Source organism: Anser brachyrhynchus (genome assembly GCF_964034855.1).
Source record: "Anser brachyrhynchus genome assembly, chromosome: 4".
Lineage (NCBI taxonomy): Eukaryota > Metazoa > Chordata > Aves > Anseriformes > Anatidae > Anser > Anser brachyrhynchus.
In genome coordinates, this window is record NC_137698.1 from 58,798,727 (window position 1) to 58,870,815 (window position 72,089).

The 72,089-nt window shown below is 37.8% G+C and overlaps 1 protein-coding gene across 1 annotated transcript; it reads right to left on the reverse strand.

The window, feature by feature from the left end:
- Positions 1-38,358: 38,358 nt before the first annotated feature.
- On the reverse strand, positions 38,359-40,956 carry LOC308194033 (uncharacterized protein; the record flags this gene model as incomplete). The annotated part of the gene is made up of 2 exons (XM_080589373.1): positions 39,480-40,956; positions 38,359-39,407 (listed from the first exon to the last, which is right to left on the reverse strand). Exons 1-2 carry the CDS (start codon positions 40,261-40,263, stop codon positions 38,359-38,361), a joined length of 1,833 nt encoding a protein of 610 aa, XP_080445499.1. The 5' UTR covers positions 40,264-40,956.
- Positions 40,957-72,089: the final 31,133 nt, after the last annotated feature.

Sequence of the window (72,089 nt, forward strand, 5' to 3'; positions counted from 1 at the left end):
AGCACAAGAAAGACATGGATGTACTAAAAGGAATCCAGAGGAGGGCAACGAAGTTGATCAGAGGTCTGGAACACCTCTCCTATGAAGAAAAGGTGAGAGAGCTGGGCATGTTCAGCCTGGAGAAGAGAAGGCTCTAGGGAGACCTCACTGCGGCCTTTCAGTACGTAAAGGGTCTTACGAAAAAGATGGAGAAGGACTCTTTACTTGTGTAGATAATGATAGGACAAGGGAGAATGGTCTTAAATTAAAAGAGGGGAGATTTAGACTAGACATTAGGAGGAAATTCTTCAGTGAGAGGGTGGTGAGGCACTGGAACGGGTTGCCCAGAGAAGTTGTGGATGCCCCATCCCTGAAGGTGTTCAAGACTAGGTTGGATGAGGCCCTGGGCAGTCTGATCTAGTGTGTGGCATCCCTGTTCATGGCAAGGGGGTTGGAACCAGATGATTTTTAAGGTCCCTTCCAACCCAAACCATTCTACTATTCTATTATTCTATGACTCCTTGAGCAGAATATCTGTTTTGTGGATTTACCTTTCATAGGTATGACATAAGTATCCAACCAAAGTCTGGTATATGAATTCCTGTTCACAAGAAATGTTGAGGTTTCTATTTTCTTTAGCATATTTTGTTGACATACTGTGTTGTGGTATGGGCATTTTCAATGGGAAAAATAAAATACAGAACCACTGTGCTACTATTCAAACGTTTTTTCTTTGTTCTGTTCTGTTTTGTTTTGTTTTCTTTTGTTTTAATCTAGTGTAAATGTTTGGAGCATTTTTTTTTAATAGCTTCTACTTTGTAAGCCTTTGAAATAGCTCTGTGCAAAGGGAAAACATTTGTACAAAACCATGCTATTCTACGTACTGACAAATGTTATCTAATACTGAAAAAAATACTTTTATTTTCAGGAAAAGGTTCTTCTCTGAGAACGGTTCTTCTCTGAGAACTTCTCTCACGCACGGGAACAGGCCCCCCGCAGGGATGTAGTCATGGCACCAAGACTGTCGGAGTTTAAGAAGCATTTGGACTATGCTCTTAGTCATATGGTATGAATTTTTGGTGAGCCTGTGTGGTACCAGGAGTTGGACTCGATGATCCTTGTGGGTCCCTTCCAACTTGGGATATTCTATGATTCTATGAACTTCTCTTATCCACAACTCATACAGTTCTGATCTCCCTCACTCTCTTCACAATCTGGTGCAAAATCCTTCTGTTCTGATATCTGAAACAGCAAATCTTTACCTCTCCATTTAATTTCATTTTAAAACTTAGCTGAAATCTTATATTTTTTCACATTTACACCTCCAACTTTCTCTCCCCTGCTGATTTGTTAGATTTGTAGTTTTACAGCATGCAAAGCATAATTGCATACTTTATACTGAAAGTACTAGGAAAAAAAAAATAGAGGAGTCTTCCTTCTTTTGATAGTACTTTCTTTCACAAGGCACCCCACTTGCCTTATGCTTTTGGTTTCCTGCAAGTATATGGCACTAAAAACTCAATTATACTTCTTACACAAAATTAGCAATTATGCTTGAATTGGAGTAATGGAAAACTAAATTATTCTCATGAAAAAAGAAAAAAGCTCATCTGCATAGTTTTGTTCTTAATCACAGTTTTCCTAATTTATGTAGATCCAAATCTCAGGTATGTGAAAAAGCATTGCAACTAACATGAGGTGTTCTTCGTCTCAATTCTTTGCTTTTAACCGGAGATGAAAAGGGTAATATAATTTTATCCTTATATATTTCCATGTCCTTGACACCTGTGACAGCACTGCAGAGAATGGGAGATTGCTGCTATATGATATTTACAATACAAATCAGATGTAATAAAGTGATTTTGCTGTTATAGCTTCTGGATTTCTTTGTGCCTGCCTTCTTTAAGAAAAATGGTTTCCTTTGTTGTCTTATTTTGTCTCAGGAAGCCCCTCTTCAGACATGTTTTATTAGAGCAGCAAGCATCTCTCTACATTCTTTGGTTAAAATATATGCTGCTGGTGCATATAATTAACTGTGATACTGGGTTTCACAGGTTTTCTGATTTATTTTTTATTTTTTAATAAATCTTTTGCTAAAGAAGAAACCATCCATTTTCTTCTTGAAATGCATAGACATTTATGCGTGTGTTCCCAACCTCCATCTAAGTGATAGAGGGCTAAATATATATATATATATGTTTCTTTTATGGCAGCTTTTAATTGAGTAATGGTGTATGAAGCTCACGTGGCACAGTGGGAAGCATAGAAAAAAAAGAATCTGAAAGAGTGTAATGACAGCAGAACATCCATGCATTTCAAATCAGGAAAATGTAAGAAAAACCTAAGTCTTGTCAGTTACATTACATGAAGTAATGGGATTATGCAAAATATGTGGTTAATAATGCTTCACTGGAAATGCACCACAACACAGTGTTAAATGTGCCCTAAACTATGATATAATATTTAGAATAAGAAAAGTGATATTATTATTTAAAAAATGATTAAATAGTTAAATAGTATTCCACTTAACAGAGGAAAAGCCAACTATACAGAGTATGTGGTTTGTATTTCCAGAATGTAATCTGCATTAAATTTCTGAGTTTGTTTTATTTGTCCCACTGATAACAGCTAATTCATTTTTCTATGATAAATAACTAGAATTGTGGCTAAAAGCTCTGAAAAGCTATAACAATAGCCTCCAAGTAGGGTATGTTTGTGCATACAAGTGTGTACACATGAGAAAAGTTACAAGGACGTCTTTAGTACTTCACAGATATCCTGCTGTGAAGAGGCAAACAGATCTACATTTTTTTCCTGTCTTTCCTTAGAAGAAGAGAGGAATTGGATGTTTTTTTCCTGAGACTATATCACTGTAAGGTCCATCAAGAAAAGTATGTTCTTTGCTTCATCTTGGATTTCTTTTGTGCCACAGTTGTATTTTTCTACACTGTAAGTCTGATTCAACTCCCTGTTTTCCGTCAGAATCCCCATCTGCAAATTGTTCACAACTGTTAATTTACTCCCAGGCATAGTTTCAGGAAAGATAGAGGTGGAAATGAAGGCAGTTTCTGCTAGCACATAGTCTACAGAATTTACAGATATGGTCTTAGTCTGTTTCCTCTTTTATTCCTCTTTAAATTTTCTGCCTGAAAACTATGAACAATACTTCACAGGTATAATTTTATCATCCCATCTAGGTATCATTTTGATTATCTAGATGTGACAGTTCCAAATACTGTATGAGTAATAACAAATGAATGAAGAGAGCAATGACTTCCTATACAGACTATCCTATCAGGTCATTATTTTATTGCAGTAGCATCACTAGCTTCGCCAAAGAGCTATCACTGCAGCATTCTACCTTGCAAGGCTATTTCTAAAAAAAAAAAATTATTCATGCATAAATCATTCCAGCATCTTGTAGTATATGTACTTTCACTGAATATACATTTTATTAGTTCCTAGTTTCTTAGTATATTTGTTTTGTTTGAAGTTATTGAAATTGAAATTAGTCTAAAGGCTAATCACCATAAAAACAATGGCCCATCAAGAATAAGCAGAGCAATGTCAGGCCAAGGACCTGAAGTAACCTGATTACTGAGGGAGTTCACTGAATTGGCTATTCCTAGGACATGATTTTGAAATCATTCTCAAAAGAAAATGTTTTTTCTGTTGTCCTTGCAGTGAAACCCACTGAGCTGAGACTATCAAAGAAGTTCTTCCAGTAGGATCTTGCAATGGTTAAACTTAACAGAGATACGGCATTATGGAAAGCATGTGGGGAGATACCTGAGGACCATGTAAAACTTGACAAGGGATTTTTTAGGGAGGTTGCAGGAATGTAGGAAACCTTTTATGGGATGTACAGGGAAAAGACCAAAGCCAGAGAAAGGAGGGATAAAGCTGGATTAGGAAGAAATGGGTGTGGGAAAGCAGAAGAAAAGGGAATAAAGGGGCTGGTCAAGAATAAACAGGTGGCTCAACTGGCCAACTCCTGCTTCTAATCTCCACAGTCTGTTCTACCTTAATATTGAACTCAGTTCCTAGCTACTTTCCTTGGTGAAGTTTCTCCTTTTGTGCATGTCAGTAACCTTTAAATTGGATTAACCAGCAGTAGAAAAAGAGGTCTATGAGCCAGATACCAGAGAGATTATAGGTCTGAGGGCTGGATCCTGGAGTGAGAAAGGGTCTGAAAAGTTGCTACTGGAGGATCCAAAACTACTACTGAAGAAGTGGGATACCATAGGTCTGGACTAGCTACTGGAGATACCTGTTGGTGTCCATTACTGGACTTCAGTCCTGATCAGATATAGAAAAAGAACAGGTTTAGGCTATTCATGCCCTTCATGTCTGTGTGACTGTTGCATGTTTTCTGTCTGTATTGATCAATATGGCTGGTCTTGTGTGAGTAGATTGTATGTGCTCCTGTCTGGAATATCTGCTGGACCTGAGGACATGGAGCTGCACCAGCTTCATATCTACTTGGGCCAGTGGACTCAGAAATCCCTATGTTGTAAATCATTTTAATAGAAATTTAATATTTTCACAAACAAATGCTGGTGAAAAAATGAAACACTGAAACAGTTCTTGAGAAGTTAAGTGCTGGTTAGAGGAACAGTTTATAATGAAAAATGACGAGGCTAGAGCTGTGTAGTTTGCAAGATAAGATAGTTTAAGCCACTCCAGATGGGAAAAGGCTAAAAGCTGATGTGAAAGCAGAATTCTAGGAAAGTAAAAAGTGACATTAAAATATAGATAACATTGTGAAAGTCTCTGATTTGGCAGTCAGAGATATGAAGATAAGAAGAAAAACGTGATTTAACGAACTGGTGTACATTACAGAAAATGCATTTTAACTAAAACATATTGTCTATGTATGATCTGAGAATAAAGTTTCACTTCTCAGCATGCCCCTATCTCTTTAAGGTGTTATAGGCATCACAGCAGAAATTATTACGCAAAGACAGTTTGGAGACATCCTCAACCTAAGCACTGCATAATTTTTAAACTGTTCAGCTGTCAGCAAAAAGACAGGAAAAAAAAAAAAGGATACATCTGCAAATGTTCCTTTTTGTGAACAAATTTTAATGTTCCATAATTATATAAATACAAGAAAGTAAAATAAACTGAGGATGATGAGTAATTTAATCCAGCATAAACCATTCAACCCAGGGAAGAAAAGGTTCAGGTGGGGAGGGGGGAGTATTTTACCAATGTGTAGAAATACCTGATTTGTGAGAGTAAGGAAGATGTTGTAGTGACAGGACAAAAATTAATGGGAAAACACTTAAACACAGGAAATTTGATCTGCACAAAAGGAAATGCTTATTTACTGTGAAGGTGACTGAACACTAGAAGGTGTTGTGCAGAGAGGTTGTGGAGTCTCCATCTGTGGAAATATTCAAAACCTGACTGGACATGGTACTGGGCAATCTGCTCAGGGTGACTGCTTTATAGCAAGGGAGTTGAACCAGATGATCTCCATAGGTTCCTCAGTGATTCTGTGATTTTGTGGGATTGTGTTAACTGTGACACAGATTTGCAACTACATTTAAAAACAAGGACTGATTCTAATCCTCACTATCTATGCCAGTCCATCTGATAATCAGCAAAATCTTTAGATGAATTCTTTCTACCAGGTTGTCCCAAGAATGCAACAGAAGAAAAATCCTGTGAAAAGTCCACATTCTATCAGTTTCTCAAGTAAAGCTTGGGAGAACTGTGACTTTAGTTGGAATATTTATTATACACAAGGACTATTTGACTTCAGACATGAATTAATAAGATAATGAGGATGAAAAATACATGTTTCCAATTCCTTTCAGAAACTGGGCATTGCCATAAGAGCTGAATGCTTCTAATTATGCAGAGTAAGCAGTAACATTTACATATGGTCCACAATATACCATAGCAGATTCCCTAAATTTTTTGATTGTTTATTTTTATGCTTTGATTTCTGATTTATTATTTATTATCTTAGTTACCATCTCAAGAAGTAAAATCCAGTTGGTAGCTGATTTTAGAGAAATAAATATGACTGAATTCAGAACACTACACAAATAAACTGAACTGTAGCAAAGAATAAGTAGTATAAAACAGATATATAGAAAATATACTTCAAAATGCAAAAGAACATAATATATACAGAAAAAAAAAGTGCAAAATTTAAGATACTTAACCAACTACAAAAAAGCAGGACAAAATCTATGAAGTTTTTATACTTGTAATTTAATGAAGAAGCAAAATTAGGTTCTTTTTCCTCACAAGTCTATTCTAACATTTCTTGTCCTTGTAATATTTAATTCATGTGTTTGCGCTGAAAATTTCAGTGACTTCACCTTCAATTGTCTGTCCTCCTTCTACCCTGCAGATGAATGCAGCACTTGCAGTTATGAGCTTTCTCCTGAGATTAGTTATAAAAAGTCTCTCAAGATGAAAAAGATATCTGTTGTTTGGTAATTTTATCTGAAAAGTTGTGTAATTGCAAAAATAAAACTTTAAAAATATTTCGGGGTTAGGCAAATAAACAGAAAGTTTTGCATTGAAAAGACACCCACTGAAGTTGCAGTCTATTCTTACTTGAAAAGAATTAGCTATATTCCAGCTGAGTTCTCTGGAACTAGATTCAGGTCATAAAGTAACTATTGCTTTTACTATTTTATTTTATTTTTTTAATAAAAACAAAAATTACAACTGAAACCTAAGTTTCATTGTGACATTACTGTAAATGGAAAATACAGTGAAAAGAAAAAGAAAAAAAAAAAAAAGTTCTATTCTGAATAGACAAAAGAGAGAATACCTAAACAAACATTGGTAGGCTCATTTTATCAGTAGGAAATTGAGATAAAATTAGTTTAAGTGCATTATGTGGTCCTACAGGAAGTCTACTTTAGAATTGGAAGTTAAATTAAACCACATAACCAGTACTGGTCTTTGCCTTACACACACACACACACACACACACACACACACACACACAAAGTCTCTTTTGAAATCGTAAAAGATAAAGGCAGCATCAGATATACAGACAAAAAAAAAAAATCAGTGTCTGTATAAAAAACAGAACACTGAAGCACCTCAGAAAGAAAAAGAATATTTCAGGTTCTTTAGGATTCATAAGAAACTATAATTGCTTAGATAGTTTACTTGACTGTCTACCTCTGAAGTGTTTAATGATTGCTGAAAAAAAAACAACAGACAATTTAGATTGTACAACCACACAGATGAACAAGGCTCTCTGCAGTTCTTTTTGTCTTTTGTTTTTTGTTTGTTTGCTTTGTGTTTCACTAAGATTATATTTCCCAAAAATATATCAGTCCATATCTTTCAAGCATGTATATTTCATTTCAAGGCACTATGAAAAATAGAGCATTTCAATTTATCCTTATTTATAAATACAATAACATGGTACTCTGTTGCTGATTATCATGAATAAAATATGAGCTTCAGACATTAGAGATTTCTAAATCATTAGTCCTATTAGGGGGCTCTCTGGCAGTTCCACCATTCTTTGGCAATCTTTGGATATATCAGGGAAATAAAAGAGGGACTTCCTACCTGACACTTTTTTCCCCACTAGTTCTCTCTCATCTGAATCCCATAAATAAGGAAGTTTTCCTGAGCCCATAATACTCTCCCTTCATCTTCCATGTGCATTCCTACTCTGAATAGACTGGGAAGCACAGCTATTTTTGAAGCATCTTAGAGTACTGACTTACCTGAAAAAGATGACAGAGAGAGAGGGAGAAAGAGAGACTGGCACATGTTATCAGAACGAAGACACAGAGATACCAAAGCACAGAGTACATAAAGTGACAGGGATGGTTATAGTTAAAATTATTGAATGACAACAACTTGTAAAAGCAGACTTATGTCATACATAACCACTGAGAAATATTCTCTTTATTTCTTCCTTCCCACAAGTTTTCTCTTTCATCTTCAATTAGTTTATGTAACTATACATGTAATGTAGAAGTCTGAGTGGGTTAGGGTTTTTTAGAGAACACTGAACTCCGAAAACTTCTACTGCAGAGGGTTCTGTCCCGTAATTTGTGATGTTTATGATTCGACAGCTAGAAAAGGCAGTTTGGGCTCTTTCTTCCTAATGTCTTTATCTTCTTTTCTAATTCTGTGCTCATTGGTATTTGGTGTGGTTTAAACTGGCAGAGAGCTAAACACCACACAGCTGTTCACTTGCTCCTTCGCAGTCGGATGTGGGAGAGAACTGAAAAAGGTAGAAATGTGAGAACTTGAGAGAGAAAGAATAAAAAAAAAAGTGATGCACAACACAATTGCTTACTACCCACCGACTGATGCCCAGCCTGTCCCAGCAGCCCCCAAAGCTAACTCTACCCCCATTTTATTGCTCAGCATAACATTATATGGTGTGAAATATTTCCTTGGTCGGTTTGGGTTAGCTTTTTTGGTTGTGTTCCCTCACAGCTGCTTGTGCACCCCCAGCTTACTCATACCCAAGGGAGTTTCTCCAGTCTCCATCACATAGACGTGGCTGCTGTGATTGCCAGTCTCTCGATATGAGGCCAAGATGCTTTCTATCTTTGTAATTAGGCCAAGCACTAATTACAAAGATACAGTTACACACCCCTTGACCATGTCAGATGCATGGATCAGCACAGACAGCAATCCTTTATCGGCATTCACAGAAACAGCATTCACATGAACTACAGGACAGGGCCATCCTGTTTTGTTTGGCTACTCAGGACTGGAGCTTGCTCGTGGTTACACACATGCATGTACACACACAGACACGCACACACACGCCTCCAATAATTGTTCCTATAGAGCCTCCAGCCCTTGGTCTATCAAAATCCCTCAGATCCCAGTCTCTATAGTGCTGATCTTTAGTCTAAAACGCCTACTTCAGTTACAAGTACACAGACTTCTCATCTACATTCTGATTTGTCCAGCTGAAGTGCATTATAATTCATTCTCTCTCACACACACATGCACATGTACATGCACACACACACACACACAGAAAGACAGGGATAGAGTTTAATAAGCATGTAGGATAACTTGCAGTGATCAGGTGTAGGGCTCAATCAGGAAATTGTACAGACTAGCAGCCCGATTATGACCAAACAGTACCTTTTGTTCCCCTCCTCTCTCCATTTTCTAGTGCTTGCTCTTTTCTCATCCACCTTCCTCCTTCCTTTTCTTTGTCCTGATCTCCTCCTAGATGAACCATCCAACCCTAATTATTTTCTTCCTATTGGTCCCAATTTTGTTCCCTCTGTACACAAATTTGCTATTTCTGATAAGGTGACGTAGGTAATCTCAGACCTAGACAGTATTTCTGATAGGGTTACCTAGAAGCCGTGGGATTCCAAAAAGCTGTCCTCCAACTACATGTGATATTTGACCAACACTTCCTTAACTGTCTCTGAAATCAGCCTTTCTTCAGCCTAGTGGTACTATCCTTACACTGTAAGCTGTTTTGTGAGCTTCTTACCCTGTTGTTATGTTAAATAATTTCTCATGTTCTGTTTCAACAGCTAACCTTCAGGCCATGGACTTCATCTGTCTGCATAACATAAAACTAAAGTTTCCTTACACAATCTCTCTTCTCTCATATATGTATAATTCCAGACACAAACTGTCTTGTAACTTACACAGATATATGTATAATTCCAGACACAAACTGTCTTGTAATTTACACAGAATACTACCAGAATAATTGCTCTCTCTTTCAACTGTGTCTCTTTCAACTGTGTCAAGTGCTCTATTTCTAACATTTTAGAAGAAAAAATAAAGCTGTACTTCTTACATTTACAACCATTTTTTAAAGAAAAAACATACTTTTCCTGCTTTAAAAACAAAAAAAGTTTAGAAGAAAAATTGTCAATCAGCTATGTCTACCACTAAATCACTATCATCATAAATAATTAACAAAATTTTGTCATTGTAGTACCTCTAATAACAATGTCCTTTTCCCCTGCTATCTGTGAAAAACAGTTTATGAGAATCCAGCCAGATACCCCAGTTGTTTCATGCATGTATGTCATGCATTAGCATTTCAGTTTTGTGCATTATGCTGTAATTGTCTTATAGTGCTGAAAGAAATGTTGTTGGCATTTGAAAGTGGAAGATTTACTCATCCACATTTGGAGAGTATAATGCATGTTCTCTAGCTGTCACATTGTAAAGCTGAGAAGAAGCTATTAAAATATTACTTCAATGAGGTTAAGCTAAGAAACAGCTGATGTCAATGAAGACTGATGTTTTGACCATATTTTTGTTATTTTTAAGAAAGACATGCAAAATGAGGCTGTAGGCAAAAAAAATCTGAAGGCAAATGGGACCTGTATTGAACATATGTGCTTGCTTTTTTTTCTGTTACTAAAATGTATTTGTTAAACTGGTGACTGTGAGTGATTTAAGGTTGATTGTTAGGTCTAATAATAGCAAACCAGGCAACATCTGGTATGGTGGAAATAAAATGATTTTAAAATGATTTGGTAAAACACTTAAAGGAAAAAAAAAAAAAAAGGAAAGAAAAAAAAACCACAAACAACCCCAAAGACAAACAACCCAACTAAAAAAAAAAAAAAAGCATATGGAAGTAGGCATCTTCTGTTTTTCATCCTTCTAAAGGACATACTGACCCATCATTTTTAATGGATGACATAGCAATAAGGGATGAAGATTCTTCCTGAACTTTTATTACATTATTAATCCAGATTTTTTTTTTTTTTTTTTAACTGGGAAGCTTATCACAAGCACAGGTATTGCTCCTCTCCAAATATTCTCACTCTTTCCAGGATTTGTAGTAAGATGATGGTTATTTCTGCTTTACTCCATTTTCTTCTGCTTTCTTGAATGTTTAATGTTAAGGCTGTATTCAACAATGGTAAAGATACACCTGGAAGTATCAGAAAAAGAACAGAGCTTTGTCTGAAAGTCACAAATTTGTTTATGAACTGCAAAGGACTCTAACAGTATGTAAGAGTGAAGTGCTCAAATTCATTGATAATGATAAGGGTAACCTCACTGGGGTTTTTATTGTATTTCCTTTAACATTCACTTGCTCTAAGACCTGCTTAAAACCTCAAATCTTCTACTTTAATTATAGTCTATAAATAAAATATTCCTAATTCTTTTTTTTTCTATATAGAATTTATAATGGTATTGTGTCAAAATTCTATACATGGTCATGGAATGCCAATAAATCTAGCAAAAAAACAGAAGTGGAACAAATATGCCTATATGTTCTTAGCCTTGTTATATAAAATTCTCACTATGCACAACACCTTATAGAAACCTATCTTGGTCCATAAATGAAGCACATTTGGTAAAATACCACTTTAAAAGTTATTTTTACATGTCCTGGTATTTAAACCAGGACACAGGAAAATCTCATAATATAATAATTGAGTTTGTAAGATTTATGTCACAGTTTACAAACCAAAGATCAATATAGATGAGTATGAATAAGATTTAAATAAACAGGTTTATTTAGTCAAACAGAACCTGAAATTTTAGGAAATTCACCCATTCATAAACACTTTGCTTAATGCTCTGACAACATCCTAAAACAAAATACTTTACCAAAGGTAGCTTGAGTTCCTTTCCAAGCTATTCTGACTCCTCCATTTCATCATATTGAGATGACTTTTTTGTTTGGATGTGTGATTGGCTGAATGATTCTGTGTGTGTGCACGTGCGTACATTTATTTTAGCTGGGGATGTAAAGACTCTAGAGGTGAATTCAGAATCTAAGTCTGAAATAACGTAAAAATCCATTGTTCTTTTGATTAAATAAAACACTATGATTGTTAATATCTATGAAAAATCTTAAAGCTTGCTCAAAATAAGTTTTATATGTTGTACATATCACTTATTATACTTAACAAGCATAGCTAATTGGCATCACTGAAGTACATGAATAACAATATGTGGCTTAAAACTACAAAAGAAAATGAAATTATATTTATTTCTTATAAATAAATTATTAGCCAGTATGTATTATTTATATTACACAAATTTAAACAATGTATAATATATGAGGATAAATTTACTATATTTGGAGCAAAATTAACTGAGCTGTCTCTTAGGACGTTTATTAATTACAAACCCAGTATTATACTACTGTATAATTGATTTTTGAAGACTGTTTTGCATATGTTTTCCTCAATCACATCACTTAAGTTAGAAAATGTTACATATCATGTGCTAGGCTGATAACACCATGGCAAAGGTGTGCTATGAAGCATGAGACAAAGTACTTTAAAATCCTGGGAAACAATGTTAACTTTGTACAAAATATTAATTTCTTATTCCTCTGTGGAAAAAAATAATCTCAAAGTACTTAAATCTTCGTAAGACAAAGCATTTTCCCAGATGTATAGCTTCAAACTGCAATATGTTTATTCAATACAAATTTTATTAATACAATTTCAGGAAAAATATTCTACGTCTAAATGAAATCTTTATATTTGAAAAGATGTCTTGAACATATATTCATCTTTCAGTGCTCAAATTGTAATTACATGTTGATTAGATATCTACTTCCTTATATATTTACTGAAAATCTCTAACTTGAATCAGGGAAATAATGCTGCTGGTTTCTTCTCTATTTCCTTCCAAATAGTTTGTGACAGAAGCTGCAATGAAGTTTAGGCTACTAGGAGTGTGAATATCTTCTTAGAAAAGTAATGGTGAATGTTAGTAATATCTTTGAGAGAGATTCTGATATCTAAGTGGTTGCGTGAGTACTTCTGTGAAACTAAGGTAGTGTGTGAATAATTTCTTCAGCAGAATTTTCTTTACTCCATCCTTGAATATTTAAAAATGGGAAATAATTGATTATTAGTAGGAATTTTATTGAAAATGAGTTAGTAATTAAACTAATCTCATGCAAGACAAAATATTTTTCACTGGCAATGAAAAATGTTTGTTTTTTTTAAATCATTCATCTTTGGTTTAAATCTATATAAATACATACCAAATGCACATCTAAATCTATATAAATAAATGCTAAGAATGCACTTTAATATATTTTTATACATTCCAGCTTCAATATTCACTTGAATACTTACAGTTCAGTGAGAGGAAATTGATAGTTTCAGAATAGCTTTCAGTGTGAAAAGTCCTTTTTCTCTAAGAAAAGTAGTGGGTTTTTTTTGGTTTTTTTTTTTTTTTTCAATTTGTGTCCATTTAGGATCTGGGACAAAGCATGTCTCCTTTATCACACAGATCAGACCATCCGAAACAGGTAGTTCAGCCAGGAACTGATGAGATCCAGACATTATAATTCTCTGATGATAAGAAAAATGATACTTTTATTTTCATCAGATGTACTAGGTGAATTAAAGCCAGATGAGTAAACTTTTTTTGTGGCCTTTTGGAAGTCTGGACCTAGTGGACAATGAAGAAAAAGATTTCTAGATTACGACACTAGCTTTTGCATTTTACCTCCCTTTATTTCTTTCAATAAATTCCATCAAAAAGCACAATTTTAGTACCAGGAGCTGCTGCGATATTTAGATACCAGAATATGTGTCAGTTATGCAATGGAAGTATGGTCGTGGCTGCCAAAGAGTTAAAGTTAGTGCCTTATCTTTAAATTTAAACTACAAGGGATTTTTGATGTACAGTATTTTCAGCAGATGCAGATCTTTAGTGAGTGGACTTATGAAAACCTCTGTTTTCTACTGAGAAATGATTAAAGTCCTATGATTTCTGTCCTTCCCCTAGTTATCTCAAATGTCACAGTGATTGATAGCAAAACATTTTTTCTTCTGTACTATTTTAGACTTTGTTGCTTGTCTTGAAACAGATAATGTAGACATGGCAAAATGTGCAATGGCAGATAAACAATTTGTCTTGTTTCCTCTCCTTAGCTGCAACTAAAGTAGCCAAGATACACTTGTTCACCTACCTGAGATTTTTATTTGATAACATTCTGGTGGCTGACACCACTCAAGTGCAACATACAGTAGGAAAATTGCAGGAAAAGGCTGCCTTCCTCCTGGATGCTCAAGGTATTTTATTGCCTGGAGAGTATAGCAGTGAGTTTCTAACTCAGTTTTTTGTAAATTTCATGAACAAATAAATAAAAGAAAACATCACCAAACAACCAAATAACCATAAAAAAAATCCTAAAACCAGAAAAAGTTGTATTTTTTTATTTCTTCCAAATCTGCATGTTCAAGAATGTTGATGTATCTGAAACATTCTGCTGTAATAATAAACAAGTTTTTTATGTTTTATATTTTTTTTTCCTGATCTAAGGTAGCACTGTAGTACTACCTTGCTTTATAAAGGATATAGGTGCCTAGGTGCCAGCTGATAAACTTCTAAGTTTGCAATAGACAGACAATTAACAACGACTGACAGATATGATGAACATCCTTATTTTCTCAATAAGCCCAGTTCTTATCTCTTCATCTCAGAAACAGTAAGAACTAGAAAGGACCATGAGAAGGGTAACAGAGAAGATCAAAGCTTTGATTGGCTTCTGTACTGGGAATAATTAAATAGACGAGTCTTTTAGACTGAAAAAGACATGACTGTCAAGTGATACTTTTAAGTATAAAATCATGTGTTGTGTGAATAAAGAAGATGAATATGGAACAATTGTTCATTGTTTCTTCAAATTAAGGTGACTAAAATATACTAGCAGGTGTCATGTTGAAAACATGTAAAGAAAGACAAGCATAGTTTAACTGTTGAACTCTGTCACATGGCATAAAGACTGTAAGTTCAAAGAAAATTGACAAAATAGTGCAAAAAGACCATGAAACCCTATTAAACATAACAGCACAAAATTAGACACCTATATTTGAACTAGTCAGCTAGGACTGCTTAACAATCAGAAAGAAGAAACATATATTTTCAGGGCAAAAATGATATTCTAAAGTAGTGTCTGGACTCTGAGTGAAACATATGTCTTAGTGGTCCCAGCCAGCCTCACCTGAAACTGTCCCCCCTACATGCCCTACTGCTTTGCCCAAGAGTACCCAGTCCCTTCTGCTGATCCTGACTCACTTGGCCTTTCCTAAATTAATCTCAGACCTGATTTACCATCTTCTATTTGTTTGTTGATTACTGAACTGTTGATAGGACCAGCAGCTCTCACCATCCCTGCTATATTCACCCTGCTTGGAGGCTGTGGGACTGTGCCCAGCTGGGGAGAGCACTGCCCTGCATGTGCTGAGTTCATCCTTGACTCCTGGCTTGACTTTGTTTTTCAAAAGCCATGCTTTTGTTGGTCTCCAACAAATGGCTGAAATAGGTCAGAAGAATAACTCTCTCGAATGCCTATTTTTCTAGATTTACATGGTGATAACTGCATATTGGGAAAATACAAATTTTTGGTTTTACCTAGTCAATCAAATTTCTCTGGAAATACAGTGATGCTCCTTGCCAGAGACAGGCTATCACTCTAACAGACTCTTGGGCATTCTTCAGCTCTTAAGTAACCAGAAACTCCCTGACAGAATTCTTTGGGATGCCTTCTTCGTTGGTGTCTATTTATAGCATCATTTTGTTCTTGTTAATATGAGAACTGACATCAAAGAGAAAACTACTTCTAGGCAGACACAATTCATAGTCTGAGTATGCTGAACAAAATATGCTTTGCACACCTTTTGAATTCTGTAAAACATTTGAATTCTGTAATTTCAATGCCAAAAGTATAATTATATGTTGGTTTCAATTACATTTGCTGTTTTATACTATGAGAAAACAGTAGGGCTCCTATTTGTGTAAATAACACTGAAAGCTACCAGTCTGTTTACTTAATTTTCTCCTTTTCCTGAATTATCCACAAACCAAACTTTCTGTCTCAATCTATGATACAAGTTTAAATAGCAGGAAAAATTATCCTTGTAAAACAGACACAACTCTATGAAGCAAAATATTAAGTGATAAGACAGGCAACTTCCAGCTGAGTGGGAGAATATATGTAGATAGGGTGTCAGTCTGTACAGAAAAGAATAAAATCTAATGTCATAGATTGACGGCATAAAAGGCCTTGTATAACAGTGAAAAAAAGTTCCCTATGTAGAACTGAAAGATACTTACAGACTTTGTGTCAATCAGACCACTTTTCATAGCTGACAGTTCCTAAAGGAATTAGAGAAAAAAAAAAATAATAATTCTAGTATCACAGACAGAGGCTCTAAAAGCAAAATGTTTCCCTTTAGATTCTTCTACCTCGATAGGTTTCTGATGGGCTTGACTAATCCTTCTGAGTACATGAGTTTGATTTGGTCTCTTAATAACAAAGAAAAATCCTTTGATTGATATTGTATAACTTTTCTAGTAAAATTCATGTTAATGAACAAACACACCTATAGACTGACAATAAGGAATGTCCTGAAGAAAAGGTTAATTGTATGAACAAAAAAATTAGTTTTTAAAAAAAATAAAAAAATAAAAAAAAAATCTTTGCATAGTTTAGGGACATAAATACATTTTGGAAAAACTTATTCTAGATAGAGAAAAAATGAAATCTGAGCAGAAATCTATATTTATCTGGGTGGAAATATAGTTAAAATTTCCATATTTAATGACTGCTTTGTAGGATTTTATTTACAATTTGTTCAGTATGGAATTAATAATATATTGTGTTATGAATGGGACCATTAGGTTACTCAGCAGTTTAGGAAATATAATCCCAGGTATTGCTAAAACTATATTGCCTGGATTATCCAGGAATGTGGAAATATTTATATAGTACTAACTAGTTATCTCATTATTGCTAGTCCCAGTAGGTTTTAAAAAACTATTCAGGTACTCTTTCTTTCTAATAATCACAGGACTTGTTGATTCAATGTAGCTCTCCGCTGATTGGGAATGATCTTTTTAATAACAAATTTTACCCGATAGCCTAAAAAAGTGTATGGCTAACATATTTCTCAAATCTGTGGGTATTCACTGGTATAAAATAATTTGTTAGCTATTAGGATGAGTATTATGGAGATACAATTAATCATGTGGTCATCTTTCCTTCAAAACTCATGCCTTCTTGATTCCTATGGGATTTTTAGTGTATTACCATTTGACACAGCCTTCAGCATGACAACTCGGGGACAGAAATCCTTTTATTTTTGCCCTTTGAATGGCAACTTTAAATGAGGGAGTACTCAATATGTCCTGTATCTTTCTTCGCATTCCTTAGAGGGCTTTGCTTTGTTTGGAGAATTCCTTCAACTTCAGAACAGTTGAAGTTGTTTCAGTTGACCCCAAGCTTATATCAGATCAAAAGTGAAATTTGAAAGGACACAAAATTGTAATAAAAACAAGCAAACAAATTTAACTAATACAAATACACAAAAACAACCATGACATACAGAATATATCTGAATCTTTTTCTTTGAAAAAAGCATTTTGTGCTTTTAAGCATTTAGTTTACTAAACCTGTTTTCTAATGTTCTTAGGCCATTTTTCTTAGAGTGCTTTTTGATTTTTTTTGAATTTTTTTTAAACACTATTAACTTTCTTCTTTTGGCATAGTAAGATACCTATATGTACAATTTAGATAATGTCTCAACCCTTAAGTTTTCACGTAGTTGCTATGGAAACCCTTCATTTTTACTGTGTTAGTTCTTGCTCAGCCATTCCAGAAAGATAATGTGAAGGCCTTAAAGAAGTTTGCACTGAAAATTTCTGAATGTTGCTGGTTCAGACTACAGGTTATTGAAGCTGGAGTAAACAACTTGCTGAAATCAAGTAAGATCTATCTTCTTCCATTCTAAGATGATTCCTCCAATTCCTCCTCTACACAAAGTATCCTAAGCTATATTTCTTCATGTAAAATTATCTCAGAGATAATCATTTTTTCTTTCCAATCTGTCCTGAGTTGCTAGACTCTGTGGATCTTGATCATATACACATAAAAATATATATGTATACCATATATAATATATGTATATATTTAATAAAATATATTTAATAGCTTCTAATAAACCGAGATATGCAAGTATATTGTCATGAATTTCATAATATAATTCATGGACTTTTATACTTAATTGTACTCCACAATTAATATTAATATCAGACAGATACCAGGCCCATTGCCACAAAAATCAAAATATTACAACTCAAAATATTGGCCCCTTTTCACCTTTACACAGTCATTTTTGGAGATTCTGGAGACTGTCCAGCAAATTTCCAGCATACCTTTTGCTCCATATAACAGGTCAGAATTTGTCCATTTGTTTCAGTAGAGCCAAATTTTCATCCATGTTTCTTTGCTAATGCCATCTTCAAACAGACTTGACAACAGTTGCTAAAGACATGCAAAACCTTCAAGTTTCTGCCTCTATTTTCAGATGACAGGAACTACAAGACTAAATTGCTTAGTATTGAAGCCACAACTCCACAGCTTCCTGCAGAATTGTTTAAAAGGTCAAAGAGATTAGCTGACTTTGGATAAGGATTGATGAGGAAATTTCCATGCACAGGAAAGAAAGAATAGCAGAGAAAGAAAGAAGGTAGGAATAGCCACTGCAATACTGTAAATCATATCTAAAATGGTATTCCATCAGTGAGAAAGGAATAGGGAGGAGGTTGCTGCTGAGCTGGTTTCTTAATGATGTAATAGGTAAGTAATCAGTATCAACTTTACCTGCATTAGAAACACTGAATGCTTACTACTTTTGTTTAGAAATAATTATCCTCCTATCACTCCTGATTTGGCTTTCTGTCCCAGTAAAATAAATAAATAAATAAATAAGATCAGAAAGTCAACTTTATTATTTCTGTTTTGTGACTAACATATCATTTTGTCTGTAAGTAAAAAAATCAACAGGAAAAGAATCTTGGAGTTAGCGAAAAACAAAGCCTTGCAAATAATAGATGCTGTGAAAAAAAATAAGAAGAATTACAAAAAAAGCAATTTTGAAGATGCACAATCTACAGAAATTGTTTCTCAAAGAAGTGGCAGATTGTAAATGTATAATTCTAATCAGCCCAAAAGACAACCATTTATATGCAATATAAATTGTAAATAAAGTTGACTCCAGATTTTGATACATATATGTATTCTGTTCTCTGTAAGGTGAGAGATAATGTGCTCTGTTTACAATAAGGACCTAGACCAAGCTACGTTTTGGATAGGATTTCTAAAATCTTTGTAACCTTTACCTTTGTCTTAAGCACCTAAATGAAGACAGCATCCTGAAGTTGAGCTAAAGGAAAATGCAATTAATCCCGTGGAAGTATCCATTCCATATTTCTGACCAAGAAAAATCCATTAAAATGTCATTGAAAGCAAAATGTGAGATTTTGAAAATTCCTACTGAACTAAGGAAAAAACTATCTAATAAAGCTAATTTTACACCAGATTCTAAATCTTACTGTTTTGATTTGAGAGTTTTGCTATAAAATAAATGAAATTCATGATAGCGGTTAGGAACAACACTGAGCGTAGACTATCAAGTATTTTTGTGAAGATAAATTATTGTAGACCATAAGAAACAAGTTTTCATTAGTATTTACTTCATTTTACTTCATTCTGTGTTCTAATTTGATTGTAACTAATAGAATTTAACATAACTTTTGATTTAATGGAAATTTCCAATAAAATAACTTGGGATTTCCAATTACCTACAACTAGTTTTCCAGAAGTAGCCCATGTATTTGAAATAAATGATGATTCAGATATGCTTCATAAATAAATCTGGTAAAAACTAGTTATATTATACACATTGAATTTCCCCCAAAACAGCAAATGTATGTACTGAACTTCCTAAGTTAATGAACTTAAAATTACACGATCTAATATTGGAACATTTTGACCTAAAATTGAGATGGTAAAGCAATGAAACCTACACTTTTTCAGGGGAAAAATATATACACATTATTACATATTCTGGTGAAAATATATTTAACAAAACATCCCCCGTTTTATTAATAAAGCTGAATTGTCCTCAGTAGTGTTTCATAAACTTTTTTCATCCATATAATAGAATATTAACAGCAATAATAACAGATGTGTGGGATGGCAATGAAGTATGTCTCAAATAAGAAATCAATACCAAGACACGTTTGAAGAGAGGAACTCTTTAAATTCAAAAATCTCGTTAAGGAGGCTACATAATGAATGATTCCCTCGTCACTCAAGGTTATAGAGACTACTTGTGTTTGCACAGTACAAGTCTATTTAGCAGTGAAAATGATAACATATTGTGAACCCACAGTACTGAAGCATTGATTTATAAAGGCAATAAAACACACACACAAAAGCTATTGTTTGCTAATTATCATTTTTATGGTTACCAACAAATTCAGAACTCAGTGCAAGTGAACTTGATATTTCTTCCATTAGAAGAGTAAAGTTCAGCTGATGTCTCACAGGACTTCCTGACCTGAGGGAAGAAGTTATCTCAGTTAATTGAATTCTTTGGTGGAAATCCAACTAATTATTCTTCTATTTCCTCAGCAAAAGGAAAACAGCTCTTCTATGAGTGGATGAGAAATAGGGAGCAACGAAGGTGAGAGGACGTGACAAATTATACCAGCAGGATAATGTGGAACACTTTAGCTGGAGAGGAGAGGAGAGGAGAGGAGAGGAGAGGAGAGGAGAGGGAGAGGAGAGGAGAGGAGAGGGAGAGGAGAGGAGAGGAGAGGAGAGGAGAGGAGAGGAGAGGAGAGGAGAGGAGAGGAGAGGAGAGGAGAGAGAGGAGAGGAGAGGAGAGGAGAGGAGAGGAGAGGAGAGGAGAGGAGAGGAGAGGAGAGGAGAGGAGAGGAGAGGAGAGGAGAGGAGAGGAGAGGAGAGGAGAGGAGAGGAGAGGAGAGGAGAGGAGAGGAGAGGAGAGGAGAGGAGAGGAGAGGAGAGGAGAGGAGAGGAGAGGAGAGGAGAGGAGAGGAGAGGAGAGGAGAGGAGAGGAGAGGAGAGGAGAGGAGAGGAGAGGAGAGGAGAGGAGAGGAGAGGAGAGGAGAGGAGAGGAGAGGAGAGGAGAGGAGAGGAGAGGAGAGGAGAGGCGAGGAGAGGCGAGGAGAGGCGAGGAGAGGCGAGGAGAGGCGAGGAGAGGCGAGGAGAGGCGAGGAGAGGCGAGGAGAGGCGAGGAGAGGCGAGGAGAGGCGAGGAGAGGCGAGGAGAGGCGAGGAGAGGCGAGGAGAGGCGAGGAGAGGCGAGGAGAGGCGAGGAGAGGCGAGGAGAGGCGAGGAGAGGCGAGGAGAGGCGAGGAGAGGCGAGGAGAGGCGAGGAGAGGCGAGGAGAGGCGAGGAGAGGAGAGGAGAGGAGAGGAGAGGAGAGGAGAGGAGAGGAGAGGAGAGGAGAGGAGAGGAGAGGAGAGGAGAGGAGAGGAGAGGAGAGGAGAGGAGAGGAGAGGAGAGGAGAGGAGAGGAGAGGAGAGGAGAGGAGAGGAGAGGAGAGGAGAGGAGAGGAGAGGAGAGGAGAGGAGAGGAGAGGAGAGGAGAGGAGAGGAGAGGAGAGGAGAGGAGAGGAGAGGAGAGGAGAGGAGAGGAGAGGAGAGGAGAGGAGAGGAGAGGAGAGGAGAGGAGAGGAGAGGAGAGGAGAGGAGAGGAGAGGAGAGGAGAGGAGAGGAGAGGAGAGGAGAGGAGAGGAGAGGAGAGGAGAGGAGAGGAGAGGAGAGGAGAGGAGAGGAGAGGAGAGGAGAGGAGAGGAGAGGAGAGGAGAGGAGAGGAGAGGAGAGGAGAGGAGAGGAGAGGAGAGGAGAGGAGAGAGGAGAGGTTTCTGAATAATCTGTGTACTCCAAGTTTATTGAAAAATGCAGATTTGTTTTATGACTAAATACAGTTCTACAAATGATAATATATACAAAACTGTAACTTCTGTTCAGATGTATAATAGAATTGATAGTCTAGCATGCATGTTGCATACACTTATCAAATCAGACTCCTGCCTGATTGGAAGGCTCTTTGTGTTATCATTTGCTTATATATGAAATGTCATCAATAAAACTGTTTTAAATGAAGATTGATTGTCTTGAAATAAAGCACGCTGAAAGAAAGAAGATCCTGTGCAGAAGGACCTGACTATCAGTCCACTTAACAGAAGCTTAGCATGCTGAAGAACATCTTGTATTGTTTGGATTCAATCCATCATTAAACATAAATGAGAGGAAGACTGAGATACACAAATGTGCAAATGCCACATGGATAGATATATTAAAGAATGTGTAACCATCTGGACTCAATATGGAACCTAAAATGTGCCCATTTATCAAATTATAATTCACATGCAACACATCACATTGGTATTTCCGTGTTGATTAAAAAAGTAAATTGTTTGGAATTTATCAAACTGGGTTCAGAAGCCATCATATATACTCTTATTTATACACTCAGACTATTATGTTTCTCAGAGATTAGGTTGTGCTCCTCCACTAGAAATCTTCACTGACTACAGCTCTGGTCCTGCAGAGAATTGCGTATGTGCTTTATTGGCTCAAGGAAATAGTCTTATCAATTTTAAAAGGACCACTCAATTGTGCATTCATATGCATCAATTTTAGCAATAACAAAGACTGAAAACGCAGCATTTTAACAGTGAACTGTGTGTAAGGGGATAACTCTCAAGGAGCACTGAGATAACAAGAGGCCAATCCAAAAGTTGCCTGTCACCATCTTTCTATATTAGAAGACGTAAGGTAACGAGATAGATGTTGCCTAACTTATGAAATCAGGAGAATGGAACAAGCCACTTCCTTTACTTATTCCTCTTGTCTCTAACTCCTCATTCTGACTGACTTTACAGCTTTAAATTAATTTAACGTTTTAACTAAAAATTTGCCTTTGAAAAGTATGTTTGCCTTACCAAGTAAAAACCGGGTAATGGTTTGGCCTTGTCTATACACATGGTACAAACAACCTGGTACCATATATTCTAAAATGGAAATGCAAGAATCATACTTGCAACATGAGTTTTGTTGGACAGTATAAGATTATTGGACAAATGTCTAAAACTAAAATTTGGAAAGGAAATTACTTAAGCAAAATAAAATTTTGAGAAGAAGAGAATGAAAATATTTTGTTATTAATAAAGACTTAAAACCCAGAGTTCCAGCAATCTTCATTTTAAAACCATATATAGAACAATTTCTCTACCACAATTAGATATAGGAGTATAAATGTCAAAGTACAGACTAAATATAGTGGAATAAATAAAAATAATTTACTTTTTAAATGCTATTATGCAATCAGGCTCTCAATTCCCTTGTAGAAAAGTAAGTAAATAAATAAGGTGAAGGGTTATAAAAGAAATAAATCTAAAAAACTTGGATAGTTGCTTAAAGCAAAAGATTAAAAAATGGCAATATGTACAAATGTCCCAGAAATAAAAGGACTTATAATTACAGCAACAATTTCTTTATAAGTCATGGCTCATCAAAATGATAATGATCTGAGAATTAAATCCACTCCAGGAAATGTGCTAACTGAAGAGAGGAAGGAGGGGTGGGGGGGGTGGGGGTGGTGTTGGGGTGTGTGGATATGGACGGCTATTCCAAAGCAACCTTTGCTTCGTATGAAAAAAATGTATATTCCACTCGCTACAGGACTGCAGAGAATGACAGAAACATTAACTATATTTTCTTCTGTGGAGCTTTATAGTGGTGGAGGTTTTAATCACAACTTTGGACAAGGCTAGATTTTTTCTCTAGTAATGAAAATCTTCAGTGTCAATCAAGTATTGTACTTAAAAGTATCTCCTATTGACTGACAGCTTTTAAACCAATACTAAATTGCCCAAGGAACTACTGAGACATCAAACTTCATTGGGAAGCATCAAATCTCATCGTTAAGAATGCCATTTAGGAGCTCCAGGGGGTTACCTTGTTCTTATTGTTTAACAAGAAAGCACTGACATAGCACTGTTGCACAAAATAATTTTCCAAGTCCATTTAATCTTCTTTCCTCTTTAGCTTCTCAGCTTCACTGGTCACTTGTTCTTTAGACTGTTTTTCATATCTTTTATCACTTTAAGCAGTAGTGATAGCTATCATGACAGATGGAGTAGCTGGGCAAGTAATTTAGACTGATGAATTTTTTCTCTGTATAATCAAATAGCTGGCAATGACAATATAAAATGGACTACATTTTGCTCCCAATTACAACAGTATAAAACACATTTAATTCCCTGGACTTAAATTACCATTAATCTTCATTGGGTGATGCATCAATGTGTCAATGAATTCATGAGTAATATAGAATTTGACCCACTTTTTGACAAAGGGCTATTATATATTTTTAAATAGTGCTGTTGATCTTGACCTTATTTTGATGTTTGACATTTTCATTGGTTTGTCTATTTTACTTCCATCTGGCCATTTTAGTTAAAACTTGACTTCAGTAGCTGTCCCTAATTGATATACAGCTCATTTTGTCAAACAGTATGTTTTATTTTTTCCAGTGTGTGTTTAGAGAATACATACTGAGCTATGTTTCTTCAGCCTTAGTGTGATTGTTTTACATTCTACTGTTTAAAGCTAAAAGAAAGTATGTGGATTCTTTTTTCTCTTCCTTATCTTTAACAACCATGTTAACTGATACCATTTTTTCAAGTATTTATTAATTTTAAATATAAATATATATATCATATCCATCTGTTTTGTTTAGAATTATATTTAGTATGCATGCAGGTTTGTATGTGGGAAATTTTGGTGAAATTGATACCGTTAGAATTTAGTTTAATTTAAATAAATTGTCATTTCTTTCGCCTTCTAAAATCCAAATGTAAAAATAAGAAAAAAATATAAATAATAAATCAGGATACATACAAGATGATCTTATAAAACATTTTAATGAGATAATAATGCAACATAAATTGAATAGAATGGTACCAAATCAAAATTCTTCTTTTCAGCTATTATATATACATTATCTCCTGTTTGCTTTGGCAAAATATTTTTTTTTAGTTTTAAAACCTAGCAGAGCTAAAAAGATAGTGTAACTGACTAATTCAAAAACTTTTTGACTAGTTCAAAATCAATTTACAAGCAGGAGTGCTTGGATCAGGTCCTGCATAGTTTATGTAAACCACATTGTAACAGCTTAGAAACAGTTAATGACCTACTTTCCCCATTATAGAAGACAAAATCTGATTAGATTTTCAGTCCATTGACTGCCTCTCTGGGAATCCATTATATGTTTAATACAATTTACACTTAAAGCAGAATTCACTATGTATCACTGAAACATTGTAATAAATGCTCCTAAAAACAAAACAACAACAACAAAACATTTTGAGAAGATGAAAGCTCTGATAATTAAAGGTAGTCTATGTAACCTTGATGTTTTATTATTTTTTAATTCTTGCTTCAGATTCTTGTGAAAAAAAATATTTTCACAAAATCAGTTGTCTGATGCTGACAAATGATGCTTTTATTAAATATATATATATATTATAAAAGACAATTTATTTTCATAAGGATATTGACTTTTTCTGTTAATTATCATAATTCGCATTTTGGCATTCCATGGTGCAAACAGACTGAAGATCATAAAAGCTGATGTATGATATTCTGAGCTGAACTGTAAAGTTGGATTTATCAGTCTATGAACAGTACTGTTTTCATTTTATTGAGTCTACCACTAATAATTCATGTTTCCAGTGAAAACCAAGTTATTCATCCAGGTTCCCTATAGAGGCACAGAGAAACATATTGAGGTAGGAGTGGGACCCAGTTTATTGAGAAAGGAACTGATGGACTTGTTAGTGAGAAAACATTGAAGACAGAACATCTTGTGGCAGGGAGGATGTACCTCTGATCTTCTTTATACCCTCAAGACACACAGCTCTGTCCCAGATTTCAGTTAAGTAATATTCTTCTTTCAAAATTCAAGGAGGTCTCCTGTACTTTCAGTCCAAAAGAGGAGAAGCCATAACTAATTTGACTCAGTTCTTTTTTATGTCTGTGGTTATGCTGCTTGTCTAAAAAGAATGTCTAGATCTCTTTATCTCAGAGGACTTCTACCTGCCTCCTCCATTATAGTGTCCTGTCTATTAAGTTGCAGGTATTTTAGAAACATTTTAATATCCCTTTTTAGAAATAACTTCATTTTGCATGGAATACTAAAAGCTAACTGACCTCCAAAGAAAAAGAGAAAATAAATTGCATAGCTCTGAGAGGCACACCCATTAACAGGCAAAGAGATCAGTGGTTTTTTCCATCCCCACTGTTTCATAGATATATAGCATTTCATATTCAGTATTCACTAAACATTATTGTCTTCAGTAACTTGCAAGAAGAAACAAGCTTAGGGATTTGTAAGCTCAACCACAAGAATTTACAAATGTTCAAATAATATGCCACCTACAACAGCACCACAGAGAGAAGCTGTATCATTCAGATTCAGGGCTTACATTCCAACACGTTTGAAATCCTGTGCACACATTTTTGTTTAAAATGTTTTTCTTCCATTTTTATTATTTTTTTTTTTTACACAGTAAATATTTTGTGATACAAGTCTAATGACCAGTTAGCATATCAAAGAAAAATACTGTTGCAAAAGGTATTGATAGGTATCTTCCAATTGTAGAGGAAGAAGCCAGACATTAAAGAACACCCTCATCCTAGATGTTGTTTGTTTTTTTTTTCCTCGGGAATTAGAAAACTCACAGTAAAGAACTATGCAAAAAGCTTGCCACAGCTTTTTAAGAAAATATTTTAAATCTGATGACCAAACTGTTCTTAAATACAACGTTTTTTTCTCTTTAAATCACTTTTCAAATATTGACTTAATCTGGAAAAAAAAAAAGTATATCTGATTAATTTGGCAAGACTATCGGCTGACACAGACAGCAGTAGAACTGCTCTCAAATGTCCTGACATTCAAGGGATAATTAAGAAATATGTCTGGATGTATCCAGTCTGCTCAGTAACTATTTAAAATCTATTTCAGTTGTTTTACTATCACAAACGACACTTATTTTCTTATTTCCTAGGGCAAAGGGTATAATATATTCATCAAATGCTATTATCCACTGGGTAATTATGAGGGGTGTATTAAACTCCCTAAAGGACTTTGATAGCATCCTCCCTTGCTTGGTCAATTCCTTTCTACGCTCTTGCATGATCTCTTAAAATTTCAGGCATTGTTATATTCTCTTTGTTACCTTGTAGACCCGTTACCTGGTATTGCTATTGCTAGTAACAGGCCTGAACTGAACTTGCAAGGCTTCAGGACTAAGGCTTATCAGGCTTGTTTTATTCTTAACTTTTTTTGAACTACCATGGTCACTTGGTTTACATATAGCAGCTAATTTTCTAACTGTCTGGGTGGATATAGCTAACTTGTTTGTCTTTGTATTGTTCAACCAAGGTTTACAAGTCTACACAGAAAAACAGCAGAGACCTTGACAAGTGGAGACTACATAGGATGTAGCGTAGAGGAACACCATCTCATTATTCGCAATGAAGGATGCCAAAGGCTGACAACTCACCATAATACCCCTACTACCACATGAATGAAGCCACCAGCCTTAAGACACAGAAGTGTAGGGGAAGGATGAGCACACCACCACACAAAGAACTAAAAACTAGGACGTGCACATATAGCAATTGTAACTCTATTGTAAGTAATGAACCTTTCTCTGCATAAAAGTATTCTTTCTTTTTCTTTAATAATTAGATATGGAGTAATTATTAGACTGCTAAGTTTTCAGTTACACTATCAATTAAGTTCCTGTCTTTAAATACAATATTCTTTTTCTCTTTTCCCATAAACAAGACTGCGAGCATTACATCTTGACAAAGAGATTGGAGTAGCATCTCTCAAGAATACATATTTATGAAGATTATCCTTTGAACCTGGTTCCTTGAAACCATAACTTCACATATTTTATGTCTGGACTTAAGGAATCAAATTGATGATGGTCATTGCCACCCACCTGGAATGGGCTGGACTCCCTTAAACTGGAAAAGGTTTACGCGAAGAGGCTGCATTGGCTTAGATGTGAAGTGAATTTATCCCACAGAATATATTTAAATTAATTCTGCTGGAATTTGTTTAATGAACTATTCATAAAATGTTATGAGCAGCTTTCATCATTGCCTAGAATTTCTGCTGAAAAAAAAAAATTTACAGCAGTAGATTCAAAGCACTACCTGGACTTACCGAGTCTGTCAATATCTGTCAGAGTTATCGCCTACAGGAATACCCAAAAGGAAGATGAGCTAGATGGTGAATGTAAAAACCTGTCTGCCAGCAGAGGTGGAATTTTTATTATCATTCTCTCTTTCTTTTTGTTCTTTTACTTTCTACACATTTATCTGCCTGTGTTTTTGCATGAATTTTTGTAGCAACAGACAACAGATGATGTAAATGAGAATTCACTCTAATGAAACTGTGAAGAGATCACATTTTTGTGCTATCTATTTCTGTTTCCTACTAAAAGAAACAAGGTATTAATGTCAAAATAAATGCTATTCAATTTAATAGACTAAAAGTCAAAACATCTTCCAACATTTCAGCAGTTCAGAATACAGCCTGTTAGCAAAATATATTAAGATAAAATAATCAGAATAATTATCAAAATCTTCATAGTGTTCCCTGAGGCACTGGTATGCGTTAAGATTTATGTTGCTACAATTCCACCCACCTTACTTATCTACCTACTCTATGGCAATGACAGACAAATAAGTCTGATCAAGACTGAACTGAATTCATTATTTTAGGGAAAAAGTTTAAACCTATTCAGTTTAAAGTATAGTCTGTTGCTAATTGGACTTGCATATATATGCAATAAAACATAAATTATAAATACTGATCTCCCTCCCAAGCTCTATAGACAGATAAATAGAATTTGAATACATATGCTTGGAGAAATAAAATTATCACTCCTTTCTGCTCTATATTTACCGATTTACTGATCACTGTATTCTTTTGTACTTTCTAGATGCTGAGGTACAACAGAAGGCAGGATAATACTTATTATCAAGTTAGTGGATGTGACCATTAGTTAGATCATTATTTCATTTGAAAATAATTTTTCCAACAAATCTTTCTATACATTTTTAGAACAAACCTTTGTGCCCAAATATTACAATTCACATTTAAATGTGTGAAGATAAGTGTATTTTTAGCAGTAGACTAAGAGATCCCTAAATGCTACCCTGCTGTAATGTCCACTAAAGACTGAACAGAGCATTAAATTAAACATTGTGTTTGGATCGGTTTATGCTCATTTTGTCACCTTATTAAGAAAACTAATCCAAAAGAGCTTTTAACTCAAAGACTAAGAAACTGTACTATCTTTCTTGCTTTTAATGTTATTAAGAAAAAATCTTTGTCCAGATTTTGACTGGGATAGAGTTAATTTTCTTCACAGTTGCTGGATGTGCTGTGTTTTGGATTTAGGAGAAAAAAATAATGTTAATAACACACTGCTGTTTTAGCTGTTGCAGAGCAGTGCTTACACAGAGTCAAGGACTTTTCAGCTTCTTATACTTCCCTGCCTGTGAGAAGGCTGAGGGTGCACAAGCTGAGAGGGGACACAGTCAGAACAGCTGAGCCAAACTGGTCAAAGAGATATCCCATACCATATGACATCAGATGGAACAATAAAAACTGGGAGGGCTGGCTGGGGGAGAGTCAAAGGGGACCCTGCTCAGGCTCTGGCTGGGTATTGGTCAGTGGGTGGTAAGCATTTGCATTGAGTATCACTTGTTATATATATATGTGTGTGTGCGTGTAATTATTATCATAATTATTATATTATTATTTTATTTTCCTTTCTCTCCTGTTGAACTGTCCTTTATCTTAATGCACGAGTTTTACCATTTTTTTCAAATTCTCTCTTTTCCAATTCTCTCTCTCTCTCTTTTTTCTTTTTCCAATTCTCATTTTTCCATCACACTGGGCGGGGTAGAGCAGGGTGGTGGTGGTGGTGGTGAGTGAAGGGCTGTGTGTTTTTTAGGTGCCCACCACGTTAAACCACAACACAGTTATTCTCAAACCACGCATCAATCAAAAATCTCTTGTTCTTACAGCCATGAAACACATTATATTTGAAGAGGGTGTTAGCAACAAGTTTAAAAAACTTTGTTATATGGGTCTTTCAGTGCTACCCAAATTTTTTATTTTATTTTATTTTATTTTTTACATCTGGTTCCTAAATTATTAATGTAATAATGATATATAACTGAATAATCTTTATAGAAAAAAATATGCATATTGTGGGTTTATAAAAAAGATCTCACTTTAATCTGCGCGTTCCAAAATGTATTTCCAAAAGTATGATCCCTTATGGGACATAAAGGGCATGTATAGAATATTCCAAAAGAGATCTCTGATGTTCTCCACAGCTTTATCTTTTGCTATAAAAATGGAAACAAACCTAAAGGTTGCACATTTCTAGATGTTGTGATTGCAAAGGAAACCTTTGAAATTCAAGTGGCAAAGTGTTATCTAGAGAGACATTTGCCTGAGGAAGTAAAGGGACAGATGCCATAATTCTGAGTTTTCAAAAGTTCTGCTTATTTCATATGATGCAGAAACTGAGAAAGAGATTTTACAGTTTAACTATTTTACTCATTCTCAAAGTATGTAATAAAGGAGAAGCATCATATTATGAAGATTATTTTCCAGTGATTGGGAAGGGGTGGGGGGATGAGGGTAGGGTAGGCATGACTAAGTAGAGGAAGGATGTGTGAAAGTGTGTAAATTAAGATGAATAAACTTGTGACATTGCACGATGGGATTGCTGTGGGGGCCTTATTAGCTCCTCTAACTGTGAAGTAGAGATAATGATACTTCCTATACAAAAAAACTTTCAAATATGTAGATGGATTTCAAAAGGATGAGGTATGAGAGAGCAAGAAATAAAACTGACTAGATAGTTTTATACTCCAAAAACAAATTAATAAAAAAAAAAAGCTTTGAAAACACAGTTCCCTTCCCCCATTATTGTCTTTCAGTATGAGTCATTTTCTTTGGTCCTTTCATTTCACTCCAGCAAACTTCAGTGATTAGTAGTATATAGCACTACTAGTGCTACAGTGCTAGTGCTATGCTAGTGCTAGAATAGCAGTTTAGTTAGAAATGTACTGTATTAGGGGCTGTAAGAACAACGGAAGATGTTTGCCCCCAGATACTTCTATCTGGCTATGAACTGAAATGAGGTAGATTTGTTGGATGCATAATTTTACTAATAAAGATAATTTAAAAGGTAAAAATACAAATTATAAGCTAATTCAATTTCCATGTATGCATTTATGCATACTTACCATACTGTCTAAATTATGTTCTCATTCAAAATTGAGAGCTTTTAAAATATATCATATATAACCATCATATGCAACTAATTTATGTGAAAGATGGAATTATTACTGTTCTACTAGATATTGAAACAGGCTTACCTGTTGATTTTTCAACACGTGTCTACCGGTTCCCATTCCTACTAGTTCTCCTCTGAGAAACATCATAATTTCTCTCTATATGTATCCCGGAATCATATGATAATACTGCTGATACTAAAAACTTTATTTCATATTGAATGTCTTAAATATTAATTTTAATTTAGGTGAAGAATAGCCAGTATATGTTATTTAAGACTTTTACTAGGTGCACACATATTCCTAGTACAGTATTTTTCTGTAAAAAATAATGCTTACAGAAAAAAAAAAAAAGACTAAAGGAAAATAGTAAGTTGCAATTTTATTATTTTTCTTTTTAACTTCTATCACTTGTTATAAAGCTTCAGAAAAAGAAAAATATCTCTTGCCCTTCCCCCCAAAATAGAAAGATATTTTTCTTAATCATTCCTACAATCTTCATTTGTTTAGAGGTTGCTCCTATATATAGAAGATTTGGAAGCTTAAAATATGATACCCTACTCAAGCAGGAACTTAACCAAGTTGGACAGTACTGAAATGTCAAGGAAGAAGTGGAACAAATGCCATTTGACATAGAGATAGACACTAATATACTGCCAGCTGCATCTGTTTCTTCATTTGTGTTTCCTACTCTTGGGGATCCTTGTCTAATATTCTGGTAAGGATTCAAGAAACTTAGTTAAAAATCATCTCTCTGCCTGATGCGGTGAAGAATTTGACTATAGATTCTAAGTGCTCAATTTACCATGCAGAGGAGTAGTACCCTTCCCAAGATATTTTTGCAGTGTGTCTTTTCTTCAATAACTAATTCAAAAGTTATGCAATGAGAAAAACTGACTCATAATCTCACTCAGGACACCTATAGGAAATGTAGGTCCAAGTCTTTCTTCTAATACATTTTGTAACATCATTCTTCTGCTCCTCAAAGCCCTTAACACCTTTGTGACTAAAGCTATGCAGTCTTCAGGTGCTTTATCTATAGCATTCATGCTAATCTTATGTTAGGTCTTGGAACAATTTTACCTTTTCAGATTAGCTTTGAAGAGGGAAAGTATTTCATCTTTTGTTCAGCAGTGAAGGGAGTTGGTGGCATAGGTTTTCTAAACTTTATTGTACCAATGTGGCAATTATCTTGTATAGATTCATTCAAAAGTGTTTTGTGGCAAAGACTAGCTCTGTGACAGTTGTATTGGGACCCCTGATGCTTGGTGTATAAAGGCAAAGTCAGACTGCATAGCTTAGGACACAAAAGCTCCTCTTGCAGTTCTGGCCACTTGGCCACTATTCAGATGGGGTCAGGAATCGTATAGAGTTGTTGTGGTTTAACCCGGCTGGCAGCTAAACACCACACAGACGTTCGCTCACCCTCCCCCCTCCCTCTCTGGGATGGGGGAGAGAAACGGGAAAGTAAAGCCTGTGAGTTGAGATAAAGACAGTTTATTAAGACAGGAAAATAATAATAACAATAATAATAATAGTGATAATGATAATAGTATTAATAATAATAATGTGTATGAAACAAGTGATGCACAATGCAATTGCTCACCACCCGCTGACCGATGCCCAGCTTATCCCCGAGCAGCCACCCCCCCCCCGGCCAGCCACCCCTATATATTGTTTAGCATGACGTCAGATGGTATGGAATACCCCTTTGGCCAGTTTGGGTCAGCTGTCCTGGGTCTGTCCCCTCCCAGCTCCTGCTGCACCCCTAGCCTGCTCGCTGGCAGGACAGAGCGAGAAGCTGAAAAGTCCTTGGCCTGGTGTAAACACTGCTCTGCAACAATTAAAACATCAGCATGTTATCAGCGCTCTTCTCATCCTAATCCAAAACATAGCACCCTACCAGCTACTAGGAGGAAAATTAACTCTGTCCTACCTGGAACCAGGACAGATATCCACCTCTTACTCCATAGCATTTATGTCATGCTCAGGTTACACTCTTTCCAATACCTTGTAATTAATCACCATTTTCATCTATGATATATAGCAATCATGGTAGTGATGACATACAGTATTATATAATAATTAACATACTACAATTCAACTCATGGGCTATTGTTGTGGTTTAACCCGGCTGGCAGCTAAACACCACACAGCCGTTCGCTCACCCTCCCCCCTCCCTCTCTGGGATGGGGGAGAGAAACGGGAAAGTGAAGCCTGTGAGTTGAGATAAAGACAGTTTATTAAGACAGGAAAATAATAATAACAATAATAATAATAATAGTGATAATGGTAATAGTATTAACAATAATAATGTGTAAGAAAACAAGTGATGCACAATGCAATTGCTCACCACCCGCTGACCGATGCCCAGCCTATTCCCGAGCAGCCGGCCCCCCACCCCGGCCAGCCACCCCTATATATTGTTTAGCATGACGTCAGATGGTATGGAATACCCCTTTGGCCAGTTTGGGTCAGCTGTCCTGGGTCTGTCCCCTCCCAGCTCCTGCTGCACCCCCAGCCTGCTCGCTGGCAGGACAGAGCAAGAAGCCGAAAAGTCCTTGGCCTGGTGTAAACACTGCTCTGCAACAATTAAAACATCAGCATGTTATCAGCGCTCTTCTCAGCCTAATTCAAAACATAGCACCCTACCAGCTACTATGAGCTACTTAACTCTGTCCTAACTGGAACCAGGACAGATATCCACCCCTTATTCCATACCATTTATGTCATGCTCAGGTTACACTCTGTCCAATACATTCTAATTAATCACCATTTTCATCTATGATATATAGCAATCATGGTAGTGATGACATACATTATTATATAATAATTAACATACTACAATTCAACTCATGGGCTATTCTCACCCAGTATCAAATCCCCTTGAGGTACACACCGGACCTCCCCATTCTTTTGCATTACCCACCAAGTGCATCCAGGTCCCTGAGCAAAAGCAATTCCACGAATGGGTTTGCCTTTTCCTGAGGCAGGAGTAGCCCAGACTGTTTTACCCAGCATGTTTCTTACGTGCACTACAGGAACTTTATCCCCTTCTACAGTGCGTAACAGGTTTGATTGGGCAGGTCCAGCTCGGTTGGCAGATCCCCTGGTATTGACTAACCAGGTGGCCTTTGCCAAATGTGTATCCCAATTTTTGAATGTCCCAGCACCCATTGCTTTCAGTGTAGTCTTCAACAGTCCATTGTATCGTTCAACTTTTCCAGAGGCTGGTGCATGATAGGGGATGTGATACACCCACTCAATACCATGTTCTTTGGCCCAAGTGTCTATAAGGTTGTTTCGGAAATGAGTCCCGTTGTCTGACTCAATTCTCTCTGGGGTGCCATGTCGCCATAAGACTTGCTTTTCAAGGCCCAGGATAGTGTTCCGGGCGGTGGCATGGGGCACAGGATATGTTTCCAGCCATCCGGTGGTTGCTTCCACCATTGTAAGTACGTGGTGCTTGCCGTTGCGGGTTTGAGGGAGTGTGATGTAATCAATCTGCCAGGCCTCTCCATATTTATATTTCAGCCATCGTCCTCCATACCAAAGAGGTTTTGACCGTTTGGCTTGCTTGATTGCAGCACATGTTTCACAGTCATGAATAACCTGTGCTATAGTGTCCATGGTCAGGTCCACCCCTCGATCACGAGCCCATCTGTAGGTTGCATCTCTACCTTGATGGCCTGAGGTGTCATGGGCCCATCGGGCTATAAATAATTCACCTTTATGTTGCCAGTCCAGGTCCACCTGAGCCACTTCAATCTTAGCAGCCTGATCCACCTGCTGGTTGTTTTGGTGTTCTTCAGTAGCCCGATTCTTGGGCACATGAGCATCTACATGGCGTACCTTTACAACCAGGTTCTCTACCCGGGCAGCAATATCTTGCCACAATGCCGCAGCCCAGATGGGCTTGCCCCTGCGCTGCCAGTTGTTCTGCTTCCACTGCTGTAACCACCCCCACAGGGCATTTGCTACCATCCATGAATCAGTATAGAGATAGAGAACTGGCCACTTTTCTCGTTCAGAAATATCTAAAGCCAGCTGAATGGCTTTTACTTCTGCAAACTGACTCGATTCACCTTCTCCCTCAGCAGCTTCTGCAACTCGTCGTGTAGGACTCCATACAGCAGCTTTCCATCTCCGATGCTTTCCCACAATACGACAGGACCCGTCAGTGAACAAGGCATATTTCTTCTCATTTTCTGGTAGCTTGTTGTACAGGGGGGCTTCTTCAGCACGAACCACCTCCTCCTCTGGTGATATCCCAAAGTATTTGCCTTCTGGCCAGTCCATAATCACCTCCAAGATTCCTGGGCGACTGGGGTTTCCTATTCGAGCCCGCTGAGTAATCAGTGCAACCCACTTGCTCCATGTAGCATCAGTTGCATGATGCGTAGAGGGGACCCTTCCTTTGAACATCCAGCCTAGTACCGGCAGTCGGGGTGCCAGGAGGAGCTGCGCTTCAGTACCGACCACTTCCGAAGCAGATCGAACTCCTTCATATGCTGCCAATATCTCCTTTTCAGTTGGAGTATAGCGGGCTTCAGATCCTCTGTATCCCCGACTCCAAAACCCCAGGGGTCGACCTCGAGTTTCCCCAGGTTCTTTCTGCCAGAGGCTCCAGGTGGGACCATTCTCTCCGGCTGCGGTGTAGAGCACATTCTTTACATCTGGTCCTGTTCGGACTGGCCCGAGGGCTACTGCATGAACTATTTCCTGCTTAATTTGTTCAAAGGCTTGTCGTTGCTCAGGGCCCCATTCAAAAGCATTCTTCTTACGGGTTACTTGGTAGAGCGGGTTTACAATCAGACTGTAATTTGGAATATGCATTCTCCAAAACCCCACGACACCTAGGAAAGTTTGTGTTTCTTTTTTGCTAGTTGGTGGAGACATAGCTGTTATTTTGTTGATCACATCCATTGGGATTTGACGGCGTCCATCTTGCCATTTTATTCCTAAAAACTGGATCTCTCGTGCAGGTCCTTTAACTTTATTCTGTTTTATGGCAAAACCAGCCTTCAGAAGGATTTGGACTATTTTCTTCCCTTTCTCGAAAACTTCTTCTGCAGTGTCACCCCACACAATGATGTCATCGATGTACTGCAGGTGTTCAGGAGCTTCCCCCTGCTCCAGCGCAGACTGGATCAGTCCATGGCAAATGGTAGGGCTGTGTTTCCACCCCTGGGGCAGCCGATTCCAAGTATATTGGACTCCCCTCCAAGTGAAAGCAAACTGTGGCCTGCACTGTGCTGCTAGAGGGATGGAGAAAAATGCATTAGCGATATCAATTGTGGCATACCACTTGGCTGCCTTTGATTCCAGTTCATACTGGAGTTCTAGCATGTCCGGCACTGCAGCACTCAGTGGTGGCGTGACTTCGTTCAGGCCACGATAGTCCACTGTTAGTCTCCACTCACCATTAGACTTTCGCACTGGCCATATGGGACTATTAAAAGGTGAATGAGTCTTGCTGATCACTCCTTGGCTCTCCAGTTGACGAATTAGCTTATGGATGGGACTCAGGGAGTCTCGGTTGGTGCGATATTGCCGCCGGTGCACAGTTGTGGTAGCGATCGGCACTTGCTGTTCTTCAACCCTCAGCAACCCCACAACAGAAGGGTCCTCTGAGAGACCAGGCAAGGTAGACAACTGTTTAATGTCCTCTGTCTCCAAAGCAGCTATGCCAAAAGCCCAGCGGAACCCTTTTGGGTCCTTGAAATATCCTCTTCTAAGATAGTCTATGCCAAGGATGCACGGAGCATCTGGGCCAGTCACAATACGGTGCTTTTGCCACTCATTACCGGTTAGACTCACTTCAGCCTCCAATACAGTTAACTGCTGGGATCCCCCCGTCACACCATAAATACAGATGGGCTCTGGCCCTTTATAGCTTGATGGCATTAGAGTACATTGTGCACCGGTGTCTACCAAAGCCTTATACTTCTGTGCGTCTGACGTGCCAGGCCATCGAATCCACACAGTCCAATAAACTCGATTGTCCCTTTCCTCCCCCTGGCTGGAGGCAGGGCCCCTCTAGTCCTGGTCAGAATCTTCATTTCTGTGTTTAAAGGACTGCCTGCTGGAAGTTGGAGCAGCAAACCTTTCAGAGAACTCCTTTTTCCCAATTGTTTTCCTTTGCAATTCACGTACCCGTGCCTCTAGGGTCGCAGTAGATTTTCCATCCCATTTTCTCATGTCCTCTCCATGGTCACGTAGGTAAAACCAAAGGGTGGCGCGGTGTGTGTGCCCACCATATTGTCTTCCTTGCATAGATGAACGTTTACCCCTAATAGCTGAGACACTGGTTTGTACAGGTGGGGAGGAAAATAAACTCTCTTTAAGTTGGTGGATCTCTTCAGAAAGTTTCTCCAAGGTATTCTCTTTTAGCTGGTGGACACTGGTTCGTTCAGGTGAAGGGGAAGATAATCTTTCTTCAAGTTGGTGGATCTTTTCAGAAAGTTTCTCCAAAGCATTCTCTTTTAGCTGGTGGACACTGGTTCGTTCAGGTGAAGGGGAAGATAATCTTTCTTCAAGTTGGTGGATCTTTTCAGAAAGTTTCTCCAAAGCATTCTCTTTTAGCTGGTGGACACTGGTTCGTTCAGGTGAAGGGGAAGATAATCTTTCTTCAAGTTGGTGGATCTTTTCAGAAAGTTTCTCTAAAGCATTCTCTTTTAGCTGGTGGACACTGGTTCGTTCAGGTGGAGGGGAAGATAAATTCTCTTTAAGTTGGTGGACCTCTTCAGAGAGTTTCTCCACAGCTGAGACACAGGCCTTTAGGGAAGAGGAGAGATTTCCTTCGTACTGCCGGAGTATTTTAGTCACTTCATTCACTGTGGGATTCTCCTCCGTTTTCCAGGCTAGCATTGCCAATGAGCTGGCATATGATGATGGGGCACTCTGTACAAACTTCCGCCACATGGGTAGTGTACACCGGACTGCATCTGGATCTGCGGATGTTTGTGCGTCGTCTAGGTCCTTATAAATTACTTCCCATACGGCCAATTCCCTCAGGTACTGAATTCCCTTCTCCATGGTGGTCCATTTGCTTGGTAAACATACAAGTTCTTCCTTGAAGAGATACCTTTCCTTCACAGCTGACAGGAGACGCCTCCAGAGGCTGCGAGATTGTGCTCCATCTCCAATTGCTTTGTCAATGCATGCGTCCCTAGCAAGGGATCCCAGCCGCCTGGCTTCCTTGCCCTCCAATTCCACATAATTGGCTCCCGTGTCCCAGCACCGGAGCAGCCAGGTGACAAGCTGCTCGCCTATACAGCGACCAAAATCTTTTTCGCACATCTCGTAGCTCACGCTGGTATAGAGTCCGGGTAATTACTGTTGATTTTTCGACATCCTCATCCTCATCTTCAGTCTTCTGCACCTTTGATGGCCGGTGTAGAGTCCGGGTAGTTACTGTTGATTTTCCGACATCCTCATCCTCATCTTCAGTCTCCTGCACCTTTGATGGCTGGTATGGAGTCCGGGTAGTTACTGTTGATTTTTCGCCATCCTCATCCTCATCTTCAGTCTCCTGCACCTTTGATGGCCCAGCCTCGTCTTCACTACGCCCAGACTTAGCAGAAGACTGTCTGCGTTTTAAACGACCTGAGCCTCTATACCATTTTTTCACCTTGTCTACAGGGGCAACTTGCACTGCTACAGCTCGTTTCTCTGACCCAGCCACAGGGTCTGCCACAGGGGTTGGAATACCCTCTGCGGGGTCAACTTGCACTGCTACAGCTCGTTTCTCTGACCCAGACGCAGGGTCTGCCACAGGGGTTGGAATACCCTCTGCGGGGTCAACTTGCACTGCTACAGCTCGTTTCTCTGACCCAGCCACAGGAGTGGGAGCAGCTGCAGGAGCTGGGGCAGCTGCAGGAGCTGGAGCGGCTGCAGGGGCTGGAGCTGGAGCGGCTGCAGGGGCTGGAGCTGGAGCGGCTGCAGGAGCTGGAGCGGCTGCAGGAGCTGGAGCTGGAGTAGCTGCAGGAGCTGGAACTGGAGCGGCTGCAGGAGCTGGAGCGGCTGCAGGAGCTGGAGCTGGAGTAGCTGCAGGAGCTGGAACTGGAGCGGCTGCAGGAGCTGGAGCGGCTGCAGGAGCTGGAACTGGAACGGCTGCAGGAGCTGGAGCTGGAGTAGCTGCAGGAGCTGGAACTGGAGCGGCTGCAGGAGCTGGAGCGGCTGCAGGAGCTGGAACTGGAACGGCTGCAGGAGCTGGAGCTGGAGTAGCTGCAGGAGCTGGAGCTGGAGCGGCTGCAGGAGCTGGAGCTGGAGCGGCTGCAGGAGCTGGACCTGGAACGGCTACAGGAGCTGGAGCTAGGTTGCTAGTAGCATCAATTGCAGCTCGATAGGCACAAGCCAGACCCCAGCACGCTACAGTGATTTGTGTCACTTTGGAACTGCCAGAGTCATGACACCTTTTTTTCAAGCATTCTGCCAGCTTTTTAGGATTTTGCAGTTGTTCAGGGGTGAATGTCCAAAACACTGGAGGTGACCACTGCTCTAGAAACCTGCCCATATCCTCCCACACTCCCTGCCACTCGCAGCTATCCCGCCTCAAGACAGATCTCCGGATGAGATTCCTAAGTAGTTGTTTAACCCTCCACAAAATCTGAAGCGCATTCAGGAGACATAACAACAAGAGCAGGCTGGTCTGAGTATCCCAAGGATATTCAACATCTCGGAGAACCACCGTAACTAACTCGGGGGATAAGAGGGTGGTGGTGAAGGAGAAAGGGAGAGTGAACAGGTAGGGAAACATGTCTTCCCCTGTCCCCTTCACAGATTGGCTCCCTAACGAAAACAGGCAATAGGTGTAATTGCTAATAGTTTCCGAGATATGGGTTCCAAAGTATAGAGTCGATGTCAGTGCTGAGTACAAATACCAGGTTAAAGTCATGACCAGATATTTCATCATTTCATAAGCCATTGCTACACCACACAGTACCATAACAATCTTAAACCAGGGCCCGGAAAGGATAAACAGTGCAACAGGGAGCACATACAGAAAGTAACGCACCATAAAACTCAATTTGGAATACAGGTACAGCAGACTGGAGATTAAGGCAATCAACATCGTGACTAGCAACTATTAAGCAGGTCCAATACTTATACCAATTTTAGTTTAACACACTCTGGTCAGATTTGTCGATATCTCAACCCTTCGGGCCCCACGTTGGGCGCCAAAAAGACTGTTGTGGTTTAACCCGGCTGGCAGCTAAACACCACACAGCCGTTCGCTCACCCTCCCCCCTCCCTCTCTGGGATGGGGGAGAGAAACGGGAAAGTGAAGCCTGTGAGTTGAGATAAAGACAGTTTATTAAGACAGGAAAATAATAATAACAATAATAATAATAATAGTGATAATGGTAATAGTATTAACAATAATAATGTGTAAGAAAACAAGTGATGCACAATGCAATTGCTCACCACCCGCTGACCGATGCCCAGCCTATTCCCGAGCAGCCGGCCCCCCACCCCGGCCAGCCACCCCTATATATTGTTTAGCATGACGTCAGATGGTATGGAATACCCCTTTGGCCAGTTTGGGTCAGCTGTCCTGGGTCTGTCCCCTCCCAGCTCCTGCTGCACCCCCAGCCTGCTCGCTGGCAGGACAGAGCAAGAAGCCGAAAAGTCCTTGGCCTGGTGTAAACACTGCTCTGCAACAATTAAAACATCAGCATGTTATCAGCGCTCTTCTCATCCTAATTCAAAACATAGCACCCTACCAGCTACTATGAGCTACTTAACTCTGTCCTAACTGGAACCAGGACAGCTATTCTCACCCAGTATTAAATCCCCCTGAGGTACACACCGGACCTCCCCATTCTTTTGCATTACCCACCAAGTGCATCCAGGTCCCTGAGCAAAAGCAATCCCACGAATGGGTTTGCCTTTTCCTGAGGCAGGAGTAACCCAGACTGTTTTACCCAGCATGTTTCTTACGTGCACTACAGGAACTTTATCCCCTTCTACAGTGCGTAACAGGTTTGATTGGGCAGGTCCAGCTCGGTTGGCAGATCCCCTAGTATTGACTAACCAGGTGGCCTTTGCCAAATGTGATCCCAATTTTTGAATGTCCCAGCACCCATTGCTTTCAGTGTAGTCTTCAACAGTCCATTGTATCGTTCAACTTTTCCAGAGGCTGGTGCATGATAGGGGATGTGATACACCCATTCAATACCATGTTCTTTGACCCAAGTGTCTATAAGGTTGTTTTGGAAATGAGTCCCGTTGTCTGACTCAATTCTCTCTGGGGTGCCATGTCGCCATAGGACTTGCTTTTCAAGGCCCAGGATAGTGTTCCGGGTGGTGGCATGGGGCACAGGATATGTTTCCAGCCATCCGGTGGTTGCTTCCACCATTGTAAGTACGTGGCGCTTGCCGTTGCGGGTTTGAGGGAGTGTGATGTAATCAATCTGCCAGGCCTCTCCATATTTATATTTCAGCCATCGTCCTCCATACCAAAGAGGTTTTGACCGTTTGGCTTGCTTGATTGCGGCACATGTTTCACAATCATGAATAACCTGTGCTATAGTGTCCATGGTCAGGTCCACCCCTCGATCACGAGCCCATCTGTATGTTGCATCTCTACCTTGATGGCCTGAGGTGTCATGGGCCCATCGGGCTATAAATAATTCACCTTTATGTTGCCAGTCCAGGTCCACCTGAGCCACTTCAATCTTAGCAGCCTGATCCACCTGCTGGTTGTTTTGATGTTCTTCAGTAGCCCGATTCTTGGGCACATGAACATCTACATGGCGTACCTTTACAACCAGGTTCTCTACCAGGGCAGCAATATCTTGCCACAATGCCGCAGCCCAGATGGGCTTGCCCCTGCGTTGCCAGTTGTTCTGCTTCCATTGCTGTAACCACCCCCACAGGGCATTTGCTACCATCCATGAATCGTTATAGAGATAGAGAACTGGCCACTTTTCTCGTTCAGCAATATCTAAAGCCAGCTGAATGGCTTTTACTTCTGCAAACTGACTCGATTCACCTTCTCCCTCAGCAGCTTCTGCAACTCGTCATGTAGGACTCCATACAGCAGCTTTCCATCTCCGATGCTTTCCCACAATACGACAGGACCAGTCAGTGAACAAGGCATATTTCTTCTCATTTTCCGGTAGCTTGTTGTACAGTGGGGCTTCTTCAGCATGGACCACCTCCTCCTCTGATGATATCCCAAAGTATTTGCCTTCTGGCCAGTCCATAATCACCTCCAAGATTCCTGGGCGACTGGGGTTTCCTATTCGAGCCCGCTGAGTAATCACTGCAACCCACTTGCTCCATGTAGCATCAGTTGCATGATGTGTAGAGGGGACCCTTCCTTTGAACATCCAGCCTAGTACCGGCAGTCGGGGTGCCAGGAGGAGCTGCGCTTCAGTACCGACCACTTCCGAAGCAGATCGAACTCCTTCATATGCTGCCAATATCTCCTTTTCAGTTGGAGTATAGCGGGCCTCAGATCCTCTGTATCCCCGACTCCAAAACCCCAGGGGTCGACCTCGAGTTTCCCCAGGTTCTTTCTGCCAGAGGCTCCAGGTGGGACCATTCTCCCCGGCTGCGGTGTAGAGCACATTCTTTGCATCTGGTCCTGTTCGGACTGGCCCGAGGGCTACTGCATGAACTATTTCCTGCTTAATTTGTTCAAAGGCTTGTCGTTGCTCAGGGCCCCATTCAAAAGCATTCTTCTTACGGGTTACTTGGTAGAGCGGGTTTACAATCAGACTGTAATTTGGAATATGCATTCTCCAAAACCCCACGACACCTAGGAAAGTTTGTGTTTCTTTTTTGCTAGTTGGTGGAGACATAGCTGTTATTTTGTTGATCACATCATTGGGATTTGACGACGTCCATCTTGCCATTTTATTCCTAAAAACTGGATCTCTCGTGCAGGTCCTTTAACTTTATTTTGTTTTATGGCAAAACTGGCCTTCAGAAGGATTTGGACTATTTTCTTCCCTTTCTCGAAAACTTCCTCTGCAGTGTCACCCCACACAATGATGTCATCGATGTACTGCAGGTGTTCAGGAGCTTCCCCCTGCTCCAGTGCAGACTGGATCAGTCCATGGCAAATGGTGGGGCTATGTTTCCACCCCTGGGGCAGCTGATTCCAAGTATATTGGACTCCCCTCCAAGTGAAAGCAAACTGTGGCCTGCTCTCTGCTGCTAGAGGGATGGAGAAAAATGCATTAGCGATATCAATTGTGGCATACCACTTGGCTGCCTTTGATTCCAGTTCATACTGGAGTTCTAGCATGTCCGGCACTGCAGCACTCAGTGGTGGCGTGACTTCGTTCAGGCCACGATAGTCCACTGTTAGTCTCCACTCACCATTAGACTTTCGCACTGGCCATATGGGACTATTAAAAGGTGAATGAGTCTTGCTGATCAATCCTTGGCTCTCCAGTTGATGAATTAGCTTATGGATGGGAATCAGGGAGTCTTGGTTGGTGCGATATTGTCGCTGGTGCACAGCTGTGGTAGCGATTGGCACTTGCTGTTCTTTAACCCTCAGCAACCCCACAACAGAAGGGTCCTCTGAGAGACCGGGCAAGGTAGACAACTGTTTAATGTCCTCTGTCTCTAAGGCAGCTATGCCAAAAGCCCAGCGGAACCCTTTTGGGTCCTTGAAATATCCTCTTCTAAGATAGTCTATGCCAAGGATGCATGGAGCATCTGGGCCAGTCACAATACAGTGCTTTTGCCACTCATTACCGGTTAGACTCACTTCAGCCTCCAATATTGTTAACTGCTGGGATCCCCCTGTCACACCATAAATACAGATGGGCTCTGGCCCTTTATAGCTTGATGGCATTAGAGTACATTGTGTCTCATACGGTGTCTACTAAAGCCTTATACTTCTGTGCGTCTGACGTGCCAGGCCATCGAATCCACACAGTCCAATAAACTCGATTGTCCCTTTCCTCCCCCTGGCTGGAGGCAGGGCCCTCTAGTCCTGGTCAGAATCTTCGTTTCTGTGTTTAAAGGACTGCCTGCTGGAAGGTGGAGCAGCAAACTTTTCAGAGAACCCCTGAAGAGAACCCCAGTCTTTTGCAACTCATGTACCCGTGCCTCTAGGGTCGCAGTAGATTTTCCATCCCATTTTCTCATGTCCTCTCCATGGTCACGTAGGTAAAACCAAAGGGTGGTGCGGGGCATGTGCCCACCATATCGTCTTCCTTGCACAGATGAACGTTTACCCCTAATAGCTGAGACACTGGTTTGTACAGGTGGGGAGGAAAATAAACTCTCTTTAAGTTGGTGGACCTCTTCAAAAAGTTTCTCCAAAGTATTCTCTTTTAGCTGGTGGACACTGGTTCGTTCAGGTGGAGGGGAAAATAAATTCTCTTTAAGTTGGTGGAACTCTTCAGAGAGTTTCTCCACAGCCGAGACGCAGGCCTGTAGGGAAGAGGAGAGATTTCCTTCGTACTGCCGGAGTTGTTTAGCCACTTCATTCACTGTGGGTTCCTCATCCTCTTTCCAGGTTAGTATTGCCAATGAGTTGGCATATGATGATGGTGCACTCCGTACAAACTTCCGCCACATGGGTCGTGTACACTGGACTTCATCTGGATCTGTGGATGTTTGTGCGTCGTCTAGGTCCTTATAAATTACTTCCCGTATGGCCAATTCCCTCAGGTACTGAATTCCCTTCTCCATGGTGGTCCATTTGCCTGGTAGACATACAAGTTCTTCCTTGAAGGGATACCTTTCCTTCACAGCTGACAGGAGACGCCTCCAGAGGCTGTGAGATCGTGCTCCATCTCCAATTGCTTTGTCAATGCCTGCATCCCTAGCAAGGGATCCCAGCCGCCTGGCTTCCTTGCCCTCTAATTCCACACAATTGGCTCCAGTGTCCCAGCACCGGAGCAGCCAGGTGACAAGCTGCTCACCTATACAGCGACCAAAATCTTTTCGCACATCTCGTAGCTCACGCTGGTATAGGGTTCGGGTAGTTACTGTTGACTTTTCGACATCCTCATCCTCATCTTCATCCTCCTGCACATTTGATGGCCCAGCCTCGTCTTCTCTATACCCAGACCTAGCAGAAGACTGTCTGCATTCTAAACGACCTGAGTCTCTATACCATTTTTTCACCTTGTCTACAGGGGCAACTTGCACTGCTACAGCTCATTTCTCTGACCCAGCCACAGGGTCTGCCACAGGGGTTGGAATACCCTCTGCAGGGGCAACTTGCACTGCTACAGCTCGTATCTCTGACCCAGACACAGGAGTGGGAGCAGCTGCTGGGGCTGGAGTGGCTGCGGGAGCTGGAACTGGAACGGCTGCAGGAGCTGGAGCTGGAGCGGCTGCAGGAGCTGGAACTGGAGCGGCTGCAGGAGCTGGAGCTAGGTTGATAGTAGCATCAATTGCAGCTCGATAGGCACAAGCCAGACCCCAGCACGCTACAGTGATTTGTGTCACTTTGAAACTGCCAGAGTCATGACACCTTTTTTTCAAGCATTCTGCCAGCTTTTTAGGATTTTGCAGTTGTTCAGGGGTGAATGTCCAAAACACTGGAGGTGACCACTGCTCTAGAAACCTGCCCATATCCTCCCACACTCCCTGCCACTCGCAGCTATCCCGCCTCAAGACAGATCTCCGGATGAGATTCCTAAGTAGTTGTTTAACCCTCAACAAAACCTGAAGCGCATTCAGGAGACATAACAACAAGAACATGCTGGTCTGAGTATCCCAAGGATATTCAACATCTTGGAGAACCACTGTAACTAGCTCGGGGGATAAGAGGGTGGTGAAGGAGAAAGGGAGAGTGAACAGGTAGAGAAACATGTCTTCCCCTGTCCCCTTCACAGATTGGCTCCCTAACGAAAACAGGCAATAGGTGTAATTGCTAATAGTTTCTGATATGGTTTCCGAAGTATAGAGTCTACGACAGTGCTGAGTACAAATACCAGGTTAGAGTCATGACCAGAAATTTCATCATTTCATAAGCCATTGTTACACCGCACAGTACCATAACAATCTTAAACCAGGGCCCGGAAAGGATAAACAGTGCAACAGGGAGCACATACAGAAAGTAACGCACCATAAAACTCAATTTGGAATACAGGTACAGCAGACTGGAGATTAAGGCAATCAACATCGTGACTAGCAACTATTAAGCAGGTCCAATACTTATACCAATTTTAGTTTAACACACTCTGGTCAAATCTGTCGATATCTCAACCCTTCGAGCTCCACGTTGGGCGCCAAAAGGACTGTTGTGGTTTAACCTGGCTGGCAGCTAAACACCACACAGCTGTTCGCTCACCACCCCCGCCCCCAGCCAGCCACCCCTATATATTGTTTAGCATGACGTCAGATGGTGTGGAATACCCCTTCGGCCAGTTTGGGTCAGCTGTCCTGGGTCTGTCCCCTCCCAGCTCCTAGCCTGCTCGCTGGCAGGACAGAGCGAGAAGCCGAAAAGTCCTTGGCCTGGTGTAAACACTGCTCTGCAACAATTAAAACATCAGCATGTTATCAGCGCTCTTCTCATCCTAATCCAAAACATAGCACTCTACCAGCTACTAGGAGGAAAATTAACTATGTCCTACCTGGAACAAGGACAAGAGTAAACATGCCAGCCACATTTCTGGAGGCATAACATATTTCTACAGTATAAGTTCTTTACAGAAAAGTAGAGAGAACCTAAGGACACAAGAGTAGTTGGAATATGGAGGGAATTAGGTTTTTCCTGCATTTGATGGACAAAAAGGGAGAGCAAGGACATGGCATACTCTTATCAGACAGCATGAAATAAAGGCATACATTCAGTTCTGGAGAAAGCACTGACAGATAAAATATCATCATTACCTAATAAAGTGGGAATTTAGTTAACTTACCAGCTATCACTGCTATCTCATCTTTCTTTTTGTGGCCTTCACAACAATTATGTTGCCAATGCATAAGGAGATATGGAATCCAACCATATCAGCTTGACATCTTCTGACTCTGCTGTTCTGACAGAAGTAAAAAGCATTATGAGACTATTTTATAGTCAATGAAGTCAGCCGATTTTCTTCATGATACACTTAAGAGAGAGTTCTGATGAGTAAGATACCATTAAGACACATTTACTCTGAAAGAAATGACCCAATTTATGTTTCACTTTCCTTAATACTCTCAGAAAACAGTATGAAGACCCTTGAACAACCAGCTTGCACTATTTCTTAAAATTTGTACTGAAATGGTAATGTCAGAAGAAGAAAAATAATAACCCATATAAACATATTTTGCTGTCAAGATATATAGTGTCAAAAGCCTTATGCCAAGGTATTTCCTAACAGGACAAAAAACCTGTGATATTCATTCTTAAAATCTCTTAAACCATGCAACAGTATACCCAAGAAACATACCTTGCTGGACACAACATTTTTACATTATAGGCTACAGAGTGTTACAAGGCACTTTTCCCTATAAATTATTCTGACTAGTACAATGACTTTTAATTTCAGTTGTGCAAGAAAAAAGAAAAAAAAATTATCAGAGAAAATAAAGAATTAAAAAAAATAATGTATACATAGCTTAATGAAATATTACGCCAAAGCAACCATCAATGTGGCACCCAAGAGAACAAGCTGACTGATTACAAGAAGACCTTTCATCTTACAGTTGTGAGACTGTAGCTGGTAGCAGGCACTTCTTCAGAGGCACCTTTTCAAAGGGCAAACATCTAATAGTATAAATTTTCTGTTCACTTTCATGTGGTCATTAATACACAGATTCAAGTCATTTAACACTAAGTAAAAGAGAGTAGGTCATAAAATCTTTAGTAACAATATCATAACAATTCAGTAAGAACAAATTTTCAACACATTACAGTGACATAATGGCTGAGGAAGAAAAATTTAAAGTCAGAACAAGAACAAAGTTATAAAGCATCTGATATTTGCAGTAACTCTATTTCAAGCATGATGTTCTCAGTAGGACAGAGATGTTGTTCAACAGTGTTGGAAAAGAAGAACATAAATGTTGGATGCACTAAAAATCGAAGTACGACATTACAAGTTGCATTTCATCTGCACTGCATGGGCAGTGATGTAGAAAACGTGATTCACTGACTAACAATAAGAAGTGGCGGAGATGAAGATGTCCTTGAAAATGCCCTTAGTATTCTGGCTGACCTTTCTCTCTAGGAAATAATATGGTTTATGAAATATTTGTCTTCAGGCAAGTCAGACAAAAGGAGGTGAAATGCTGACTGGCTTTCCTGAGAGATCACACCAATTGGCATGCACAGGGGAATTTATTGAGCTGGATCCTTCAATCAAAATGTAAATCATGTGTCATTACTTATTATCCAGGTTCTGAGAAGCTCTCTGCAAGCCAGAACTCATGGCTGACAGATTTTTGAACACTAAATCAGTTGTGGTAGTGGTGGAGATACAGAGTCAACACATGAAAAACAATGTACAATTTATTAGCATACCAAAGGGAAACAAGGCTATATTGCCAGAAAGCCAAGCCTCAAGAAATAGTATGGATTTCGAAATTCTTACAGAAGCTGAAGCAAATACCCTACACTGAAGAAGATATTCCTCTTATATAGTTTTGCTAACACTACTACTACATCAACAACAACAGAAAAATACCTTATGGAGTTCATCCTGTCTCCAGTCAAAATCAGAGAGAAACATAGAAGAGAAAACATGGCCAATTTGAGGGAAAAAAAAATGTAACTTAATCAAGGAGAATGACAGTACAGATTCAAAAGAAACAAAACATATTGTGAATCTCTCTGAAATGCAATGACATAAAAGCAGAAAGTAAGGGATTAAACATACTGAAATACACTCAGGAAGTACTAATGTCATTTTGAATATGGTTTTGCAAGAGAAGAATACATGGAAGTTAACTATAAAAAGAAAAGAAAAAGCTGGACTAAGCTACATCAAAGCCGAGTTAAGTTTCAGGAAATTGGAGATTGAAAATAGACTGTTTGTAGAAAAATATATGGGATATACAGGAGCAAATGGAAAGATTTATAAAAGGCAAAGAACATAAAGGTTTGGCACATCAGAGTATATGAAAGGATGCACTGTCAAAAATATATCAGAAAATAAAACAGAAGATATACTTGTGCTAGAAATCTGAATATGCGCTGATAGTAAACACAAGCAGATTTCCAGGATTTCAGAGAAGAAAACAATGAGATTTTTAAGGGGGGGGTTGGGGGAGAGAATGACAATAAAGGAAGGTTCAAAAAGTAAAATTACTTTAACTTTCGGTGGTTCACTCGAATTATTAAAATCAAACTGCAACCTTATTTCAAAGAACAAAGAAGGCCAGGCAGCTGGGACAGGACATAGTTTCTACGAAGAATGCCTTGGTGCAGACTAACAAAGATGTCCACATAACCAGAACAGTGACTAGTATAAATTATTATATAAGAATTTCACAGATTTATGACACAGAACATGATATTATAATACTATTTGACACATGAAGCTTTCAGATGACCGGGAAAAACAAACAAACAAACAAACAAACCAGCATATAAGTCTTTCATCAACTTACTTTCATTTCAGGGCTCTGAGGACACTACCTGACCCTACAGGCCCTGGCACTCCTCTTGCAGGTCTCCTTCCACCCTGCCCAGGCCCCAGGTCCCCATTTCAGCCTCTCAGGGCCCCAGTGATGCTGAAGCCTGGCCCTGCCTCAGCCACGGGCGCTGCTGAGCCAGGCCCACCTGCAGGCCTCTGCCTGAACTCAGTCTTAACTTCTCCCCATGAAGGTGTCTGCACCACAAATCCAAGGTTTCTGGACCCCAGTTACCTGCCAGCCCCTTGTAAATGTTTTTAAACTATTTGAAGTATGTACAGCTGCTGCAGATAGTGCAAAAATGGTAAGGCATGGTTTCTTATTACATGAACACTTGATAATTCTTCCCCTGCTGACCGAAACCACAAATCACTGATTCAACAAGACTGATGATGCTGTCTTAAGCTGTCGTGCTCACGTGGGGTATGCTTCGTGATTTTATTGTATAAACTATTCATATTCTGCTGTGACTACAGATTTTTTTTTTTTATCTGAATGCCATTGACTAGAACCATGATTTCCCATTTTCACAACACTTTTCTAAGATAAGGTAATATAAATATTCTCATGGCATAGCTTAGATGTGAGATACATCAAAATGAAGGTGAAAAGCATACACTAATTTGGGGTCCATAACTTTAAATGCTCGGGAGTTCCTTTCCTAGACTAGTGCCATTAACTATATGTTTCAAGCACAAGTTTCCCATTGACTCCCATTAGAGGCTGGAAAGCTAGAAAGTTTTGATTGTCAGATCTCAAGGTCTCAGATTCAACAGTCAAAAATTTCACTATTACTGTATTATAAAACTGGGTAAAATTTTAAATGCCTAGCATCACACATATACATATATATATATATATAAAATAAAAATAAAGTAAAAATTGAAGGTAAGAAACCATCATATAAGAAACCAGCAGATCAAATCCAAGTCTTCAGATGGATTTCAGCTGCTGTAACTATGACTCAGTCTTTGCGTCTGCAAAAAATGAGATATTCTGGAAGAACAATCTCCATCCATAGGCAATACCATCTTATATTTCCGTAGCTTATAAGTTTCTGCACTGCAAATTCCCATGTCAAACAGATTCCTATGGTTTCATAAAAAGCAAATAAACAAACAGAAAAAAAAACTGCCTTTCTATAAACACATTTCCTGCCTAGGTGTATTGATGTATATCAAGCTGCATAATTTTATTCATGAAAGAAATGTATGTGAAAATACTGAGACATTATTTGCAAAGTTTAGAAATTTGGAAGAATATATAGGTCTGTCCTTTTAAAATCTGATGTCCCTTAGACGAATAAAAACATATTTGCTTCTGAAAGATTCTTGATCCTTTTTAGACACTGCTGCCCCACCCCCCCCCAAAAAAAAAAAAAAAAGTTTAGAAGTTTAGTGCACTTATTTCCCTTTAGAATAATCAAAAATATTACAAAATCCCCGTAGAGTTCCACTGATGGCCAGACAGACATACTAGAAAATGCTGGTATTATACTTGCCATGGGCAGATGGTGCACTATACACCTAAAGCCAATAATTTATTTCTTGTCTAGATAAAATACTATTGATCCAATCAAAATGCAACAGTTGGTTTGGTTAAAATAATACTAATGGTCCAAATCGATACATAAAAGTTTCATCAATAAAACCCTTAAAATGTTTATACAAAGTAATTTCATTTTTTCTGCCCCTTTTCTTTGGTGTTGGGCTCAGACTCCTGGGTCTTGATGTCAGCAGCATGTCTTCTTTAAGCAGAACTGGTGGGGCGTCCAGTCAGTCAGCAGTATGCCATATTCTACACAAGAACTCAAAGCTGTTGGCAGGTGCTCCTTTCTCTTCAGTCTTGGGTCTTTCCAGTTTTACATTTCCTTATCACAATTTGCTTCCTTCCTACTAAATCGAATTGAAGTTTGAAAGCTGTATAACTAGCCTCTCCCAACATCAGTTGATGTAAAAGACTGTTGTTTATTATGTAATTACTACTTAGGTTTATCAGATCTTTGGCATGCATTGTATTTACAGAGCTTCAGCAATAGTCAGTCAGACTAGAGTCAGTCAGACTAGGCAATTGTCACTTGACCATTAGCCAACTGTTAAAAACAGGCAAAACAGATAAAACCACCTCAGGCCCTGGAAGATCCACAAATGTCAGATCAAAAAGAAGACTATGTTTTTTTTAGTAGTAGAATCATATTAAAAAAGTCTCAAACTTCTGAAAAATGAAATAATGAAATACATAATTGATATTATTATTATTATTAGTGATTTTCATGATCAAATATTTTATAGGCTTGTCTCCTGATTTTTGTTTTCTATTGCAACATCCATCTGGTTTGTATCTGTCAGAACAAAGTATAGTGAAACATTTTTACACTAGTGCAAGAATTTCTTTAAATAAATAATGAAAGCATGACTGTACAGGACATTTAGAATAATTGTATTAATGAGACATAAAAATGTATGATGGCATATATAGTGCCATCTTGTGAGCTCTAACTTCTTTAGTGTCTGCTGAAGTATTTTATCTTTAAGAATGTCAGCTGTGGTTTTTAACTGTATCTTTAAAAATATAGAATGTTTTTTGAGATGCATTGTGACATGGTTGTCTATTCCCTGGAAAACAAACAAAACTTATCACACATTTATACAACATCAAATATATCCCTAAGCAGGACACTAGTGGATTTGCTCACTTTCTGAAATGTCTTTGCACAGTGACTTCAAACATCTTCATCAGGTTGTCTGAGAAGACACTGTCATACAGCCTGGTAAGTCTAAATAAAGGTCCAGGTATCCCTAAGTCACTCTTAGTCCACAGAGATACATTTGTGCAAAGACCAGGATTGCAGCTGGGTATTCCACACGACTTTGGTCCTCTTTGAAGTAAAGGGCAAAGAGCTTTTGAGACAGGATATTGCATTCATATATTAAAAAGTGACCATAGCATGATTTTATTTCACAACAAACTGAAAATAATTATGTTGAAAAACCTGAACAGAATCATCAGCAAAATCAGAGACAGAAACTTTTTCTCAAAATAGAGACAAACCAAGAACAAAGTCTTAAAAATATAGAATTAATGGAAGATGAATACAGAGAAATGCCCGAGTCAGGAACATGACTTTTTTAAAAACAAACAAACAAACAAACACTTTGATCTTTCTAAAATGCTCTGTGCTTCATCTTTGTTAGTTGTGGGGCTTGATGTTATGGCTGATCATTTAAGTTAGTACACATTTAAAAGTTTTGTGCTATTTGTGTAAATAACCAAAATGTCTTTTGCTTTAAGAGGTCATTTAGCTTGACTTAACTAAATAGCAATTCAATTAAATAAATTAAATTCAACTTAATTTAATGAAGTATTTTGGAAAAATTCATTTGTGGTTTGTCTATAGGTTTAGAGTATATATGTGAAAATACATCTTTTCTAATAATATGCTGTATGAAATTATGTTTCAGTATAGAGTCCTTAAAATCTAAATTTGCTGAATTGTATGAAATGAGTGTGATTTTTGGTTTGAAATAGATGTTCAGACCCATAGGAAGGATGATTGCCTGTGTGATGTGACAAACAAAAGGAATAAGTGCCTATACTGAACCTGATGCTGTTTTCATAGGTAACACTGTTTTGTACAGACAGTTGCAGTACATGGCTATCTGAGGTTTCTTCCAGTCTGAATTATCCTATGATCCTATAACATACAGAAAGAAGATGAGGCAGAGATTTCTGGTGTCAGTGGAATGCTGTAGAAGCAAAGGTTGAAATAAGATGTGCCTCAGCCATCAAAACATCTTGCTTCAGCTCTGAATCTGTTAACTGATTTAGCGAGGTAAGAGATATCGTGAACATATGAAAACTCTTATGCTCTGGCTTATGCTTGTGTGTAATTTCAGGATGCAGCAAATGTTAAGAAAAATATCCAAAACTGACAAGTGCCTGTCTGACTGCTTAGTACATTCTTTAGAGTGAACTGCATAGGGTTATTTTTTGTCTTTCCTATTTAAAGAGGCATATTCTGAACACTGAAAGTTAGTCTCCAGGCAACCATCCAGCTCTTTGGTGGCTGACTAGAAACCTCTTGAATCATCTCTGTACGTGTAGCAGTTAGCACACAACTTACTGTCTGATGCAAGATGAAGACTGAAATTACAGCAATGAAAGAGGCACAGACTTCCTGGCTTAAACTTTCCATTTTATCCTGTATTCACACTATCTGGTGGAACATGTGCAACTGAAATAACATGATGGAAGCAGTTTTACAGGGTTTTCTATTTACAAATCCATATGCAAATAGTTATCATGTTCTGAAAAGTCAAACTATTTAGAATCACATATACATGTATAAGTATAGCATCTACATAGGAGATAAATATATACGTATGTTTATACATATCATATGCACAACTACAGACAGATATAGTTCTGTAGTTAAATATAACAAGAGGAGAATATAACTTATGGCAGCAAATTCCACTGTATAACTTTGGCATTTATTTTTCACATGTTGAATCATAAAATCTTAAGATTGTGGAACTACTCCAGCAGACAAAAAAAATCATATTATCTATTTTCAAAACTAGCTATTATAAAACTTTCAAACCATGCCATATTTAATGCCCATAACTGCTACTTGTTTATTTCATGTTATCTGTTCTCATGTATAGTATGATAACGATTTTTTCACAAATGAATAAATACTAATTGAACAGTCCTTGTTTTAAGTCAAAATATGTCGACAAGATTGACTAGCTTTGATTTTGAATGTTTTCTCTTTCTAGGGGGACGGAGAGGCTGGTTGCTACCTATGTTTTGTCTTGATCTATTTAGTTTTATTACTTTCATCATATTATGTGCACAACATAGTTGAAAGATTTTTTTATTTGAAATTAGGGCAAGACATATGGTTAAAAACATCATATTCCCAGTATGTTTCTTATTTGCTGACTAAATTATGAAGTAACAGAAAATTATTGTTTCATTTCTAAAAATAGTTTCATTTCTAAAATAAAAAAAAAAAATTGAGTTTTCTCTTTCAGTTTGTCATTTTGGTGCAGATGAAATAATCTAAGAAAAGAGAAATAAAACTCCTTTTATACTCAGTATTCTACCACTAAGATATCTAAGAATTCTTTCAGATTGTTTTGGATAATGAATAGTACACATTATCATATAAATAAATCTCTGCAGAATTAGTTGTAAGAACAATAATCTGCTGTCCTACTTGAGCAAAACACAAAATCTGGGAGACATGATTTATTTGGTCTTTTTCTGTTTACCCTAAAATACAGAATAGGGACTTTAACTCTGCTTTCACATCAGAGTTTAGAACAAATACACGTTAAGATTATTAAACTGCAATTTAGCCTACTTCTTATGCACAAGATGACCATGGTTCATCTATAATATTCTGTTGATGCCCAACAGTAGAAAAGAGAATATTAGTTCTGATTCCCTACCATAATTATCCTTTTTCTTATCTGTCCTTAAAATATGCAGAAATGGCAGAGGGTTCAAGATAAGTTCCCTCAGAAACAATGAACATAATGGGAAATAAGAACAATCTTACTCAAATACACAGTGCAACTGCCTATGTCATGGAGAAAAACATGTAAGATCTTGGAGTGCTAATTAAATTTTTCCTAGTATCTATTGTGAAGGAAAAAATCTCTATATAGTCCACTGAGACAATATGTCAAGACTTTTGCTGCACAAAAAAAATGTTCCAAGTCCTATACCTACTTCTCTGATCTCTCAGGATTTGATGTTATGAGGAAGTAGTCCAACCCCCTCCCCCCCAAACCTATGACTACTTGTGTTCCCCTACATTGGAGTAACTAGTGTTAGACTGTAGTTTATGCTGTCAAAACTTGTGTGTGTGAGCAGATGCCAGATTTCCACACAGTTGATGCACAAAGGGAAAGTGTTAGAGCTCAAACTGTCAACACCTTTATTTGTGAGCAGATGCCAGGTCTCGGCAGAGTTACAACACAATGGAAAAATGCTTCAACTGTCAACACCCCACATGGGAGCAGATGCTGGCTTTTGGCAGAGTTAAAAGTAAGAGAGGAATATAGTATTAGCACCCAGCTTGCAAGCAATGTCTGGGCTTTGCTAGAGTTTATATCAAGGAATGATATAGCTTAAGATACCTCCACTGACCATTATCTCAGCTTCTGTGTTGAGAGTAGATGCCAGGAGTGAATAAGTATTTGGCACTCTGCTCCAAAAATTTAAATCAATGTAAATCGGGAGAACAAAAGCAAAACAAGCAAATAGCCAAATAGTTGTTTTCCCACTGTTGAATCTAATTCATGGTAGCAAGGAATTGTTAAACAATCAACATGTATCATTGTGGCTTGTAATGGCAAGAGAGAGAATACTAAAGTAAAAGGGCTAAAAGACAAAAACCTCTGCAATGAGGTATGAGGGACAATATTTTGTCTTTTAATTCTTGCTTCTCCAATTACCTGTATACCCTTCTGTCTGCAACCACATAGTCTGGGAATATCAATGCTGGTAAACCATAAAAGGACTTTTGGTACTTTGATTCAGCAAGAAACATTTTAGAAGAGTGTTTTTAGTAATATTTCCAATTGATAAACTAAGGAGAATTTTGATACACTGTTTGAGGCCTGTGTCTACAGCCCTACATCTATACAAAGTCTCTCAATAAATAAAACTTTTTAATATTATTATATTTTTATATGTATACTTAGTACTTACAGATTTAAATGGACTTCTCAAAAAAAAAAATATATATATATAATTGTTTTCCCATCTTGGAAGGTAAAAAGTACTGCTCAGTGACCCATACATGATGACATTTAACATTTCACATGCATGGTGAAAATGACTGACCTCTCTGTTTGTTGTCAAGATAGGTAAGAATCAGACCTAACTAAGCAATGAAGAATATATGTCTATTCTAGAGATAAATGCACAGGATTTACTTAGCAGAGCTGGATTCCTACATACAGTAGGTGCTGATAGGAATAAGGGTTGTGTTTGGGACAGAATATGGTGAATACCTGATGGTAATTAACACAATTAAGTGTAGCTAGTGTCTTAGAAAATTAGAGAATGAATAAACTCTTGTTCATTGTGTATGGGAAACATGGCATTACCCAAATGAAAAGTGGGTAAACCTGCATTTATTCTCAAGTACACCAGTTATGTCAATATGTTTTATGCCAGAGTCAAGACAGAGCATAAACAGGAAACTAACTGAATCCATACTGAATAATTTCTGCTTATTATTTGCTGACCTTAGGCAACAGAAGCCAATATAGTCTAACTCTTCATTCACTCATAACTTTCTGAAAATGTCACCTGTCAGTCTGAAATTGTCAAAAATTTATCTCAATTCAAGAGTAAACAATGAGTTATGTTTTTCATTTTACTGAAGAATAATGAAAAATGAAATCTACACCTTTCTTATGTTCCTTCTTTCTTTCTTTTCTTTCTCTCTCCTTTCTTTCTTTCTTTCTTTCTTTCTTTCTTTCTTTCTTTCTTTCTTTCTTTCTTTCTTTCTTTCTTTCTTTCTTTCTTTCTTTCTTTCTCTTCTTTCTCTTCTTTCTAGTGGTAGCTAATTAATATATTCAAGCCTTTCAGGATGAGAATCCCATAGGTAACAGATCAGGAAAAAAAATGTAAAAGAGATAGAAAAAATGTAAAAAAAGATAGAAAACTTCATAGAAAACTGTAAGTATTGTAATGATAGATAAAATTGATTAAAAAAATGGGAAAATACATTCTGCTTTATTTCCTAAATTGTATAATATTCAACCTAGAATAGAATACTCAAGGACCATACATAAAAACTTTCTTCTGATGTGCAATCCAAGATTTAGCAGACTCCTTAAAAATACATCAGCCATTTCTAAAACTTGTTCTTTAACTGGGATAGAGTATTCTATACACAATGGCTTACTAATAAAACACCTTGGACTGGAAAACAGAGCCATAAAACACAATCACAGTTTCAATTCAGAAAAGAGAGTAAAATGTATACAGTTAATGATAAGCATTTCTTATTCTTAATATAGAGTAACTTTTATACTCTTCTAGAGAGTTCAGAGCAATAGTTTCTTTAAGTATCATCTTTCTTTGTTGCTAAAAGTACTGTACTACCTTTTTTCAGATATTCCGTAGCGGACAGACTTGACTCTTCAGTGTTCAGTGGCTAGAGTGGATATTTTTTCCTTTCAGATGCACAAAACCAATTATAACGAAGATGTGCTTGGTTTAAAAGCATAGTTTACAGCAAATAGAACATAATTATATCTTGCTGTAATAGCTAACTGCTTGAAAAACAAAGACAATATAGCAAAAAAAAAAAAAAAAAGTGAAATCCTCCTCTAATAAGGTCCAAGGCCTCATTTAAAACAATAAAATTATCATAGAATCACAGAATCATAGAATATCCCGAGTTGTAAGGGACCCATAAGGATCATCAAGTCCAACTCCTGGCACTGCACAGGTCTACCCAAAATTTTAGATCGTGACTAAGTGCACAGTCCAAACGCTTCTTAAATTCAGACAGGCTTGGTGCAGTGACTACTTCACTGGGGAGCCTGTTCCAGTGTGCAACCACTCTCTCGGTGAAGAACCTCTTCCCGATGTCCAGCCTAAACTTCCTCTGCCTTAGCTTAACACCATTCCCGCGGGTCCTATCACTGGTGATTACGGAGAATAGATCACCTGCCTCTCCACTCGAGGAGTGGAGTTCCTCGTGAGGAAGTTGTAGACCGCAATGAGGTCCCACCTCAGCCTCCTCTTCTCCAGGCTGAACAGGCCCAATGACCTCAGCCGCTCCTCATACGTCTTCCCCTCTAGGCCCTTCACCATCTTTGTCGCCCTCCTCTGGACACTCTCCAACTGTTTAATGTCCTTTTTGTACTGTGGTGCCCAGAACTGCACACAGTACTCGAGGTGAGGCCACACCAGCACAGAGTAGAGCAGGACAATCACTTCCCTCGACCGACTAGCAATGCCGTGCTTGATGCATCCCAGGACACGGTTGGCCCTCCTGGCTGCCAGGGCACACTGATGCCTTTAGCTGAAGGCTATCAAAAAGATTATTTAATTCATCTCTACACTAGTGCAAGATTTCTTGGAAAACAAACAAACAAACAAACAAACAAACCTCTGTGTCTTACTCTGTACTGAGTTTTATCAGTGCAAATTTTAGTATAATTCTTCCGTAAGTGAGATAAATTGTTCCAAAATAACAGTCACATGTGCTTGTATTTTGGAGAGGATGGTGGAAGGAAGGGAAACCGTCCCTGTATTAAGTCATAATAATGACTTTAATAATCTATGACACAGGTCACAGGAATTCCGTTTCTGAAACAATACATTTTTAACTGACTATTAGTTTCCATATCTGTAGGGTTAAAACACACATGCTGAAACTGTTTAGAAAAGACACGAAAATAGTCTCCATCCTAACCCTGACTCCTCTTTACCTAGCTAGGGATATTCTGGGTATTATTGATTTTTAAAAGGGAAATGCACTCGTTCCAATTATATGTCACCATTGTTATACCATCAGAATGAGTGCTAAGAAATATCATTAAAAATATGGCAGCTATGCTTGCATTGTGATGATTGTAAAATGATTTATAAGCTCATGATTTGTTTTCCAGAAAGCTTTAAAATATTCAGAAACATTTTTTATTTAATGACTGGATGATATTTGAAAAACACACAAATGCAAATATGAACAAATTACTACCTACTCTAAGAATATATTAGCAGTGTTTTCCAGAGTAGAAGTTTCCATGCAGAATGCACTGAAAAAGCTAAGTGTTTTTAACAAGGGGAACTTGTTTGGGAACATCATTCTTGTTCAAAAAGTGGGAGTATAATTGTTGAGGCCAGTGAAAAATTTGTGTTTGTTTCCATATCATATCAAGATGTTGCAGATAACAGACTCTTCATATACAATTTTTCAGATTCTTGGAATTTTCTGTTTTAATGTTAACCTAAAGCTAATGGAAATTATCACATGAAGAGTTCTGTTGTAAAATAATATATATTTGAAATTTTATACAAATAAAAGTAGTATGTTTGACAAGTCATTATAGTCCAGATGCTTTTTCCTGATGTTAAGTATACAACTAAACCACTTGCATGACATTAAATATGTCCTTTTATCTCCCTGGAATGGTCTTCTTCAAAATAATGTACAGCTAATATTCAATAAAGTCCTGCCAGAATACCCCAAAACCAGATTTCACTTCAGTTATACAATCATACAAAGTGGTGTGGCTGGAGAATTTATATGATTCTTCTCTGCATAATATATCAGAAAAAAAATGGGACTATATAAAGCTCATGTATCAGCTTGCTGTCTTTTCACCTACTTGAAGAGACACACTAGGTGACAATACACACATGATAACATTTAATTTTGGTGGACCAGGTGCTCAGCTGTGAATAGAAGTGAATGGAAATATTTTATCTCCTGAAATATTTTATCTATCTTTTATTTTATCTCTTCAGCTGGTGTAAATAAATATTACTACCACCAAAGACTGCTTCTAATAAATAAATAAATACATCTAAATGGTTCCTAAATGGGCACCTAATCTAAATGGTTGGAGATACTCAAGACATTCAACAGATGTATTCAACTTGCTAAAAACTCCTTAGCAGGTGAATGTGGGAACCTTCCACTTTCTCATGGCACCAGGTATACTTCAGGTTAAGTAACATGCTTTTAGCTGTGCTATGGAGAGGCTATTCCCTGCTTCAACTTAGATATTTGCTGGATGTGGCTTTACAATGAAAAACAAAAAAATTAGAACATGTGTTAAGTATTCCAGACACTAAACCATCCAGATAGCAAAATATTCAGACACATAACAGTACTTCTCACTATACTGATTTTCCTTTGCATACAGTAAAGAACTTGTCCAAACACTCAGCATAATTTCATAATTAACCATAATATAAACGTTTGAACTTTCATTACCCCCTTCACAGCATTCTGTAAATTAATCTGTGTTGAATCACCTACATGAAATTTATAAATGTTTAACAGATTAAATGCAAAGATTATTAAGGTACAACATAGCCACGAGGTCAATATCTAATCTCATTAAAAGTTAATTTAAAGTTATGCAGAAATGCAAGGTTAGCATTAGAAATTGCTTTTGCTTTACAGCATGTGAAGCGAAGGGAAAAGAAAAAGGAATTGTAAAAATAAAATAAAATAAATAATTTAAAAAACATAACCATAACTACAAAGTTTCAGATCAAATGTTTGCCAAGCACAGTTTTACAGATAATTAACAGTCTGTGTTGGAGAAAAAAAAAAAAAAGTATTTCTGTGCTGTATGCAGATGATACTTCACGCTTGCTTTTTGAGGAATCTAATTAATCTTCACAGCATTCCTGTGAAATAAATCAGCGTTATTATCACCATATGATAGATAAAGAATGGCATGGATGACAGTCCAGGTGACATAGCTAACATCATTTAGGAATTTTGCAGCAGAACCAATACCTATACCCACATAGCTAACTAACTATGGCTTTTTTTGGAGACTATTGCTGTTGCATTCCTCATAATGATATTTTGATTTTTTTTTCAGTTCTATTTTAAATTTCTTTTGTCTTCTCTAATTCTATCGCTACTGCTTAATTATACAGGTAAATAGTTAAAAAAAAAAAGTAAAGATGCAAATGGGAAACAGATTAACACATTAACACAGAAAGTACAGTTTAAGGACAGCTATTTTCATGATTGTGACTATATGCAGATGAGCCTGCTGTTCACCTTCAGGCTTCGTTACTATGATTCATTTTTCTAGGATATGTTTTCTGGGGTAGTACTTTTAAAACCATATAGACCTGAGTCATGTTGATATTAATTGAATTTTTAAAACTAAGTTGGTGCAGACAATGATATAAAAAGTCCCACTGAAAGTGTTTCTGTATAACCAAATCAGGCAGGATATGAAAGTTTTTAAAGCTATTGGAGTTCACCTGTTAAGAAAAAAATAATAATAATACAGTGGGCCCTCTCATTTCCATTTGATCAGTTCTGTGGTTTGTAACAAAATCTCACTAAAGTGAGAAGCTTCATTTCAGTTACATCTTCAAGACTTGACTAGGCTCTTTGAGAAGTAACGAGACACTCAGTTTTCTCTTTCTTGGCCACACAGATGTATGAAAGACTCCATAAACCAGTCCTAATAGTTATTGGAATACCTGTATATACTGCTGCATGGGGCCGGTTTTGTCAGTTTTCTTCCACTGTGCATCAGATAGTCCCAGGCAGAAAAGAACACAGTTCTAATGATTTTACTTGCTCATTTGTGGTTTTCTATCCTGATTTTTTTTTTAATCATCTAAATAATGAGACTTAACTGTAAAGTGCTATGTTCTATGTTCAAATAAAATATTTTCACTAGATGGTTCCTTATTAACTAATGATTATATTTGAAAGGATCATTCTCCATTTTCCAGCAGTAAATTAAAAAAAAAAAAAAAAAGAATAAAATCTTCCTGTCCTAAATCATTTAATTAAAGTCTAAGACTATCATAAATTGTAAACTTTTGAGAATCTTATGATACTTTCATGATACCAAAAGCTGTGTTTGCATCCCATATCTGTCTCATGTAAAGTCAAACCTTTTACCATTGCTTGCCTAGCAGGGGTACTGAAGGTTGGGTCTTAGTCTCAATGGTGAATCCATCAGTACTTTTGTTTCAGAGCAGTGCTTAGACAGAGCTAAGGACTTTTCTACTTGTCATAATACCCTGCCAGTGAGGAGGCTGGGGATGCGCAAGGAGCTGGGAGGGCACACAGCGAGGACAAATGACCCAAACTAGCCAAAGGGATGTCCCACACCACAGAATGTCATGCTCAGCAACAGAAGCTGGGGTAAAGGAGGAGGAAGGGGAAGATGTTCAAAGTGATGGCATTTGTCTTCCCAAGAAACCGTTATGTGTGATGAGCCCTGCTTTGTTGGAAGTGACTGAACACCTGCCTGCTGATGGGAAGTGGTGAATGAATTCCTCGCTTTGCTTTGCTTGCATACATGCTTTTGCTTTAGTTAGTGAACTGTCTTTATCTCAACCCATGAGGTCTTGCACATTTACCTTTCCAATTCTCTCTCCCATCTCCCTGGGGAGAGTGAGCGAGCAGTTGCATGGTACTTAGTTTCCTGCTGGAGCTAAATCACAAAAGTCCTTTTTCTTCTCCAAGCACTGATAAAGCACTGATCTCAGTGGCAATTACTACTTGCATCTATATTCCTGCAACCGAATAAGGGATGGTTCAAGTGACTAACATTTATTGAATAAAATGGACTGTCTGCGGTTCATGCCTGGCAAATTAAGTACTTTCCTCTCACAAGGACAAAGGTGTTCCTGATTATAATGACATACAATACACTGAAAATAAACTTAAGGACCTAAGGAGGGTGGTTTTGTTATTGTTTTTGTTTGTTTGTTTTCTTGTTTGTTTTTCCAAAGTATCTAATTTAATTGCAGAAACCTTAAGCACGAAAGTATTTCAAAAGCTTTTAGAGAAATTTAGGGATACATCCCTGATTGAAACATCAAAGCCTGAGTGCAACTTATAGATCAAGAACATCTAAAATTATTGTTTGTCAGAAGGTAGTAGGAAAGACTCAGTGTAAAGCCTTGTTTTTGTACTTTTCCTTCTATGTCCGCTACTACCATCTCTCAGAAAAGGAATATTGGGTTAGATATAACTTTGATGTGACTCAGATGTTTGAACATGGCTTCTGTTTCAAATTCCTAAAGACACTCAAATACTCATCGGACGTTCACTCGTGATAGGCCTATAAAAGTAAAGAATGAGAGTAGGAAAAGTTTTTGAAGACCTTGTCTACATTGTAGACAAGATATGAATAACATAGTAATGAAATGACAGAACTGATTTGTGCTGTTATTGAAGAAGCAATAGACAAAAATGTGCATTCATGCATTTCCCTATTGGTTTGTGTAAGTGCAGCATGAAAAAAAAAAAAAAAAAGCATCATTTTAATTTGTAAGGTTCTGTATTGGGCATAAAAGGCAGATCTTGGTAACAGGGACTGCAGGGTGTGGGAGGAGCCATGAACTGCCCTGTGCCAGTAACAGCTGTTTCCAGATGACTCTGATGGGTGGAAACAGCTGATCACATCCCAAACCTTCAACCACCAAGAGGAGCACACACTGCCTCTGCTCAGGCATGCTAGAGTAAGGGTGGCCCCTGTTGGGGGCAGAAGACACAAGAAGAGACATAGCAGGACACTCAAGAAGGGACAGAAAAGAGGTATGTGAAGAGGCACATTTGGAGAAAAAGGAGAAATCACAGAATCGTGGAATCATAGAATTATTTGGTTTGTAAGGGACCTTAGGGATCATCTAATTCCAACCCCCCTGCCATGGGAAGGGACACCTTCCACTAGACCAGGTTGCTCAAAGCCCCACTCAACCTGGCCTTGAATACTTCCAGGAATGAGGCATCCACAACTTCTCTGGGCAATGTGGAAGCAGATAGTGCTAAGGACAAAGATGGAGATGGTCCCTTGGAAGGAGTCACTCCTGATGGAGGAGAGATGCTGTTGATGGACTGCAGCCCATGAAGGACTCATGCTGGGGTAGGAGAACAGTAAGAAGCAAGGATCAACGCAAAGCAATGACTGTGCACTGACCATTGCCTCACCAAAGTGGGGGAACTGAGGGTAATGTGGGCGGGTGCTGAAGAAGGGGTACTGAACTGAAGTTTAGCCTGGGGAGGAAAGGCATTTTGCTAAGTGTTTATTTGTGGTTGTTGTATTGTTTGTTTGTTTGTTTCCTCAATACTTGAATCAATAATTAAAAGTTTGTGTTATTTGGCAAAAAAAATAAACTAACTGAAGTTTCTCGAGTTGAGACTGTTTTGTTTGTACATACATTCATATGTGTACATTTTCTTTTCAATGTACCTTACATACAAGTAACATTAGCTAATACACATATAAAAACTAAAGTACACATAACATAAATATGTCTTCCCTGATAGTAAATTAGTTACATTAGGATTTTTCCCTAGTATGCACCTTTATAATGACTGAGAAACAAGTCTTTTTATCCTTAGAAAAGGTAAGATAATAATTATCCCACCTATAGAATTTACAGTCTCTCTTTCTATATATATTGTTCTAAAACAATGCTTTTAATTTTCACAATGATATTTACTGCTTTCTCATTAAATCATGTCTGAAGTGTTGACTGAATGCTAAATGTTGGAGTGTGGTGATAATTGTACTTCGATACTTGGAAGTATTTTTTATTGTGTTCAGAGGATTTGCATTCCAGAATGTGATTGCAATAAGTGAAGTAAAAGGTGAAAGGCTTACAGAAAACTGATGCTTTTTCTTGTTTACAAATATAGCTTCTGTTGATGAGAAAGCCTCATGAACTGTGCTTGAGAACAATGAAAAGTGTAATTTCTGTTATCACATTTACACAACTTCTTAATTTGTTTATATATGAAAATGATTCTAAGCCTGTATTCATCTTACCATTGTTTCCTTTACACTAAAAAGATATAGTATGCTTTAAATAAAGTGAGATTAGTCCTATACCATATTAAGCAGCTGCAACTTAAAAATCAATAACTGAACCAATGTTCTAGGTTTCCTTTTTAGTTGATCATGATAAATAAGTATTTCTCAGGCATTATTTAACTAATTGTAAGACAGACTTCTAAAACAAGTCAGATGACTAATTGTAGTAGACTGTTTTTCTTTGTGTCTGTAGAGGAAATCTGTACAAGTAGCGTAAAGACAATACATGGATCATAGCTTGTTTTACAAATTTGCTCAGTAGTAATTTATTTAGAAGGCTTGAAAAAGAAATTTGCTTTCCATACATTGCCAGTCAAGCTACCTTCATATATGGAACATCTGGTATCAGAATTATTTTAAAATATGTATTCACTTGTTCTGCTAACAAATATCATCCAAGGGCATAAAATTGATGCTTTTTTCTTTTACATAAGGAGCTGTTCAAAGTCTGAATAATATAAAGAACCCCACGATAATTTTTAATTAATCTTCTATATTTTAAATAAAGCTTAATTAAGGTATTTTATTATATTTTAGTACAACCACAGTTTATACCTGTCTTTTTTCTCATTACCAGATAGCATTAAGACAACCTTGCAGAATAGTAATGCAAGAACTGGAAACTAAAACATCTTCTGAGCTATTAGTTATGCTGAATTAGTTTTTCAGCCACCTTAGAGCTGTAAACTAATAGAAATCATTTCACATCTGCATTGAATTTCTTACCACTTACAAACAAGCTGTTGGCATTTAGAAGTATTGTACCAATCTTTAATACAGGATTTCCAATCAACAAACAATCCCCAATGGAGCAGTGAGTAGTGCAGACCTGTATAACAGAGTCAGCAAGGAGAACTTTATTTCCAGTGTGGGAAAGTTATCACCACAAGACCTTTGCCAATTTTCTTCCCTTGTTATATCTACCTTCTGTTAGATGTTATATTTGAGTCTGCTGCCAAAACACCCTCCATTCTTCACCCATTGGTGCATGAAGGAATCTGTGACAGATGCTGCAACATCATGCAGCACTAAAAGACCAATGTATTAATTTAATAATTTTGTTTGTAGCCTTATGGCTTTGCCAATAACCACATTCCTGGTTAAATGGAAAGAGAAAGATTGTCTCCTAAAGAAACTAAAGAGAATGTTCAATGTAGTGTTAACACATTTTTATTTTTAATTGTATATATCCAATGAAATATCAAAAATATATATATATATAGGCATCAAAGGTTGTTTTTTTTTGAGAATACAGGTTTTAAAAAAAAAATCATAACAGCAATTCTACCTAATGAAGTTGGAGAAGAGATTTCAGGCTCGTGGAACAACCTCTTTTGACCTACAAAGTGAATTATCATCTGAAAAATGTCGCATTTAAATCAGTGACCAACCAAAACTTAAGTTAGAGAATTTTAAATGTCTCAGATTTTGGAACAGTTCTCATGTGGAAGATGAGTTATAATTTCATAAGGCAGTGTATTAGGCCGATGGGATGAGGTTCAACATGGCTAAGTACCGGGTCCTGCACTTTGGCCACAACAACACCATGCAGCACTACAGGCCTGGGGGAATGTGGCTCAAAAGCTGTGCAGAGGAAAAGGATCTGGGGGTGATAATCGATGCTCACCTGAACATGAGCTGGCAGTGTGCCCAGGTGGTCAAGAAGGCCAGCGGCATCCTGGCTTGTATCAGGAATAGTGTAGCCAGCAGGACCAGGGAGGTGACTGTCCCCCTGTACTCTGCTTTGGTGAGGCCACACCTCGAGTACCATGTTCAGTTTTGGGTCCCTCAGTACAAAAAGGACATTGAGGCCCTGGAATGTGTCCAGAGGGCTACAAAGCTGGTGAAGGGCCTGGAACACAAGTCCTATGAGGAGTGACTGAGGGAACTGGGGTTGTTTAGTCTGGAGAAGAGGAGGCTCAGGGGAGACCATATTGCTCTCTACAAATACCTTAAAGGAAGGTGTGGCGACCTGGGGGTCAGCCTCTTCTCACAGGTAACTAATGATAGGACTAGACGGAATGGCCTCAAGTTGTGCCAGGGGAGGTTTAGGTTGGAAATTAGGAGAAATTTCTTCTCATAAAGAGTAGTCAGGCATTGGAACGGGTTGCCCAGGGAAGTGGTGGTGTGACTGTCCTTGGGGGTGTTCAAGAAATAGTTGGACCTGGTGCTTAGCGACATGGTTTAGTGGGTGACATTGGTAGTAGGGTGATGGTTGGACTAGGTATCTTGAAAGTCTCTTCCAACCTTAATGATTTTATGATTCTACAATTTTATTAGGTTTACATGGCCACATGGTAGTGGGGGGCTGCAGGGGTGGCCTCTGTGAGAAGAATCCAGAAGCTGCCCCATGTCAGATCAGAGCCAGTTTCAGCCAGCACCAAAAGGGACCTTTGTTATTTTAACAAGACCTTTGTTATTTTACGTATTTATTTTTTATATGAGAGGGTTACACATTTGCATTTAGGAAGAACAAGGAAGAAGCAGAATGACAAAAGAGAACGGTTGTTTTTACATGTCCATTTTGATGAGTTTGTATTGTGTTTTTAACTTTCTATGTATATACATACGTTCAAAGAAAATACAGAAAATATAATCTGATAGAAGCTGCAAAGTAAGAGAAAAAACTGTTTATTGATTAGATAATGATAAAGATGATAAGAAATGCAGGAGTCTCCATTCTCTTTTTTACTTCATCACTATTTCAGTTGGGGTCTTCACAAGACAAACGATTTGTCTTCACTTAATACATCTCTGTGCCTACATCTGTAAAATCTAGAATAAGCAGAAAAGATTGAACAGGGTTCTGAAACTAAGTGTTAATGGAGTCAGTCTGCTTCTAAATAAAATGAGTCAGGTACTGAGGACATCATGGACCTTAATCCTGTTGTGATCCTTTCCTTCCTTAGACTGACATACTTGCCATTTTGTTTAAGGTTTAACTCTGCCATAGTTCTTTTTAAAGGAAACTCTCCAACCAGTTTTATATCAGAATAAATTGTCTACATTGACAGACTTGGTGTTAGTTCAATGACTTATTGTGAATTTAAAAGGCTGCAGAGCTCAGTATCGTCTTAAATTTAAACATCCTTTCTTTACATGTGATTAGTCCATGCCAAAGGGCAATGAGCAGTTGGTGAGAAAAATGTTATTCCATTAAACAGCATCTCTGAGCTTCCAAAGCCTGTCTTCTGAAAGGCAATCTTTTTCTCAGAATCTGAATAATTTCATTCTTGAGGAAATATGTTTTGATTATTGTAAATGATCAGGCATTCTTCTTTTTTTTTTTTTCTTCTTCTTCTTTCCCCACATCAAGGTTCAACACAGTCCTAAGGCACACTTCTGCTACATTGATTTGGACTATAAAAGGCTGCTTAAGTTAGAGACAATTCAGTATTGAGTCATTGCATAAATTTTGTTTCAAATCTGTAAGTTTGACAGTCATATGCTTTTATCTGTTATGTTTTCTCTGTATAACCTCCTAGAATACGATATTTTAGATATTTAATTAATAATATCCAAAGCAAAGCCTTTGTAATATAATGAGATACAGATATTTTAATGATGTTCTTTTTCTCTTCTACTACATATGCTTGCCTCAAATTCTTAGTGTTGAGGTTTTTCTACTTTTACCAAATGGCTAACACTAAAATTTTATTATTAGTTCAGCAACTCTTAACTGAGAAAAGACAAATGGATTGTGACTAATAAAATACATGACTGTGTCTATGGCACAGACAGTTAAAAACCCATGTTCTGTGTTCAGAGTTAAATAGTCACTGTGATAGCTCACTGTGAGATATCTGAACAGAATCCTTAAGTTCAGGTAAATTTGACAAACCATTTGAAGACTGTCTCCCTTGCTAGTGCTTCAAAGGGATATGCAAAGATTTGAGTCAACCATAACATTAGTTCTGGTTATTAGTTTTATGCCTGGATGTATTTTTCTGGATCCTATATTTTCCTCTACCTTTTAGATCATTACTTTCCCAGCACCAACAACTTTTCACCAGACTTTCATGGCAAATTACTACTCCAACTTTATATATACTAACTTTATACTAACTTTAGTGTCTTTTAATTTAGATACTTTTTCAACCAGAAAAAAAAATAGTTTAACAAGATGAGCATGTCTTATCATACTCATTCAAATATGTATTTATTTGCCTAACCTCACTGTTAAGTACTGTGACAGAAACAAAATTTGTTGCAAAATCTTAGCAGTATTTCACAGATTTGACCTTTTTTTTCCCCTTTTCCCCATTTTTTTTACTATTTCTTGTATTTTTATACAACTTTTTTTTTTTTAAGTGCTAAATATACTGCAATTTTTCTAATACTAGGGACACTGGAAATAAAAATAATCATTACAACTGCTTTATTTTTATTTTTTAAGCATTTTTTGTGCTTCTGTTACTCCCATGGAATATCAATGATCCCAGCCATATTTGGCAAGTGACAGAGCACATTATCTTTTATAGTACCTTCTTTGGTACTTGCTTTTCTTCATGCTTCTTCAACATTAAGTTTTATTATTCTTTCTGACATTCTGTAAAAATGAATTGTTTTTGTGAATTTGGATATAGTTAGGTTTATATGGCATAAGTGGTCAGATGTTGAAGGCAGTGGGCAGAGAGTGTGATATTATGTGGGCAGTTTAAAAGCTTTATCAGATTTTTTTGAAGACTTGAATCTTTTCACTTTGGTGACTATCAGGAAGAATAAGAAAATAAAATAAACTTATTATCTCATTATTTCATGTTATCCATTCCTTACTTATTACTGGCTTCAGTGCAGTTTTATGCATAACCAGAAACTGTTTATAGCAATTCAGGTTGAGAAAATCCAGGCCTTAGATTAGACTGCCTAGACAGATCAATTTAAATTTGTTTGTTTATAATTATTTGGGTTGTAAGCATTTATTAATTTTAAAGTTCTTGTGATAGAGATATTCTGTTGCCCATTCTGTGCAGCAGAATCTTACCTTCAGCTCAGTTTTCAGAGAAATACCGCATTTTGTACAGTATCTTTAATAAATATCGTGCCTAAATTATATTGCTGGTGTGATCTTTTCCTATTTAATCTAAACTGAAGTGCTGTTGAAGGGATGAAGGGTCAGTGGCAAACAGTGTATGAGTTATTCATAAAGGAAAATGGTAGGAATATGAGATCACAGCCTACCTCATTTTATTCTGGCTAATGATAACCAAGGTGGAAATTAGATACCAAATCACATCACTGTGATGTTTAGAAGAGGCTGGATGCAAGAGAGCCAGATGCAACAACTGTTCAAAAAATGTTGCTGAGAGTTGATGTGATTGCATGTAAGCCTGCAGATACTTACAGAAATAAGATACTTTTCAGAGACAGGAATTAGGCAAGTTGATGAAGACTTACAAATTTTGTTGTAAAGAAATATTAAGATGGAAGTTTGAGGAACCTAAACATATTATACTATTTGAATCTTGCTGTTCTTGCAATATATCTTAGAAATATATGAATACAGAATATATGAAATAATAAATAATGTTTAGTTATGAAGTCACTTTTTTATGAAAAAAACAAGCTTTAGGAGAAAAAGTATGGGTTCAAACAGGAACGTGTGTCCTTTTAGATATATATCTGAATGTCCCAAAAGAGGACCAAAGTCTGTGTAACTGAAACTACGTAATAGATATAATAGGAGTAATAATATCCATACTAACATTCATCTGCAGAATACATTTTGTTCGCACTTCAAAGTTCATCAATAATTAGGTAAGGCTTTAAAAGGGTTGATAGTTTTGCTACTTATAATTAAGGACTGTTGCCCCTCTTACCTTTACAAAATACTGAACAGTGAAATAATTTGGAATTATATTCCTTGTAAAAAGGGTGGACTAAAGCAATAAAATTGTGTTTAGTTAATATTTTCAGGACACTTTCAGTAGATCTCTTCTAAATACTTTCAAGTATGTTGATATATTTAGAAAGGAAGTTTAAGTAAGCAAGAAAAATGTATTACAATTGTTAACTGAACCCAAGATTTTTTTATATTCTTTAAATACCTAACTTAATTGTGCAGCTTTTTTTTTTTTTTTTTTTTTTTTCAATGTGCTAGACAGCTTCAGGAGAAAAAAAGGCAAAAGAGTAGTTACTAGTGCTACAATTTGTATGTGCTTCTCTAGAGGCTTGTTAAGTAGAGGCGTACAAAAAAAGGAAAAAATTGTAACTATTGCAAAATAATTTTTCAGGTAATAAACATTGTATAAACCTTCAGAGAAATATGTGTTGATGTAACTGCAACACAGGAATGCAATTTTTTGTCTTATATAAATTAGAGGATTTCAGAACAAAATTTCCATATTGAGATTAGGAATTTAGCAGCTTAACTGTATGTTTAGTGTAATAATCTTAATTTGAAATATTTTGTTTAGATTGTCTTTTTGTTTCATAATACCTGTATTTTATCATTGTACTCAAAAGGTTAACCTATATCTATCTCCACTGTAAAATAATTTACAGAATTCCTGTGAGAACTGGTGTATGCTTGCCTGTGATAATTGTTGCTTTTATTTAAAAGATTATGCCAATTGAAAGCACAGCTGTGTGGGTGTTTAATACACATACAAAATATATTAAAATTCATTACTCTTTCATAGTGTTGAAACGTTTTTGAATACTCTTAACTGTTTTTCACTGGTCAGATCACATTTTTTCTTTAAGTTATTCTCAGCATTCCTAAGCATCTCCTTTGTTCCATTTCTCCCTTTTTCCTTCAAGGAATAAAATACTATGG